At 35.1% G+C, this 72,089-nt stretch overlaps 1 protein-coding gene across 1 annotated transcript; it reads left to right on the plus strand.

The window, feature by feature from the left end:
* The first annotated feature begins 45,276 nt into the window (after positions 1–45,276).
* On the plus strand, positions 45,277–48,487 carry LOC149260764 (reticulon-like protein B16). The gene is made up of 5 exons (XM_089421062.1): positions 45,277–45,748; positions 46,754–46,934; positions 47,074–47,215; positions 47,650–47,719; positions 47,998–48,487. The coding sequence occupies exons 1-5, from the start codon at positions 45,568–45,570 to the stop codon at positions 48,165–48,167; spliced, it is 744 nt and encodes a 247-aa protein (XP_089277188.1). The 5' UTR covers positions 45,277–45,567; the 3' UTR covers positions 48,168–48,487.
* The last annotated feature ends 23,602 nt before the right edge of the window (positions 48,488–72,089 follow it).

The raw sequence follows: 72,089 nt of genomic DNA on the forward strand, positions 1-72,089 counted from the left end.
CCTTGAACCATAAACTTTAGGTAATCGACACGAGATGGTCGCCCTTCCCATTTCATAAACCCCACGATTTGATTCTTTGTTATATATGTATATGTCATCAAGACTAACAAGCAGCAAAACTTAAAGCTCATATGTGTGTGTGAGTGGGGCTAACATCGAAGGACCAAGGGTGGATCCTTGCCTCCATAGAACTGTGACACATGAGTCATTAGGGCCATCGCCCATTAATCATAAACCTATGTGGGCAAGGAGTTAATGGGGTTAATACAAGTGGGCCAAAGACCAAATGAGAAAAATGGATGAAAGTGGGACTATGGTAGAACGAAGAGTACAGGAACTCTACCCATTGGGCCACTGTCCATCATGCACTGCTCATCGCCTATGTGTGCACATAGTAAGCATAAGATGAGCATGCCGATGAAATTGGCCAATTCGTCTATGGTTCTCGTTGCATAACACTATTACTGCACACTGCTCATCGCTATAAGTTGTTTCTTATTGTAACATGAGATGGTTATGTCGATCCAGTCATGATTCCAAAACAAAACCCTATCATCGCCCACTGCCTAGTCTTAGGTCAATTGTTAAACATCGCAGGCGATAATACGACTAAGCTGAATTGGCATGGACCTAGCATGGCGAGCCCCACTATGATTACTTGTCAATACCATTAAAGTCTAGTGGAGGCCACATGGGTGCCACTTAGTTAGTGTGATGGCATGACCTCTTTTAATAGGTCAATCTCTGATCAAGCATAGATTTTGATCTGAGACTCAGATTGAGATGAATTTTATATCATCTGAAAGCTCTCAACGACTTGAGTACAATGGTGATGTCAGAATCTAATTTAGAAAACTTAAGAGAAGAGGAATTTTATAACCCCATCTTCATAACATACATTGGGGTCGAGTTAAAGAAAGTAATTAACACCTTACACTGCCAAGGTAATATCTAGGGGTGGGAGTGTGGTTACATCTATTTTATATTTTTAGATCAATTGAGTGCACAACACAATACCACATGGCATATTTATTTGAAGATGAAGGAGTTATTTCTTATGAATTTATTGAATATTTATTGAATGGATGTCTTCATAAGCCCACAAAGAATTTTCATATAGATAAAAGACCCATAACACTTATAATGTAATGAAAAAGACACATAATGTTGAATGATACATAATTTATTAGTCCAAGTAAAATTTATCATACAAATTTACTCTAATATTTAATTTAAATTGACATCCAACCTCTTAATTTTTTTTTAAATTAACAACCAAACTAACAAAACACATAATGTGTCATACACATTACATATAAAAATTTAACAAATAATTAATTTAACATTAACAAATATTAAAAACCTAACTTCCACAATATTGAGAACTCAAACTTAGGATCATCTCAAACATATTGAAAAACCAATCATGAAGTTGAAATTTCAATTTAAACAATTAAAAATAAACTTTATATAAAATTTAGTTTATAAAATATTTTTTAAGAAAAAAATAATGAATATATAAATTTTAAACTTAAATTTCATATTAAATAATATCCGTACAAACCAAACAAAATTATAAACAAATTAATCACATCAATTACCAAATTAAAAATATATAATGTCATCATTTATAATTTGAATGTGATATAGCAATATTTATTTGTAAATGATTGATGTGACCATCTATAATGAATTAAATATGAACCTTATATGAGAATTAGTTTATAAAATATTCTTGCAAGGGAGAAATGATGAATAAGTAATTTTGAAACTTAAATCTCATGTGAAAGAATATCCTTAAAAAATAAATTAATCACATCAATTATATTTTTTAATCACATCAATTACAATTATGTAATGTCATCATTTATAACTTAAATTAAAATTGATATAACAATATTCGTTTGTAAATGATAAACATCATCATCTATACTTTGAATTTGATGCAACTATACTTATTTGTAAATGATTTTGTATTTCACGAAAACTTAAAGTTAAATATACAATAATTAATCCCCAGTGTGTACATAATATTCAACCATACTAACCATTCTTGCTTTTTTTTAATGATGATAGATTACATAACTTGAGAGGGTGGCAACGACAATAACCATGCCCCTCTTGTAATGATAGATTGCATACCTTTTTTCATGGTAGATTGCATACCTTGAAAGGATGGCAACAATAGCATTCAATCTAATGGATTGCATATATGGTAAAAGAACATGGAATCAATAATTAGCATATGTGGTAAAGAACATGGAATCAATAATCAGTTGAAAGGCAAGGCAACAAGTACCATGTTGTTTCTAGTACATGAGAAATCGATAAATATTTATATAAATGAGTTTAAATTCATTTTTATTTTAAATTTTAAGAAGTTTAACTTTTAAATGAATTATTACTTTTAAATATATATGATAAAATAAATTTTATATTAATAATTTGATTTTATTAATATTTAATAGATTTAAAAATTTAACATATTTTTTAATTATAATTAGTTAGGTAAGTAAATTATGTATTAAGATTTTAAACATTTTAGACTTAACACATTATTTTCTTAATTACTTTGAATAACTAAATTTAAAATTAATATGAATTTAATTTAATATATATAATTTTAAATTTAATTTAATTTTGTATTTTTAAAATATTTTAATTATTATTTTGTGATATATTTTTTTCATTTAATTATAATTTGACTGTGTTGATATAATTATTTGAATTTATATTTTTTATTGGGGTGTATTAACAACAAAGTGTGTAGGGGAACGTGGATAAGCTTTTCAGTGTCACCTCACTCTCACGAAGGGGAGCTAGGGTCATCTTACTTTTCATTTGGCGGGGCCAATTAAAACAACATACAAATGACATTATATGGCATTGAATGCATGTATCACCACCTCGTGAATATGGGCCAAGAGGCTTTGTTGACCTCCAAGTCAGGAGTCTTTGAGCCGCACTGGTTTCACATGGCCAAGTCTTAGTTCATTGGGCAATTAGCTACCCACTCTTTGAAAATCCTTTCCTATAGTGTTGTTTCTATCTTGAGCAGAAGGGAAGGCATAGGTCCCCCTAACTAGCCTCCTCCTAGTTATACATGATGGGTGCTTGCACCATTTTCAAGTGGAGAGTAACAACTTTGTCCCAGCACTGTGAGAGTGCTCAACAACTTGTGAAAGGGAATGACCTTTGGTTAGTATTCAATGGTGGGTAGGAAATGGACTCTAGCTCTTAGTATTCATCAACATTTAGCAGAATCGATGCAAGATGTCAAGTGACTCTTTTCACAACTTCTACCGGCTCCTCTTGCATTGTTATATAGTCTTCGTGGATAATTTGACAAAGGTTGAATATTTAAGTCCTTTCTTAGCACTCAATAACCCAAGACCACTAGTTTCCTTGCACTCGACTTATGAATTTACCAGCTCTGTTGATAGTTGTGTGACCCCTCCCTTTGAGGAATCCTTGTGATCCCCTCAGTACCCATCGCATTCATGTCTACCTAGTTGAACAACAACCTTACCCCCTAGCTGCAATAATTGCTCCTGGTTATCTTTCCTTTGAAGATAATACCTAGTTGAACATTGAATTCCTTCAGTGCACCCTCATAACTAGTATTTTTACCATCCTTTCTACCAGACCTTCCAATGCCATGTCAAAGAATGAGATCTTGACATGACTCGGCTAGTAGAGGTGAATAAATTTATCGAGATTACTCTCGAGCACAATCAAGAACTTAGAGATACAGGGATTCAACTCTAGAGCACATTCAATCTATGGTGGACAGAGCTACATTGGAAGCTATGGAAGAGTGGAATGCTTATATTGATGATGATATACTTGGCCTTGCAGCATATTAGATCCCTGATCTAGGCCATACATGTGGCCATAAAACTCTATATCTATGCATTTTTGAGCTCTATTGGCATCTCAAAACGCTTATTGGTAAAGCTTTGGAGGAGAAAGAAGACAATAAAGTAAAATTTCTCTACATTTTAGCATACTACTTGCAAAGAATAATCAAATGTCTCTTGAGCATAAGGATATGGCAATGTGATTGGCCAATATTGAGGCCCTACTCTCTAAGGGAAGAGGACCAACTTCTTTGGGCACCCCCACTACGCTAATTGACATGTCAACTTCAAATCTAGTTTGTTTTATGGGTTACTTTTTTTCTTACAATAATGTTTTTGACTAGTTATGGATGCCTTCAGTTATCTTAGGTTGTGGTTAATGTAGTTGCAGTTTTCTCACTCTTAGCTATATAAACTTCCTTGATAGTATTGTTATTTGGCTGAACACTTGGTATATCAACAGTATTTTTTACTGTTGTGTAATTTTTTGGAAAAAAGTTTTATTTTTTGTCGTTGATCTGGTTTCCCCAATGGCAATCCATGACATGAGGAGGATTGATTTATTCTCTCGTTTAAATAATCAAAAGAATATCAAGATTTAAAAAGAATTTATTTCAATTCATCAATAATTAACTAGAAATATATTGTGTATCATAATATTCAAAGTAATATAAGTTCAAGGATTTATGTCAACCATTTTTCACTAATGTTACTAAGTAATTGGTTGGTTATGTGTTGATAGTTTCTTAGTTTAAATCCTATTGGTGAGGTGCAGCAATCTATCATAACATGTTTACTAAGGGCACCATCTATGAATATGGGAGAAACATCCACTAGGCTCATTTGAAAGGTTTTCCTTGGAAAAAATCTAAAATAATGCTTGAAAAACACTATCATTCTTCTATTTAACTTTTTCCCCTTCTATATGTCGATTCTTAATCAAAATATTCAATTTTGAGTGTTCAACAAATTATCTACACTATTAATATTTTAATCATGTATATGGAGTTGTCACAATGGAATAATAATACTTGAGGATAAAACCTAAAACCTTTTACCTAAGGATATGGATACTTAATGAAACAACTAAACTAGGGTGTTCAACAAAATACTTGCATTTTTAACATTTATTTACGTATATAGAGTTATCATGATGTAGTAGTGTCACTTACACATGGAACTCAAAAATATTACTCGTGGATTTGGACCCTTAAACAAAGCACTAAATTGAGGTGTTTGTTAAGGTATCTCATTCACTATATCAAAGAACAATAAGCTACCAAAAAATTGATCAAATAAATTGTAGTTGGTTCCCAATTTAGTAGTTTGTTTATGAAATATGGATATCAATGAGTTTCAATGTTTTTTTTGTATGATTACTAGGCACAAGGCTCTAATTTGATCCAAGAAGACCATTCTACATAATGGATGATTCATACTATGTACTTACCCTCATTCAGAGGATGGTACCCAATATAAACCTAATTCTTTAGGGCTCAAGGCCAGGTCAACAATCAACAACTAGCTCAAACCAAATTCTTTAGGGCTTAAGGCTAGGTCAACAATCAACAGTTGGATCACAAAGAGAGAAAGTATATCACAAAGTCATATTATAAGTCAAGAAAGGTAGGATAACAACTTTCCTCTCAACCAGTTGAGTTAATCCTAATTAACATACTTAAGATCTTTTTTTTTCCTTGTGTAATGTATATCCTAAAGAAATCCACTAAATATTTCCCCTCATTTTGATAATGACATTTAAGGTAAACGAGATTCTTCAAGGCATATGGCTAGGTTAATAATCAACAATTGACTCGTGAAAAGGGAAAGTATGTCTCAAAGTGAGATTTTAACTCAAGTAAAAGAGAACAATAACTTTCCTCTCAACCACTTGAATTACATCCAATTAACAAATATACTTAAAAGCTATGATATCAATGTACATATTCCAATCTAGCAGAAAAAATTTTATACGCTAAAGCATGAAAAATGTAATGTGGAGTGCACCAATACAGTAAAATTTTGCACTTGCATATGGATCACTAAAAAATGTTGAATGGGAAACAAGAGCCATAAGGTTGCAATGTCCCTATTCCTTAAGAAACTAAGATTTTGTAAATAGAAATATTTATTCTTGAAGGGATCCAATCTATTAGAGGAGGTTAATTCTCATATATTCAAGTATAGATTGTTAATTATGTTGGTCCAATTAATATTTAGAGTGACAAATAAATCATTATAAGAATTATAAAATTTTGGTGACTGTGTATCAAACCTATTTTCTACATATGTAAATGTTTTGATTGATCTCTAACTAGCTATGAATTCGAAATTCATAATTAATTGGAATAAATACTCACTTGAACATAACGGAAAGAAATTTAAAACTTAACATTAAAACCTTAAAACCCTTGAGTATATTGATTGTGATTTATTTACTTCATAACAATATTCATTTGAATTGTTATTTATTTTTCTTAAATGAGGTGACTATATCACGGGGGGATGTTTCCATTGCCCCACCAAGCCAAGTAGTTGGTGGATGTGGCAGCATGCCCCCATAACCAAGCTTTATTGACTCATCACTTGAGTTTGTCTCATGTGAGTGGATCATTAGGCACCTAAACCATAATGAAATATGCCACCAACATTGAATATCAGTCGTCTCGTCGGGTCTGCCAAGGCTTGGCTAATCAGAAATCTAATTTCCTCTCTCATCACTCATTTCTATCCTCTCAGAGCTATTACCTCCATTTAGATCGTCTGGTTTTTGGATCACTTTGTTTGTCACCTCCTTCAAGTGCCTGAACAATTCACTCTATGGGAATTAGTTGACCCATTTTGTGAGTCTCAGGTAGTCCTAACCCATTCACTCAAGAATTTGAGTTTTTCATAATTTGTAGGTTGACTTCCCCTAGATGAAGACTCGGGGGCGACGCACATTTGGCTTCCCAGTATACTAGTCTGGTTTCATTGTTTCCTTCTCCAAATCAAATTGTAGTGCATGCAGTGGCTTTTGAAGCTAGTTTTCACTACAGGGTTGTGGATAATTTATCTGGGCTTTAGACATCCTCAACAGGCATCTTCATCGTCTCTAGTTTTCACTTCCTCTATGGTCTTGTTTTCATTCATGAGTTTTCTCATTTTCTATAATTTTATCTAGCCACCCTTTTAGCTGGGTTCTCTACCTGTAGCTCTTGTTTAGTTCATGTCTATAGACTTGTGCACTCTCCACTTTTACCCTTCAACCATTATTGAGTTCTCCCTTTGTCCTTTAGCTTCCACTGCCCCACTAAGCCAATATCTAGGGGACGTGGTAGCACGCCCCCATAACTAGGATTTAATGACTCCTTGATCAAGGTTGTCTCATATGAGTGGATCATTAGTTGCCTGAACCATAATGGAATACACCACTAACATTGAATATTAGCCACCTCACTAGGCCTACCAAGGCTTGGTTTGTGAAAAGTCTAATTTCCTTCTCGTGTCACTCATTTCTCTCCTCTCAGTGCTATTACCTCCATTCACATTGTATGGTTTTTGGATCGCTCTTCTTGTTACCTCTTTTGATTACCAGCACAATTCACTCCATGGGCACTAACCAACCCACTTCTGTGAGCTTTAGCTAGGCCGAGTCCATTCACTTTGGAATTATATTTATTGTTCCATAATTAATAGGTTCACTCCCCCAGGTAGAGACTCAAGGGCGATGCACATTTGGCTTCCCGGTATATTTGGCTTAATAATATTTTCTTTTAATATATTTATAAATTAATATCATAATTTAAATATTATTTTTCAAATATAGTTGTTAATTGAAATTACGGTCTCTACATTTCTCCCTATTTAAGCCTTTGCAATGGTCTACCTCTTCATTTGGTCCTGATGATGAACCACACTTGTTGGTTCAAAACACGTCAGCCAAAAATTTATTTTATGCGATTTCTACCGAAAGACTTTTCTTAATTCATTATGGATCATAGAAGCCTCAATTCATAAAATACTGGACTAACATCGTTGTTTCCTTCTCCAACTCAAATTGTAGTGCATGCAATGGATTTTGAAGCTAGTTTTCTATGTAGGGTTGTGGATAATTTATTTGGGCTTCATCCTTGATTGGCCTCTTCATCATCTCTAGCTTGTACTTCCTCTATGGTCTTGTTTTCATTGATGATTTTTCTCATTTATGGACTTTCATCTAGCCACCCTTTCGGCTAAGTGTTCTACATGTAGCTCTCATTTAGTTCATGTGGATTCATAGGTATTCCCTAGTTCAACTCTTGTGGACTTGTGCACTCTCTAGTTTTCCCTTTCAACCGATCTTGAGCTCTCCCTTTGTCCTCTACATTTCCCTCTCTATGGTATGTTCTATGTTGATGTCTCCTTGAACCATCATCTGTATCTAACTTCTTGCCATTTGCACCTCATCCCTCCCACATGGTCACTCCCACTTGACCACCTATTTATTTCTCTCTCCCTCTAACTTCTTGGTCTTGTCTTCTTGTCGCAACCTTCCCCTTGCCTTGCCAATGTGCACGTGTTCACCAAGGGGCAACCTTTTATCAGGAGAAGCCTTCTCGATGCTACTCTCATATTCATCATTGCCTAGAAGAAATAACTAGCAAGTTTCAGGACCATACTCTAGGCCCCATTTAGGAAGAGATAGCTCACATGGAACATGAGGGAACCTTCACATATCAACAAGTTTCAGATATCGAGGTTCTTACCGAGCTAACTAACTAGGTGTCAAACATAAGTCACACACAAGGTCACTTCAACCGATACATGTATAATATCGACTTATACTAGAATTTGAAGTTTCTCCTTAGGCATATCCTAATGGACCAATTCGAGCATAGAGATGGCATCCTCCACTCTCTAGAGCACCACCATCGTCGTTTGAGGAACCTGGACCAACGTTTGGATTGCATTGAGAAACATTTGGGCATCCCACCTCAGACTGGTAGAAATCCCAAAAATAATGAAGATCCAATTCAGGTTGTCGCCATTAGTTCTAATCCATCTGTTTAGTTTATGTCATGCCCTGGAATATTTTGAATTATGACCTTATAATTTGTCCTGCTGACCTATTTATCTTGATTTTCAATTTTTATCTTAATCTTTAATATCCTCTACCTCTCTACGAAGAGTGCAATTTTAATTATAGTCTAGACTTCCTAAACAACATCTAACTTAAGATATTGAACTCTTTATATATATATTCCAGTTTAAAACAAAATAAAATATTTACCCCATAAAAAAATAGTTGTTATTCATTTTTATGTAATATTTTCATACATACACATTACTAAATTATCATAAACAAAAAAATTATTCACATCAATATCTTTCTAAATTAAAGTTTCAATACCTAATTACGATTAGTATAAAGAACCCTAAACAAATTGCCCACCATACATGCCCACCATGTATCATTATGCCAGATAACCATGAAGGTAGAAGTGCTAAGCACTACACATGTTAAAGCTACAAATTTTAAGGAGGTTGCCACTATGCCATTCTTATTTTCGGAGTATTTAACATTATATTTCTAAATAATATAAAGTTTATGTTGAATTTCAAAACTTGTACAGTAAAGAAAGTTGTAATTTGAGTTATAAAGAATTATAATCACAGCATTAAAATAATAAAATAATAAAATGTTAAAAAATATTATTTGATTAAAACAAAAAATTATTAGAAAATAAAATAATTTAAATTTTATTATAATATTAGTATAATTAAAAATATAAATATTTTAATTTTTTATATATATTTTTATATTTTATACAAAGAATATATATGTTTTGATTTTTAAGAGATTTATTCTTAATAATAAAATTCAAAACCATTGTATCAAAATTCATTATGTCATGTCTCAGAATTAAATTTAAGTAGAGATTATTTGAGTTATTTCTTCCCATCACATAAAATAAACCTAATCCTAATGAATAACTTTTAATTATTATTAAAAAAACAATCATATTTTAACTAAGAATCATAAAAATATTTTCAACAGTGATTACTTTATTTAGTTCTTATATAAATACAATATTTCTATAGAAATGGACAACAAACAAATAAAAATGTGGAATCATTCAATGTCTTTTAGTATTTGTTTTGCTCAATATGAAATGTTTGGTAATAGTGGATAAATGAAATGTTTGCTCATACATTGTCTTTCTCACCCAAAACCCTCTTCTAGGACATTGATTATATAATTGAAAATGTTTAAGAGGATGTAAGAACCATCGATTGGGTTGTGATGCACATTCAATGATGCCAAATCAATGATATATTGCTAGTATTCTTCTTTCACCCTTCATTTACCTTTACCTTTGGTCAATTTCATGGTGCAGGCCCAATCGTTGGTGAGTGAGATCACATTATCATAGCATCCCATTAGAAGAGGCGGTTGAAATCTACAATCAGTGTTAAAGGGAAACAAAATTATGGAATCTTGATGACGAGGAATAGTGAGAGCCTTCGATTTTGATCATTACAAGTAGGCAATGTTACTTTGAATAGGGTAGAATGCTTTGTCCTTCTGATTGTTTTTTAAAATCTGTAATTTTTTTAAAATCAAAATATAATGATTTTTTTTCTCTCTTTTGTGGCGCTTACTCATTTGTAATTTTAGATATATTTTTTAATATCATAATATTTATGGATCTTAAGCTAATTTATGGTTGGTTTCTCCATGGGTTAAATGATATGTTTGTTTTGAATTGGATAGACCATTGGGTCTTGTAGTGATTTTCACTATTTCACCTAGACCCTTTAGAAAATTGGTGACTCTAATGCCATAGTTCACATAGTGATTGAAATTATTCAAATGTAATATGAAGCCTCAACATCATAGATGTGTTACTTGTAAAGAAATATTCTTCATGTATCTAAGTTTCTTAGTGATTGTTAGTAAAAACGAGAGAGAAATAAATACTTAATAAAAATAAAGCATGGTCACAATATTTTTACCCTGGAAACCCTTGTTGAAAAACCATTTGTGAATAATAGACCTATTATTCCTCATGGCTTAAAAGCAGTCATGTCTTCACTTAAAAGCAACCAAGCCAGCCAACATCCCCAAGCCCTTTAAAGGCTTCATCACATGTAATCCATGGACTCTAATACCACAAGCCACCAAAAACATGTGTCTGAAATAACCAATGTAGACATAAAAGCTTTCACTCTTTCACAACTTCATGTTTACCCTAACATTCGTCCCTTTAAACTTGAATGAGGAAATCTACATGCTATCCTCCCCTATCACTTAGATCTACTCCAATACTTTACTGGGATATACATGCCTATTCAGGTCCTACAGTGGTATGCCCGTATACATGTGATTTACCTATTTCATCTCCAAAGTATTTTTTTTGGTTCAACACGTATATAACCATTCTCTCATGTTTGCACATTTTTTCACACCAGGTGCTCTCCTCACGAGATCTCGCTTTTGTGGTTGCATCTCACTGCTTAATCAATCTTCACGTATGTAGGTTAAATACAAATGGGGTTTCTCTTTGTTGGCTTTAGCCTCAACATACAATGTGCCAACATTTTCTACTATCACCTCTTTCTATACGCCACAACCCCTTGGCTCGATACCATTTGTTATGATTAAAAATAATATAAGAGAAATAATGGTAAAAATCACATACACAACGTGAACACACATAAACCACACATGCCATGATTCACCCTAGAAAACCCTTGTGGGAAAAACTATCTACAAATAATAGATCTACTTTTCCTCATGGCTTAAAAGCAACCATTCCTTCACTTAAAAGCAACCAAGCTAGCCAACATCATATCCCAACCAAGTGATCCCTCCACTCAACTCAAACACATTACAATGGAGAATCCACAAGCCTTTTAAAGGCTTCATCACATGTAATGCATCCACTCGAATACCATGTGCCACCAAAACAAACAACTTTGATTCTTTCATTGAGTCAAGTTTACCCTAATAAAAATTATATTAGATTATGAGATAATAAGCAATTCAATTCTCAAGTCAAACTTTAATAAAGTTCCAGGAAACTATAATAGTAATAAAGGACCATTATTTTTTTTAACTTGTCATCTCCTTCTAATGGCATAATCCAATTTAGGGAATGTGCTTTAACACATTAAAAAATGTAGAAGCAAAAGACACATGAAATTCTTTCAAATCAAACCCCGCAAGGCCAATTTAAAACAGAATGATAATGGAAAACATTTTGTGGTGAGGTGTAACAACCCTCCAAGACATTAACAAAAAAATGGAGAATGTAGCTTGCCAAAATGGTTATTTATTTATTAATAAATAAGTATTTGACTTCATATCATAAACATACCCATAAGAATTATTTGATGATATTCAAGGCAATGCAAATACACATTTTTACATTTAATTTCACAATCTTTAATAAAAAAGTCTCAATTTAAAATAATTTTACAATATGCCAACATGTAATTCAAACTACTCAAACATATACTTATACAATATGAATTTCCAATCAATAATTATTCAACTTATGTTGATTATCCAATGGCTTGCTATCAACCTCTATGATAGTGCTACAATATTCTCAATAAGGCACCAACAATCCCTTAATTAAGGTAGCAATACCCTTTTCTATACCCATGAGGTGTAGACAGTTGGTTTGTGTGGGGTTTAGTCCCCGCCAGGTCACAATTTCGAACCTCATGGTGAGGGGTTGAGCATGGAATTAAACTATCCAAAAGGGCTCAAACCTTTGGGGGAATTAAACTATCCCAAGAGGTGTCTAGGCTTGACCAAGCCTCACACAATCTAGGCATCCCAATGTGGGTTAATCATTCTTATTTCATCTAATAAACAGGGTTTCCCTAGCCTAGGCTCAACCTTGTCTAAATAAAAAATAAATAAATAAATCCATATAATTTTTTTTTTCAAATCATAAGCAATGCAATAGCTAAAACAACTCTATTTTAACTCACCATATCCCTATCTACTATGCTGGTCATTCATCTTGAAATACTTAATAATAATAGGTATACAATATGATTAATATTGATCAATCAAGAACACACTTTGGTCAAAGCCTTCATGCATAAAAAAAACCTCTTTCATTGCTCTTTCTCTATGCATGAAACTAAACAAATCTTCTTTTCTTTATTTGAATGGGAGGAGGATTACCATTAATGCAATGTTCAAATTTTAAATATTACAATTTAGAGACTTAAAGTTTCAATAATGCATAGTAATAATTCTACTAGATAAAAATCAGGATGAACACTCTAAAATCCAGAAAAAGGCAATTGAATTAGCAAAAAGACATGTTAAACATAGTTTAGATAAGGCTTATAACATCATTATTCCCTCTTGAAGCATAAAGAAACAACCAAAAATATCTAAGATATTTTCCTTAAAAAACTCAATTATGCACCTATGGGATGTGACCATAGGTTTCCTGAGGGAAATAACAGTGATATGAATGCAACTACGAGTTTTTTGTAGATAACTATCAGTTGACCACGCTATGGATTCTCTAATGCATGGTTATCTTTGTTAGTACAAAAAAATAATTACAAATTTTGCTTCCTTGGGTACTCAATAAAATTGAGGTTTCATACAATGATTATATTGACCTAGAAGTTTATTGTAAGAGGTGTAGCTAACAAATTCATCTCATAAAACATATGCTAATTCACTTGGAAATTTTTATAAATTTCAAACCCCACATACCAATTCTCAATTCTTGAAAGAAATGTGAATATCTCCACAAATCACACTGGCATACTTGTTTACAAAAAGGTTGTAGAAGATCCTCTCTTAGAGATTATTTAGTTCTATGCTCACTCCAAGTATTAGATCAAATTATTTTTTACCAAATATAGAATTTTCTTACTAGTCAATCACCCAACCAACTCTAAAATGGCTACTCTTCTTCCCCTAGGACCCTCAAGCTGCAATGGGTTGACTAAGAATAGTACAAAAGCTAACATTCAAATTGTGTCTCCTTTATAGCATGAGGTCCCCGCCTCCCAAGTACATACACAATGTTGAGACCAAACCCAACACCAACTCACAAAGTAATTTTTCAACATTATGACAACTGTCTAACCTGAAGGTGAAAAAAAATGAGCTCTAAGGTCTAATCCTCCTTTCTTGTATAGATTTTGAGGATCATTTTGATCACTCTCATACAAAATGCAAATTATTTTTAATTACTAAATGCATATTATTTACCCACCCATTTATGCATAATTCTTTATTTAAAATGCAAAATAAAGATTATTTATCACGTCTCAACTTCTTTTTCCTATTTTTACTCTTAGATGTTCCTGCGATCCCATTTATTTTCCTTATTTAGTAGGTATACATTAAATTACTATTTTCCATTTAAATAAAATTATTTTTCCTTCCATTTAAATTTTCCATTTCTATGCATTTTGCATTTATAATTAAAAAACAAATTCTATTTTTTCTTCTACCAAACATGTGCATAAGTCTAGATGACCAATTAATCACTCATGCAATTCATTCAAATTCCTATGCTAAAATAAAATACATAATCCAAAGGGTATTTTTCCACCTGTTGACCACTCTGTGTCAGCTACCCTATAGCAACATACATTTTTTCAAAGCATTCCATCATGTTTGAGCAATCAAGCACCCATAGATCATCATTATTCTTTGGCAGCTTTTTCAAAATTGTAATCCAAATTTTGTAGCCCTATGTGGCCATTATAAAAATGATTCTAGTAAGTTTACAAAGCCATGTAAAACACCTAGGTGAGCTTAATATTTTCATCAAAGAGTTTCACTCTAGGGAGCTTTTTACCATTCGCCAATTATTCATGTTTTATAAACCCTTATAATTGGTAGGGTTGTTCTCTCAAATATACCCCAAAGCTAGAGTGGGGCTTGATGGTGATGTATTAAGTGAGTCCTAATGTATAGAGTCAATGTAAATTATCATACTAGATCATGTCTTAAGTCCTGTAGAATTTGGTTAAGTCTAAGTATCTAATTTTAATTATTAAAATTTCCCACTGATCGGGATTATAAAAATTATTTTGATGTAAAATGTTAAATGTAATGTCTATAGAAGTTGATGGAGGTAAAGTGGTCATAATTAGAACCTCTACACCTCAACTCTCTATTTAGAGAACATTTTGAGGGTTGAAATCATGTTTATCCCCTCAAATTATTTTTATTTTTTAATTTTTGGTAAAAAATTGACAAGAAATTAGCTGGAAAATGGTCACAAAATTAAAAATGAAAAAAAAAAAATTAATTCCAAGCGAAAAAACAATTTTTTGGAGAAAGAGGGCTTTCCCAAGGAATATTAAATTTGAAAGACTCATTTCCAAGGTAAAAAAATCCCATAAAAATTTCCTTAGATAAGAAAAAATAATTTCTCAAGGAAAATCGAGTGTTTTGGTTCATGTGGTTAAATTTAATGAGGGAATTTCGAGGAAAGAAATTGGAAAATATTTGTTAGGCCCTCTCTCAAAGGAAAAAATTGATCTTTTAAGAAAAATCCAACTTTTGGGCCATGGTGGTTAATTGAAGGGGGGTTTTTCAAGGAGAAAATTTTGAAAAAATTATGTTTTGGACTAGGATCAAAGCCTTCATCAACAAATTCAAATTTCTTCTTCCAGATCAAGGGTAAAGATTAAATTTTGGCATGGATCAAGTCAAATTTGTGCACATCTTTGGACCTAGCCATTTTCCACTTGGATGGGGATCTAGATCTCTCTCTTTTCTATATAAGGAAGCATATGATCCTCATTGTATCATCTTTGATCTTTGGATCATTGTACTCTGGCTACTCACTCTTGAAGCTTTTTATTTTGGAATAATAAAGCAAAAGTCTTTGGGGTTACTATTGTGGTGTTTTTCTTCCATGGATATGGTAATATTGTTTCACTGAGCTTTGTTATGTTCATCTGCTTTTATAGAATCATTAGTGTATAGTTATCTTACACTAGTGATTGGATCTGAAGAATACTATAGGATTGGATGTGGCTAGTCATTTTTGGTTAAACTACTAGAACTTCCTTCCATTGTATTTTTCTTATCTCATATGGATATAACAAAAAAAAATGTATAGAAAATATTTGATTGAAATAGATCTCAAGCGTGAGGGGGTGCTTTCGGCTAAACCATCCCACTCTTGAGCATTAAAGTGGAAGAACCAGCTCTATTTTCCTTAAAGACTTATCTAACAATTTTGGTTGCAGGATTTCTAGATTTGGACTTGAGTAAAATCGTTTACTTTATTTACTTATCTAAATTAAAGAGTTATAAATGAATAATCTGGTATTAAAAGAGCTAGTCTTATTATAGATTTTGTAAATCATTTTCTTCTTTATATATATAGTCATTTGGGGTTTTGAGTTTCGTTTTTCTTGTGCATTTGAAGAGGATGTCTAGGTTTTTCTTCTTGAATTCGTGTTGTAGGTGAATCATCTCAATATTAAGGAAGAAGGATGAAATTTTGAGGGATTTGGCCCTCCCATAGCTTAGACAGCTAGGGTTTAGAGCTAGCATTGCATTTTTTAAAGCTCGTCTATCATTCTAACAAGGTTGCAAGGGTTATAAGCCCATTATAGGGCTCTCCAAGAAGAATTCTCATCATTTTATGGCACTATACCCTCATCAATTTTTTTATTAGAGAGTCACTGCAAATTCAGAATTTTTGGCTAGGGTATTCACATCTAAAAAAATTGTAAATAATCTTTGTAATTACTTCTTTATTATCTCATCAAAATATGGCTTGGGTTGGATTTTGCATGCATATAGACAAAAAAATCTTAAGTCTAATTGCAAAGCTTATTAAATTGGCTGCTAGCATTGTTGGCCCTTCTAGGCTTGGTCACGGGCATATTTAGGCCTAATTACCCTAGTCACAGGCGTAATAGGTCTTGAAATTGTTGCATATAGACTAATTGTTGGTATTTTGCAGGCCTAAAACCATCGTTTTCAAGGATTTTGTTACTGGTTAAGGCTTGTAACTCAACCATCTCTGATCTAAATCATTGGAGACTCCTTATAGGGCTAGCCGCATGGCCTAGAGGCCTCATTTAGCTTGGCCGCAAAGATTTTAAAGGTCTGCTAACACCTCATTTGTTTTCAAGGCTAACACTTATGGTTTTGTAGAGGTATTACTCCATTGTTTCAAGAAGTTTCTCACTGATTTTTGGTTCGAGCTTTGCCCTTAAAGCTTTGTCTTGACATATAAATATTTGAAGGGAAGTCGTAGGCCTAAGAGGCTTTCTTCCTCCTAATCGTGAATTCTAAGAAGGAAAAATATCACTCAAATCTGAAGCATAACATAATTGAAGGGTTATCACATATAAATTTGATGATTAAAGGCTTGAAATAACTAAAATTATTTGCATATAAGTCACAAAAAAAATTAATAAGTTTTGTAGCTTTTATCCTGCTAGGTCGTGGGCTCTTTGTGACTGATTTGTTTAGGCCATGGGTTTTTTTTTTAGAGGTCTAGTGCATGGTTGTTAATTCACTGAAATATATTTCTTATTGGCTTGGGAATTAATTTTGGCATTTTGTAGCTTGAAGAGAAGTCATTGGTGATTGAATTGCTTGTCTTATCAAGGTATTAGGAGGACCCTCTTCTTATTTCTTCTTCTTCTAGTCTAGATACTAACTCTTTGTTGCTCTCTTGTTAGATTAGAATCCCATTGCTTTAGTTAGATATAATTTTTATTTCTCATTTCTCATTTCTCATTGCTATTAATCTCATCTGTCATCAATTACTTGTTCTTGTATTATTCAATTTTCACTTGTTTCTAATTGATATATCATATAAGTGAAGAAAATCCTAATAAGCATTATAACTAAGGCATTTGATATTGTTATCATTATTAAAGTGCTTCATTGGTTGTTATTGCAATCCTATAATCTTGTGTTCTAAGTGTTTCTTTTTAATCTTCGTTATAAGTGATTTAACATCTCTTACATTGAAGCATCTTGACATAATTGCATCTCATTAAAGAAATCTTATCTTGTTGACATTTTCATCATCATTCTAAATTAGTGTTGCATTGTTAATACTTGCCCCCAAACATAAGCTTGGTTTATAGAGAGATAGGACCACCTTCTTCATACTAATTTTAGAAGCTTGACCCTTGCTCAATGGTTAAAGCAGGTGAACTTGAAATTATCTTGTGAGCAATCCCTAGTAGGAATGAAGGAACTTGGGTCGTTAGAACTCCTGAGTAGGTATAGTTAATGAGGCCTTTGCCCCCTTCCCCAACAGTTCTTTCTACAAACTTGTGTAAGACTTGCTTCAAAACAATTGAGGAGAAGGATCTCATCTAGATAAGCATTTAACTAAAATCAACCAAGATCTTTCACTTCACCCTGATAGGTCTTGCATTCTCTCATCGTCATTGATAATTGATAGATGGAATTGTGAGCTCAAATTGCAATTGGAAGTTTTATATTATTATCATTTCAAGCTTATTGTCTTTGAATATCATCTATTGAATTAGCAAGTCTCTTTTCCTTGTAATTGTCCTTGAAGATTCATTACTCATCTTTTCAATTATCTTTAGTGCTAACAGTTTATTGCAGCATTGCTTACCTTGTAGCTTGAGATATTATTCATTATCACGCAAGTACTTTAAATTTGTTTGAGCATTGTTATTTAAGGCACTAGTCTCTCTCTATTTCATTTTAAGTGTTGTATCGATCTATTTGAATCTATCTTGAATTGCTCAATAATCTAACTTTCCATCTAATCTTGATTCAAGTTTCCTAAAGAAAGCAATTTCCTTGCCTCTAAATCTCCTAGGCTTGTTGTTTCAACAAGTTCCCATTAGTTTTTCTACCTTTAAGGACTACCCCCCTTAGCTTGTCTAGGCGAGAGATTAAACGAAGTGAGTAGGGATCAGAGTGATAACAGTTACTTTGAGCATTGTGCCTTAGGTGTACACTTTAGGCGACAACATTTTTTGGCATCGTTGCTGGGGATAGAGTTTTTATGTTCCTGGTTTTTGACTAACTTTTGGTTATTGGCATATTGTATTTTTAGAGCTAGATTCATGTTCAAGATGTGACTCCACTTCTTTCATTTTTTGCAATAATTTCTGCTAGAAGCCTTCTTCTCGCATACTTCTTGCTAATACTGGATAGGAAGCTCTCCCTAATATCCATTTGCTTTTTTCTTAACCTTGTTGAACAAGACATCATGGACTTGTTTTCCCCTTGTAATTTTACTAACATTTAGGGTTATATACATGATTTTCTATTTGAAGTCAACAAAGCCATCAATGATTTGCCCCTTTTCCAAGGTCACAAAGCCGTTAGTACTAAGGCTCACCTTCAAAATGTCAAACTTTGTATAAGTAAGTGTCACCCATATATTGACCATGAGGATGTGAAGATGCAACTTTTCGTTCTCACCTTAGGTGATGATCCTATGGATTGGTTCTTAGAATTCTTTGAAAACACTTTTGATTTTTTACAATCAATCATTGATGCTCTTGAAGATAAATATGGAGATAAAGAAAGGGTCAAAGTGAAAGATGAAGTAAAGGAAATTAAAGAGGATTAAAATGGTCTTATGAAGGAGTTAACTCAAATGGTTAAAAATATGCAAATCAGTCAAGCTCAACTCATTAAGAATATGGAACTTAATCAAGCGAAATTAATAGTAGATCATGCCAAGGAAATGAGTTCCATGGAAATTAATCAGATCACTCTATAGAACAGGTTGTTGGCTATAGAAAAAAAACATGCTAAGGAAACAAAAACCTTGATGACCACGATACAAAATCATTTGATTACCATGGAAGTTAATCATGACAAATAAATGAGTTATATGCAAAATTTCTTGATGGCCACGAACGCAAATAATTACAAAGTGATCAAGGACATGGAGGAAAAACAAGTGCAGTTAATAAAGATCCTGGAATCAAATCATCAAAAGGAAATCAGTGCCATAGAGGATAAGTATTATATTCAAATGATCACCATTCAAATAAGTTGAAATAAATGGAAATATTATAGGTTTAGAAATTCCATCTTTTGCCAGATGATGAATCAGAAAAGAACAAAGGACTTTCAACATATCATAAGCCTCCCAATCCGCTGAAGCAAGCTCCGTCTTATTATGACGAGTCTTGAGAAATCAATGCTTATGTGAATTTGTGTTTGATTCCTATTTCTTGATAATTACTTGTAAATTTTGTTTGCTTCTCTTACTTCTTAATTTTTTTTTATCTTTCATTAAGAAATTTCCAATTTATATGTATATGAATATCACAATAATAAGAGACACGAGATGTAGGCGCTCAGCCAAGGAAAAAACCTTATAAGGGGAAAAACCACTAAAAAACTCTTCCTTCAGTAGATTCAAATCAATATGAGACACTTCCATACTTCTTAGACCTAGACAAAGACCTCCTCCAACCACCAAGTCAACCCTTCCCTGCAACATATGATCTTGATAGAATACTCCAAGTGACAACTTCCCAGTAGCAGATTTAGTCTATACTCCCCCCCCCCCCAACAACAAAACTTCGACTCCTAGTAACATAATTTTAGACCTACAATAGACACAGATTTTCGGGCACAACAATTGCCCAAAATATTTGCATGTGTGAGAGATACATTGCCCAAAAACTTGATTTTGGTCTTCCCAACAAATTTCATCCTTCTCTAGCTTCTTCACACTCTTTTTTTGCTTCTCTTTCTTGTGGATAAAATTTGTCGAGTGAATCTGAAAAAATAGGTTGAATTGCCTCTCCTTATATAGCATTTTTGTTGGGTCAAATTGCCCTAATGTAGGTCAACTTCATGGGGACAGGTCCGACTTGGTGTGGAGGTGTCAAATTACCTTTTTGACTCAAAATTAATTCTTTTTACATGATACAAAAGCCCAAGAAGGGTCTAATAAAAATGACAATGACTCTAATGACTCAAGCCAAAACCTAGAAGCCTTGAATGGAGGCTTTGACTTGGAAAAATTTGACCCAAGCATGAAACACATGCTTTAATAAGTCATCTTCTTTAATAATAATTTTTCTTTTAACAAGTACAATTATGAAGACCGAAGTTAGTTACATTCTTCAACACTCCCTCTTAACTAGGGAGGTATTAATTATATACATATGAGAGTACATGAAAGATTTCAAAATGAAATGAACTATGAAGAGTTTTAGCACACTTAGTGTTGCAGACTAGATACTTGACTAGGGTAATCTATCCAAGTGGGACTAAGGGGACTTAAGATTTAACCAATCTAGGTACCATTAGGCTTATAAGCTCTACCACCAACACAGGGATCTAGGTTTGTATCCAATTTCATAGCTCCATGACCAACACCACCCTCCCTCTTTGAGATCTAGACATCAACACATAGGCTAACCATACGTCCTCCCAAGCATCTTGCTATTAGATGCTTCATCTATCCCTATCAACTAAATCTATAATATCAACCAACCCAAGAATGCTTCTAAAATATTTTAACTTCTTATTCAGAGGAGACTTCATCAATACATCATTTATTTGTTCATCTATTGGAATATATTGTAGCTTAACGACCCTGCATTGTACCAAGATCCTAATGTAGTGGTACTTGTTGTTGATATGTTTCATACTTGCATGGAATACGTGGTCTTCAAACATCTTGATGTTGCTTTGATTATCACAATTTATCATTGTAGGATCTAGAGGCTTTCCAAATAAATCTGACAAAATTTTCCTTAACCAATCAACTTCCTTTCCTATTTCACATGCAACAACATATTATGTTTTAGCACTACTTTATGTAACATAATCTTGTTTTCTACTCATCCATGAAATCATTGCAGATCCCAAACTGAAACATCCATTGGTAGTGCTTCTTCCATCCATCTCACTACCACCCCAATCGAAATCAGTAAACCTTGTTAGCTTAACTTCCTTTCCATCATACTTCAAGCAACGATGTGCATTGCCACGTAGATATCTCAAAATATGCTTGGCAGTTATCCAATGGTCATGGCAAGGCTCCAAATGAAATTGAATAAGAACATTTAAAACAAAACATATATTAGGTCTCGTATTTACCAAGTACATCATAGAACCCACCAACTTACAATAGCTAGTGGGATCGACGAGACTAGAGTTAGAGTTTCTCAACTTCTTAAGATTAGTGATCATGGGAGTAATCATAGGCTTGGAATCCATCATACCAAATATCTATAATATTTTGATTATGTATTTACCTTGATCCAGATATATTTCTTTGGGTTTCTTCCATACTTCCAAACCCAATTAATAGTGCATAACTCCCAGATATTTCATTTCGAATTCAACTGCCAACATTTTCTTGCATTCTTGTATTCTGCCCTCCACACATGTAATAAAAAAATCATCCACATATAGTAGTATAATGACTGGTTCATTTTTCACGACCTTAACGTAGATATTTTCATCTGCAACTTTTGACGAACCCAATTCTTAAAATATATCTGTCCATTGTTGCATACCATGCCCTAAGAGCTTGCTTTAAGCCATAATAGGGCTTTCTTGAGTCTACAAACATGTGTATCTCTGTTATTTATTGCGAAGCCTTCTAGTTGTTCAATGTATACTTCTACACCAATGGTTCCATTTAGAAACGTTGTTTTTACATCCATTTGATGTATATTCCATCCCATAGTAGCAGCTACCAAAACCAAAGATCTTATAGTGGTATACCTAGAAATAGAAGCAAATGTTTCTTCATAGTTTATGCCTTTCTTTTGTGAAAAAACCCTTGCAATAAATCTAGCTTTGTATTTATCTATGCTTCCATCAACAACATCTTTGATTTTGTAAATCCATTTTGAGGTGACAACCGATTTGTCACTTGGTCTAGGAAGGATTTCCCAAACCCCATTCTTCTTGATGAGAAACTTCTTCAAATGTAGTAGATTTAGCTTCTATCAAATTTTTCATATATGTTGCATATCCTGAATATCTCTTTGGTCTTTTGCTTTCTCTAAAAGTTACTTTAGTAGCTCCATGTCCTTCGACATCTTCAAGTGTAGCTTTTAACCAATTTGGCCTCTTCTTTGTTTCAGGAATAATTACATGTTGAATAGGCTCATTTGGTCCTTCTTCTTATTCTTCTTGGTTTGTAGTTGTCTTATCGTGATTCTCTTCTTCTTCAAATAGTGGTATATCTTCATCATCAGAATCGATTAGAATATCCTTGGATCTTTTGTAGGCATGATTTTCATCAAATATAACATCCCTACTAACTTCAATTTGTCTTCCTTCCTTGATGTAGATTCTATATGCTTTTGAAGAAAGATTGTAACCAATGAATATTCATTTTATGCTTGTAGAATCTAATTTCTTTCGCTTGTCTTTTGGAACATGGATGTATGCAAGACACCCAAAGATTATGAGATGGTCCACACATGGCTTCTTCCCTGTGAATTCTTCTTTTGGTGTCATATTATCAAGGATTCTATGAGGGCTTCTAATTTTTGTATACACTGCTATGAGTGTTGCTTCTCCCCATAAAAACTTTAGTAGATCTTGATCAAATATCATGGTTCACATACGTTCTTCAATTGTTCTATTTTTCCTTTCTTCAACTCCATTTTGGTTGGGATTGTAGGGAACAATGAGCTCCCTCTTAATACTTGCTTCTTTACGATATGAAATTATTTATTTTTAAGTGTATTCCCCACCATTGTCGGATCTCAAAGTTTTTATCTTTCTTTCAGTTAAAGTCTCCACTTCATATTTGAATTCCTTGAACTTTTCAAATACTTTGTCCTTTGTCTTGAGAAGATAGAGCCATGTCTTTCTAGAGTGATCATCAATGAAGGTATCATAATAAATATGGCCTCCAAGAGATTTTTTAGACATTGGCCCACACACATCATAATGAATGAGGTCTAATATTTCCCTAGACCTTGTGTCACTACTTGTAAAAGGTTTCCTTGTATTCTTTCCCAAAGCACATCCCTTACATACTCCTTCATGATCTTCCTTAATGTCAGGGATGCCCTTTACCATTTGACTAAGTGAGGGTATTATCTTATAATGAATATGCTCATATATTCTATGCCATAGTTCGATAGTATTGATCTCCATGTGAACTAGGGCTTCAGAAGATGGTGTTATAACTCTATATAGCCTTCCTTCATGAACTCCAACAACTTTCACCTTTTCAATACTTGAATCTTTTTCCAAACCAAAGATTTACCATCTACAAAGGAAAACCTATCTCCTTTATCTTCTAAACAAGAAATTGAAGGTAAATTCTTTTTCAAACCTGGGACATAAAGTATATTTTTGAGGTGTAGCTTTGGTCCATGTTCCATTTTCAATGATGTAGATACAAGGCCATTGAATGCATAATTGTTGTTGTCTCCTAGCTCCACTGCATGAGATGATGGTTCCTTTGATAGATTATGAAGTTTTCCATGTTTTCCTATCATATGTATTGATTCTCCATCATCAATGATCCATGCATTGTCATCATCAAGAGTACATGTAAGTGCAACCAATAATTCTCCACTCTTGAATTTCCAAGATATTTTGCAGATGATCCTTCCAATCTAGATTCCTGCAATTCTTATGATATTGAATTCCATCCTCAAGCAACTTTTCATAGAGGGAGTAACCTTTACTTTCAAGCCAACAAAGAGATCTCCAATCTTCTTTAACCTTAGCTCTGAAACCATGTTAAGAAATCAATGCTTATGTGAATTACGGTTTGATTCCTCTTTCTTGATAATTTCTTGTGAATTATGTTGGCCTCTCTTACTTATTAATTTGTTTATCTTTCATCAAGCAATTACCAAATTATATGGATGTAAATATCACAAGAACAAGAGACACAAGATGTAGGCGCTCATTCAGGGAAAGCCCCCTATAAGGGGAAAACCTAGTAAAAAACGCTTCCTTCAGTAGATTCAAATCAAGATGAGACACTTCTAGACTTCTTAGACCTAGACAAAGACCTCCTCCAACCACCAAGTCATCAATTCCCTGCATCATATTACCTTGATATAATACTCCAAGTTATAGCTTCCCAGTAGCAGCTTCAGTCCAGAATTTTGGCCCCTCAACAATAGAACTCCGACCCCCAACAACATAATTTTGGACTTGCAGTAGACACAAATTTTCGGCCCCAGAAACTCCCCAAATTCTTCACACATGTGAGAGATAGATAGCCCAAAAATTCAATTTAGGTCTTCCTAACAAATTTCATCCTTCTAAAGCTTCTTTGCACTCTTTTTCTACTTCTCTTTCTTGTGGATGAAACTTGTTGACTGAATCTGTAAAATAGGTCGAATTGCCTCTCCTTATATAGCCTTTCGGATGGGTTGAATTGCCCTAATGTAGGCTGACTTCATGGGGATAGGGTCGACTTGGTGTGGAGGTGACAAATTACCTTTTTTACTAAAAAATAATACTTTTTACATAATACAAAAGCCCAAGAAGGGTCTAATAAAAATGACAATGACTCTAATGACTCAAGACAAAACCTAGAAGCCTTCAATGGAGGCTTTGACCTAGAAAACTTTGCTCCAAGCATGAAACCCATGATTTAATAAGTCATTTTCTTTAATCATAAATTTTCTTTTGACAAGTAAAATTACGAAGACTGAAGCCAGTTACATTCTTCAACAATGAGGTCATTTATTCCATTGAAAAATGGTTGATTGAAGACAATCGAGATAAAAGGGAAACTGAGAAGAATTAGTTTCATACGTATCCATCATCCTTGCCAGAGTAGAATTAGGAAAAAGAAGAAAGGCAAGTTACAAAAACCTTGGATACTTCAAATTTTCCACTTGAGAATTTTCGAGGTTAAGAAAAAAAGTCTACATTTTTTTACATTGTCATCAACATGACAACTTACCAAAAGTAAAAAGCAGAAAAGAATAGGGATATAAAATATAAATCATCAATGATAAACAATGTCAAGTTTCCACATGGTAGAAATCGAAAAGGAAAAAGGAAGAAGCTTGATGCATCTAACGGTTGATAACAACATGATATTCAGATAAGTCAAAGTCCTAAGATATTTAGGATTACAACCGTCACATCACACATCCAACCGATGGATCTACCAAAGAATAGGCAATTTCTTAAGATGGACTTCATTGAAGACATTTGGTGCCATAGGGCAGCCTATGTATTGTGTTTCTAACCCTACTCCTTTTCATCGAAGTTATTAGAGTAGTTTTCATTTTAGTATTTCTATTTCAAATAATAGATTTCATTTTTTTTCTTAGAATAGATTTGCATTTCATGTTAGTAGAATCATTTCTGTTTACAAAGCTTCTATACTTGGTTTCATATGATGATTTTTGGATTTATATTTGGATGGATGCTACTTATATAAGCTTGTATGTTGCTTGGATGTAGCTTCTGGATTATCACATTTCTTCCAGATCAAGGGTCAAGATTAAATTTTGACATGGATCAAGCATCAACTAGTTGTTATTCTCCAGAATCAAGTCAAATTTGTGCACATCTATGGACCTAACCATTTTCCACTTGGAGGGGGATCTAGATCTCTCTATTTTCTATATAAGGAAGCATATGGTCCTCATTGTATTTTCTTTGATATTTGGATCATTGTACTATGGCTGGTGGCTCTTGAAGCTTTGGATTTTGGAATAATAAAGCAAAAGTCTTTGGGGTTACTATTGTGGTGTTTTTCTTCCATGGATATGGTAATATTGTTTCACTGAGCTTTCAATTTCTACTTGTGCTTACATTTGTTATGTTCATCTACTTTTATATAATAATTAGTGTATATATCTTGCACTCGTGATTGGATCTGAAGAATGCTATAGGATTGGACATGGCTAGTCATTTTTTGTTAAACTACTAGAACATCCTTCCATTGTATTTTTCTTATCTCATATGGATCTAACAAAATTCTTTTAAATTGTGTAGAAAATATTTAATTGAAATAGATCTCAAGCGTGAAGGGATGTTTTCAGCTAAACCATCCCACTCTTGAGCATTGAAGTGGAAGAACCCACTCTATTTTCCTTAAAGATTTATCTAACGATTTTTATTGTAGGGTTTCTAGATCTGGGCTTGAGGAAAATCATTTACTTTATTTACTCATCTAAATTAAAGAGTTATAAATGAATAATATGTTATTTAAAGAGCTACTCTTATTGCAAATTTTGTGAATCATTATAAATAATTTCTCTAACCCTTGTATATATTTTTCTTCTTTGTATATATAGCCATTTGGGGTTTTGAGTTTCATTTTTCTTGTGGATCTGAAGAGGACGACTAGAGTTTTCTCATTGAATTCAAGTTGCAGGTGAATCATCTCAAGATCGAGGAAGAAGGCTGAAATTTTGAGGGATATGGCCTTCACCTAGCCTAAAAGGCTAGGGTTTAGGCTCAATATTGCATTTTCTAAAGCCCATCTATCATTTTAGCAAGCCCGCAAGAGTGATGAACCCATTCTAGGGCTCTCGAAGAAGCAATCTCATCATTTTGTGGCTCTATACCCTCAAAGATTTTTTTTTGAGAGAGCGGCTGCAAATTTAGAATTTTTGGTAAGGGTATTCACATCTAGTTTTTTTGCAAATAATCTTTGTAATTATTTCTTTATTATCTCATCAAAATCTGACTTGGGTTAGCTTTTGCAGGTATATAGAAAAAAACTGGGCTTAAGTCTCATTGCAAGGCTTATTTAGCTAGATGCTAGCATTCTTGGCCCTTTTAGGCTTGGTTGTAGACCTATTTAGGCCTAATTACCTTAGCTGCAAGCCTAATAGGTATTGAAATTGTTGCATATAGACTAATTCTTAATGTTTTGCAGGCCTAAATCCATCATTTGTAAGGGTTTTTGTGACTGGCTAGGGCTTGTAACTAAGCCATCTCTGATATGAATCATTAGAGACTCCTTATAGGGCTAGTTGCAAGGCCTAAAGGCCTCATTTAGCCTAGATGAAAAGCTTTTAAAGGTCTACTCACACCTCATTTATTTTCAAGGCTAACACTTGTGTTTTTGTAGAGGTATTTCTCCATTGTTTCAAGAAGTTTCTCATTGATTTTTTACTAGGGCTTTGCCCTTAAAGCTTTGCCTTGACATATAAATATTTGAAGTGAAGTTGCAGGCCTATGATGCCTTCTTCCTCCTAGCTGTGAGTTCTAAGAAGGACAAATACCACTCAACATAACATATTTGAAGGGTTATCACATAAAAGTTTGATGATTAAAGGCTTGAAATAACTAAAATTATTCGCATATAATTCACAAAAAAATTAATATGTTTTCTAGCTTTTATCTTGCTAGGTCGTGGGCTCTTTGTGACTGATCTGTCTAGGTCGAGGTTTTTTTCTTATAGGTCTAGCGCATGGTTTTTTATTCACTGAAGTATATTGATTATTGGCTTATGCATTCATTTTGGCATTTCGTAGATTGAAGAGAAGTCTTTGGTGATTGAATTGCTTGTCTTCTCTATGATCTCCTCAAGGTATTTGGAGAAATATCCCAAAACCAAGTCTTCTTCGTCCTCTTCCTTCTTCGTTTCCTTATTCTTCCTCTTCCTTTGCTTGAATGAGTGAGAGATGAATGTGCTTCAAGGAGGTTGAGTTTCATCCTTTATGTAGGCTCCTCAAGGTGGACATGGCTCCTCATTTTAGACCAACTTGCGAGATGCTTGGCTGACTTGGTCTTGAAGGATATTTTGACACTTTAAAAGAAAAAATAATTTTCTTTACAGGTTACAATGTGCTCGGAGGGGTCTTCAACTTATGACAATGACTCTTTTGACTTCTTGACCTAGGACAAACCCTAGAAGCACTCAATGGGTGCTTGACCTATAAAATAAAATACCTTGAGCATGAAACCCATGCTCCAATAGTAATAATAGTAATTTTCTTTCATTTTACAATTTACAAGAATCAAAAAGTACATTTCATATTTATGAAGACTAAACCTAGTTACTCATTTTTCAACACTCCCTCTTAACTAGGGAGGTATTCATAAATGGTACATGGACATTCTAAATCTAAAGAGATATCATAAGAAAAGTTGGATTGGTAACCCATCTGTTTAGCATCATATCAACTAACATTGTCACATAGCAAGGCTTTGAATAACAACTCTATCTCTCCACATATCAAATCACAATACTTGTGAGACTAATGATTTATAGACACCATCATCATTATCTCTCAAGGTACATACCCCACTCGAGTGTTCATAGAGTACGACCATCTTTGGATTATTCGTATCTTAGATAACTAGTCCTCAAAGGATATTGGTCCACCACTACTCTTATCTTGGATTCCCTACCTCATCCTCAAAGAGTATTGAATCCCAGATGCTTACTCAATATTCCATTCTGTCTTCCCAAGTTAAGACAAGAGTGATGTGCCTATATGTCCCTCTCAACTAGGGAGGATACATCAACCAAGCCAATCTTGTCTCTCAAAGACATAAGCTTCTTATTGGGAAGACATTTCATCAATATGTTAGCTACCTACTCATCGATGGAAATATATTGTATCTACAACACACCATCTTGTACTAGCTTCTGAATGTAGTGATACTTGTTGTTGATATGATTTGTCTTTCCATGAAATATTGGGTCTTCAGACAATCGTATACAACTGGTGTTATCAAAATGTATCATTGTAGGGTCCATTGGTCCTTTAAATAGGTTTGATAACAACTTCCTTAACCAGACAACTTCTTTGCTTACTTCACAAGCTGCAATGTACTTCGCCTCCACACTACTCAAAACAACCATATCTTGCTTTCTTCTCATACATGAGATATCAGAGGATCCCAAATTGAAACATCCTTTCGTAGTGCTTATTCCATCCTACTCACTACCTCCCCAGTCACAATTTGTATATCCAATGAAGTGTACATCATTCCTCCTATCATATTTTATGCAGTAGTGGATTGTTCCTTGCAGATATCTCAGTATGTGTTTTGCTGCTATCCAATGATCATGTTTTGGCTCCACTCGGAACTGATTGAGAATATTTAATACAAAACATATGTCTGGTTGAGTATTCACCAAATACATCAGTGAGCCAATAAATTGCCTATATCTGGAAGGATCCACAGGGATTGATACATAACTCCATCGCCTTTCCAAGTCTGGATTCAATGGGGTTTTCATTGGTTTTCAATCCATCATGTCAAACCTCTTCAACATCTTGATCACATACTTTCCTTGACCTATATATATTTCATTATGTCTGTTGGGTCCCTATAATACTAGTAATTACCCCATTACTATTGTAGTTATACCCCTTATTTATATTGTTGTACCCCTATTACCCCCATATTGTTATTTCTGTGCCCCATAGAATCCCTCTATTGTTATTTTTGTGGCTTTATATTATTATTGTTAGGTCGGCTGGATTATATTGTGACTCCTTAGACTCCTATATATAGAAAGGAGGTTTTGTCATTTGTATCATCCAAGAATTGTTCATTTATGTAATGTAAAGGAGGTTGTCCCCTCGAAGAGGCTGAATTCTAAGGCGTTGATCTCTCTTTTCTATCTTTTCTTGAGCTGGTTTCATAACATTTGGTATCGGAGCTTTGGATTCTAGGGTTTCGCTGCTCCAAACAGGTCATCGTGGCATTTTCGCTATAACTTTTTTTCTATGACGTTTCAGAAGTCACAAAAAAAAACCCATTTGAGAAGAAATTGCGCTGAACCTTGGGTCCAAATTTCAGAGCTTTTCATGCAATATTTTCGGAGATATGATCTGAGGAAGTTGGTCTTTTTGCAGACTCCTGAATTACACTCAAAACAGGTGACCTGGGGAAAATCATCATAACTTTCTTTCTGAGCATCAGATTGAAATTTCCTAAGAAGGTACAGAAAGAGGACGGACTGTAGTTTTCGTTTATATATTTTTCAGAGTCAAAGGTTGAAACAGTGACACGTGGCACTTCATACAAGTTCGCTCTACTGAACTAGTCTATAATCAGGTCACTGCGGGAGATTGTGCATAACTCTTTCTTGGAGAATCCAATTTGGATCAGACTAGTGGCATTGGAAATAGGACATAGAAGGCTACTACAGGTCACAATTTCAGAACTGGATGATTCGAAATTACAGAGATACATCAGATTCAATATCAGGCTTCTCCAAAGTCAAAAAAAGGTGTGTAGTTTTTTTTTAATTTTTGCATAAGCTTGGTTTGAAGGAATTCAAAGGGCATAGTAAAGCATTATTATCGGTAACTGATGCCCCGAGGAAAGAAAATGCAAACACCTAGTAAGGAACCTGAAAGCTCTAGCATGACTCATGAAGAAGAGGAAGAAATGCTACATGATATATCAAAATTACAAGAACAAGTGCAACAAATTTCACGCTCACAAAAGCTAACAGATGCTAAGATAAATGGCGTGGAATCTAAGATAAAGGGCATGGAAGCTCAATTGAATGGCATGGACACTAAAATTGATGGCATGGATGATAAGATGGAAGAATTGAAGATAAATATGAATAAGTTGCTACAACAAATGGTCACTAAGGGTGAAAGAGTACTAAAGGAAACTCATGATGAGAACAAAAGAAATGTTAATCATGATTCCATAGACTCTAATGTTGGATCGAAGACTCACCATGTTCCAAAAATCGATATGAGGAAGTTTGATGGCAAGGATCCCGCCACATGGATATTACAGATGGAGCAATTCTTCGATCTCAATAATGTGCAAAACACACAAAAGGTACGTATGGCAACTTTATATTTAGAACCAAATCAGTTTGTATGGTATCAATGGCTTTGTTCTCGTAAACAATTTATCACTTGGGCAATTTTTACGGAAGAATTGATAGCACATTATGAGGATACAAAAAGCAACACTTTTTTTAGCCAATTGATAAGTCTCAAACAAAAGGGTTCAATAATGGAGCACATTGAGGAGTTCCAAAAATTGAACATAAGGGTAAAAGATATTCCAGAGGAGCATAGGATTGATGTGTTCATAGGGTCTTTAAAGGATAATATCCAACATGATGTGCGCCTTTGGGAACCTGATTCATTAGAGAAGGCATTCAGGTTAGCAAGAAAAATGGAAAGCAAAATTATGGCAACTAGGAAGCATACCATTCACAACTATAAAGACGGAAGTGTTGTTGCCCATAGTCTTCCACAACCTACAAGGTTGACACCACAACAATTGGAAGAAAAAAGAGCAAAAGGGCTTTGTTACAATTGTGATAGCAAATACACAAAGGGTCATAAGTGTGGTGAGAAGAAATTATTCTACATAGATTGTGAAGAGGAAGAAGAAAAGGAGCAAGAAAGGTCAAAAGAAGAGGATATATTCCAGGAACAAAGCCTAGATGAAGAACAAATAAATCCGACCATATCTTGTAATGCATTGGCGGGAATTACCACTCCTCAAACCATCAAGATAGAAGGACAAATCAAGAAGAAAAAGGTAATAGTGTTGATTGATTCAGGAAGCACCCACAATTTTATTCATTGTAGGGTAGCAAAAGAATTGAATTGCTTCCTATATCCAACACCAGAGTGTCAAGTGATGATTGCAAATGGAGGAACAATAAATTGTTCTGGAAAGTGCCATAATATCAAGCTATCCATGGGAGAATATGTATTGACTAGCCCAATGCTTTCCATTCCAATGGGAGGTGCTGATGTTGTACTAGGAGTCCAATGGCTACAATCCTTGGGTACAATAGCTTTTAATTTTCAAGAACTTTTCATGAAATTTTCTGTGGAAGGAAAGGAAGTTGAATTAAGGGGTATTGCAGGGAAACCAGGAAAGATAATCAGCTCTAATGGCATGACAAAGCTTCTAAAAAAGGAGCAAAGAGGTGTAATTGCACAATTATGTTCGCTAGATGTTTCCACATTGGAATCATCTATTTCTCCAGATCTCCAAAAAGTCCTGGACAATCATTCCAAGGTATTTGAGACTCCCAAAGGTCTCCCACTTATGCGTGATCATGATCATGCTATTCATCTGATTCCAGGAAGTGTTCCTCCAAACATCAGGCCGTACAGATATCCATATGTCCAAAAAAGTGAAATTGAACGTATGGTTGCAGAAATGCTAGAGGCTGGTATAATTCAACCGAGTCAAAGTTCTTTCTCAGCTCCAGTAGTATTGGTGCACAAGAAGGATGGATCATGGCGCATGTGTCCAGATTATAGGGAGCTCAACAAGCTCACTATTAAAGATAAGTTCCCCATTCCTGTCATTGATGAATTACTGGATGAATTGCATGGATCAATTTACTTCACCAAGTTGGATCTTCGTTCGGGATATCATCAAATCAGAATGAAGATTGAAGACATTCCGAAAACGGCATTTAGAACTCATGAGGGTCATTATGAATTTTTGGTCATGCCTTTTGGCCTTACCAATGCACCTTCAACATTTCAAGGTTTGATGAATTCAATTTTCAAACCATTCCTTAGAAAATTTGTGTTGGTATTTTTTGATGATATACTAATCTACAACAAGTCTTGGAAGGATCATGTTGAACATGTTGACAAGGTGTTACAACTATTGGAGGAGAAACAATTATATGCAAAAAGATCCAAATGTTTCTTTGGAGTCCAGGAGGTGGAATATTTGGGTCATATTGTATCTCATGAAGGAGTTAAGGTAGACCCTAGCAAAATTAAAGCCATTAAGGAATGGAAAATCCCCACATCCATAAAGCATCTGCGAGGATTTCTTGGGTTGACAGGGTATTATCGCAAGTTCGTTAAGAATTATGGGAGAATAGCAGCACCTCTAACAACATTATTGAAGAAAGATTCATTTTCATGGACTCCAGAAGCAACAAAGGCCTTTAAACATCTTAAAGAGGCAATGTGCCAAGCACCGGTCTTAGCTACACCGGACTTCACAAAAACCTTTATTGTGGAATGTGATGCTTCAGGAAATGGAATTGGTGCTGTTCTAATGCAAGATGAAAGACCCATTGCTTTTGAAAGTCGTCCAATCAAGGGAAAGTTTTTAAGCAAAGCTATTTATGAGAAGGAAATGTTGGCAATACTCCATGCACTTAAGAAATGGCGACCCTACCTAATGGGAAGACACTTCAAGGTAAAAACGGATCATGATAGCCTTAAATACTTTTTAGAACAAAGATTATCCTCTGAAGAGCAACAAAAGTGGGTCACAAAGATGTTGGGTTATGACTTTGAAATCATCTACAAAAAAGGGAAGCAAAATGTGGTGGCAGATGCACTCTCAAGAAAGGATGAGGATATGGAAGCATTGTTGTGTGCCATTTCTATTATCCAACCAGATTGGATAAACGAAGCAAAGGAGGAATGGAAGAATGACGAAGAAGTGTGGGCACTTATTCGAAAGATACAACAAGATTCCAGTACTTCTGATACATTTAGCTGGAAAAATGATTCGTTATGGTACAAAGATCGCTTATACCTCTGTAAGAATTCCCAACTAAAACAAAAGATTCTTATGGAATTGCACACTTCTCCCTTAGGAGGGCACTCAGGATTTTTAAAAACTTACCACAGGGTTAAGAAGGAATTTTTTTGGGATGGCCTTAAATCAGATATTCAAAAGTTTGTGGCGGAATGTTTGGTTTGCCAACAAAATAAAGTTGAAACAATTAAGACACCGGGTCTATTACAACCTTTATCCATTCCAAGCCAATGTTGGGAGGAGGTTTCAATGGATTTTATCACAGGTTTACCCAAGTCTGAGGGAAAAAGTGTCATCATGGTGGTAGTTGACAGACTTACCAAGTATGCACACTTTTGTGCATTATCACATCCATTTAAAGCCAGTACAGTTTCTACTGCATTTATGGAAACAGTTCAAAAGCTACATGGAAACCCAAAGATTATTGTAAGTGACAGAGATCCCATTTTCACTGGAAATTTTTGGACAGAATTATTTTCTTGTCTTGGTACTCAGTTAGCTCATAGCTCATCTTATCATCCTCAATCTGATGGGAAAACTGAGATAGTAAACAAATGTTTGGAAGGATATCTTCGTTGCTTTGTATCTGATAAACAGACACAATGGGTCAAATGGTTGCCTCTGGCTGAATGGTGGTATAACACTTCCTTCCATACAGCAACAAAAATGACCCCATTTATGGCACTTTATGGGTACCAACCACCATCAATCACATCATATTTAAGAGAAAATTCTAAGGTTCAGGCAGTGGAACATCACATCGAACATCAACAACAAGTCCTCCAACTCTTAAAGGATAACCTCGTGTTGGCACAAAATAGAATGAAACAACAGGCAGATCAACATCGCAGTGAAAGAAGTTTTGATGTAGGTGATTGGGTATTCCTACGGCTACAACCATATAAGCAAATGTCCCTAAAGCAAGCTAAGAAGGATAATAAATTATCACCAAAGTATTATGGTCTGTACAAGGTGTTGGAAAAGATTGGTACTATGGCATACAAATTGGAGCTTCCTGCAGCTTCTCGATTGCACCCAGTTTTCCATGTTTCATGTTTAAAGAAGGTTATAGGCGACAAGCTCCCAGTTCAAACAATATTGCCAGAACTTGACGAGGAAGGAAAAATTATATTGGAACCGGAAGCAGTCACAGAAACAAGAACTCGACAGCTACGAAATCGATCAATTTCAGAGTATCTTATCAAGTGGAAGAACTTATCCGCTGAAGATTCCACATGGGAGGATGAGAATTTTATGCAGAAGTACCCAGAACTGCTCAAGCGTTGAGGACAACACTTTTTTGAAGGAGAGGGGCATGTTGGGTCCCTATAATACTAGTAATTACCCCATTACTATTGTAGTTATACCCCTTATTTATATTGTTGTGCCCCTATTACCCCCATATTGTTATTTCTGTGCCCCATAGAATCCCTCTATTTTTAATTTTTGTGGCTTTATATTATTATTGTTAGGTCGGCTGGATTATATTGTGACTCCTTAGACTCCTATATATAGAAAGGAGGTTTTGTCATTTGTATCATCCAAGAATTGTTCATTTATGTAATGTAAAGGAGGTTGCCCCCTCGAAGAGGCTGAATTCTAAGGCGTTGATCTCTCTTTTCTATCTTTTCTTGAGCTGGTTTCATAACAATGTCCTTTCCACACTTCCATTCCCAAATAGTAGTGCATCAGCCCTAGATTCTTCATGTCAAATTCGACTGCTAGATGCTTCTAACATTCTTCAATTTGACCTTCCACACCTATCAGGAGAATATCATCCACATATAGAAGAATTATTACTGACTCTCCCTTCAGAATCTTAATATAAATGTTTGGATCAACATAACTCTTAGTGAAGCCTAATCTTTGTAGGTATGCATCCATCCTAGCATACCATGCCCTCGATGCTTGCTTGAGGCCATATAATTCCTTCTTCAATCTGCAAACATGTGCCTTTCTATCTTTAACTTCAAATCCCAAGGGTTGTTCTATATAGACTTCTCATCAATTGTATCATTCAGGATTGCATCCTTGACATCCATTTGGTGGATGTTCCATCCATTGATGCTGCTAAAGAGACAAACGAACATATAGTTGTATACCTTGTTATTGGGGCAAATGTCTCTTCATAGTTGATGCCTTCCTATTGAGAGAAGCCCCTAGCCACAAATCTTGCCTTCTATTTGTCAATACTTCCATCTGTTGCATGTTTGATCTTGTAGATCCATTTGGAAGTTACCACAAATTTGTCTTCATGCATAGGTACAATCTCTCAAACTCCATTATGGCATCGTTCCATTCTAGGTGATTGAGAACTTATTCAAAAGTGGATGGCTTTGCTTGAATTAATTTTGTCATGTAGGTTGCATACCCAGAATATCGTTTAGGATTATTTCTTTCCATGAATGTACCTTGAGTTTCTCCATGACCTTCTGCATCTAGAAGTGTAGATTTCAACTAGTTAGGTATTTTTCTAGTTTCAGTAATTACCACAGGTTGTATTGGTTCACAGGGATCTTCATCTTCATGGTTTGATTCTTCTTATTCCCTAGTAACTTCTTCTTCGAATACCAGAAGTTCTTCATCATCAGAGTCCATAGGGAGATCCTTTGATTTCTTGAATGCAATACTTTCGTCAAATATCACATCTCGACTAACTTCTATTTGGTGTCCTTCCTTTATGTAGATCCTATAGGCCTTATAAGACTTATTGTATCCCACAAAGGTTCCCTTCATGCCAAATGGATCCATCTTCTTTCTTTTGTCCTTAGGCACATGTATATAGACAGGACAACCAAAAATTGGGAGATGATCTACGGTTGGTTTCTTCCTAGTGAACACCTCTTCAGGGGTCTTGTTATCTAGAGACCCGCGAGGACTTCTATTTTGTATGTATATAGTTGACTTTGCAGCTTCACCCCATAAAAATTTCGGTAATTCTTGATCATGTAACATTGCTTTTACACTTTCTTCAATGGATCGATTCTTTCATTCTACAACTCCATTTTGTTCAGAATTATATGGGACTATCAACTCCCTCTTAATCCCAGACTTCTTACAGAAAGTTATGATTTCCTTAGATGTATATTCTCCTCCATTATCGGATCTTAATCTTGATTCTTCTTTTTGTAAGGTTCTCTACTTCAGCTTTGAATTCTTTAAATTTTGTAAAACATTCATCCTTGGATTTCATTAAGTAAACCTAAATCTTCCTTGAATGATCATCTATAAATGTGACATAATATAGATGACCTCCAAGTGATTTAGGAGTCATTGGACAACAAACATCGGAGTGAATAAGATCCAAGATTTCTTTTGACCGTGAAGCACTGCTTCCAAATGGTCTCTATGTGTTCTTACCCAATGCATATCCTTTGCATACTCCTTCATAATCTTATTTTAGTTCGGGGATTCCATCTACTATTGAACTTAGAGTTGTAAGGATTTTTAAATGGAGATGTCCAAATATTCTATGCCAAAGTTCACATGGGTCGATTTCAATGTGAACCAGAGTTTGAGCAAGAGGAGATATCAACCTGTAAAGTATTCCTTCACGAACACCAGTTACTATAGCATTTTCTATGCTTGCGTTCTTACTCCATACTACAACTTTTCCATCAGTGAAAGCCACTCTATCAACTTTGCCTTCTAGACTTTAAATGGAGAGTAAGTTCTTATGCAAACCTGGAACAAATAGGATGTTGTTGAGATGAATATTGCCTCCATTCTCCAGCTCTATTGAGGTTGATCCAATTCCTCTTACATGATAGCTTTTATTATCTCCAAGTTCTACGTAGTAAGAAGATTTTCCTTTTGATAATGTATTTAGTTGTTTGTGATGACCAATCATGTGTCTTGATGCACCACTATCGATCACCCAAATATTCTCGTCTTGAAATGTGCCAGTGAGTGTCGAGAAGAGTCCATCCTTTGTCTTGGTCACATCCTTCTTTGGAGTAAATAGAAGATTCCATGCTTCCTTGATACCCGTCTTGATATGGATTGCTATTTGAACACTTCTTAAGGAACTTCTTTAATGTAGTATAGATCTTCATAATGCCCTTAGCCAACCTTAGCTCTGATACAATGTTGAGAAATCTATAGGGAAATGATTAGAGAGATTTCTATTTTATTGATAACTGCTTGTGATGTATTTTAACTTTTTCTTACTTATTAACTTCTTTACCTATTATTATGTTTGTATATCATCAAAGAACAACCAAAACAAGAAGAACAAGAACACATAATATAAGCTGCAAGCTAAGGCCAAAACCTCTCCAATTGAGAGGAAAACCCACAAATCTCTTCTCTTCCTTATAGATTCTTCAATTGACAAATCCCAAGACCTCTAGACCAGACCAATACCCTCCAAGACCAAGTCCAACTTTTCTGAATGATTTTCTTTCCTTGAAAAATTCAAACCTAGACAAATCTCTTCCACTAGCACAACTTCAACCCCCAGTTGTAGAATTTCGGCCTCCACTGCAGACTTGAAATTTTCGTCCCTCCTGTAGTTACTGCTGCCACACGTGTGAGCTTCGATTTAGCCTTCCAAGGCTTCCTTAGACCTTCACTTGGATTTATTTGAATTATGGAGCATGATGATGGCTTCTTGTGACCTTTGCTTGACCTTCTTGCCTTCCTTTCTTCAAGATCGAACTTGTAGAGGAAAAAACTAGATATGTTGCAAACACCCTAGACTTCCTTCGCACGTGTGAGAGAAATATCCCAAAACCAAGTCTTCTTCGTCCTCTTCCTTCTTTGTTTCCTTCTTCTTCCTCTTCCTTCACTTGAATGAGTGAGAGATGAATGTGCTTCAAGGAGGTAAATTTTCCTCCTTTATATAGGCTTCTTAAGGTGGACGTGGCTCCTCATTTTAGGCTGACTTGCCAGCTGCCCAGGCAACTTGGTCTTAAAGGGTATGTTGACACTTTTAAAGACAAAAATAATTTTCTTTATTAGTTACAATGTACCCGAATGGGTCTTTAACTTATGACAATGACTCTTTTGACTTCTTGAGCTAGGACAAACCCTAGAAGCACTCAATGGGTGCTTGACTTATAAAATAAAAGACCCTGAGCATGAAAATCGTGCTCCAAAAATAATAATAATATTTTTCTTTCATTTTACAATTTACAAGAATAAAAAAGTACATTTCATATTTATGAAGACCGAACCTAGTTACACATTTTTCAACATTATCTTGCTATGTTGTGGGTTTTTTTTAGAGTGATGGTGCATGGTTGTTTATTCATTGAAGTATATTGCTTATTGGCTTGTGCATTCATTTTGGAATTTGGTAGCTTGAAGAGAAATCATTGGTAAGTGAATTGCTTGTCTTCTTTGTGATCTCCTCAAGGTATTGGGAGGAGCCTCTTCTTCTTTCTTCTTATTATAGTCTAGATAATAACTCTTTGTTGATATCTTGTTAGATTATAATATCACTGCTTTAGTTAGATCTAATCTCTAGTTTTCATCTCTCATTTATCATTGTTAGCAATCTCATCTGTCATTGGTTACTTGTGCTTGTATTATTCAATTTTCACTTGTTTTAATTGATATATCATATAAGTGAAGAATATCCTAATAAGCATTATAACTAAGGCAGTTGATATTGTTGTCATTATTAAAGTGATTCATTGGTTGTTAATGCAATCCTATAATCTCGTGTTCTAGGTGTTTCTCTGTAATCTTGGTTATACGTGATTTAACATCTCTTACATTGAAGCATCTTGACATAATTACATCTCATTAATTCAATCTTGTCTTGTTAGAATTTGCATCATCATTCTAAATTAGTGTTGCATTGTTAAAACTTACCTCCAAACATAAGCTTGGTTAATAGAGAGATAGGACCACCTTCTTCATACTAATTTGAGAAGCTCAACCCTTTCTCAATAGTTAAAACATGTGACCTTGCAATTCTCTTGTAAGCAATACCTTGTATGAATGGAGACACTTGGGTCGTTAGAAATCCTCGATAGGTATCATTAATGAAGCCTTAGCCTCCTTCTCCAACAATTCTTTCTACAACCTTGTGTAAGACTTGCTTCAAAACAATTGAGGAGAAGGATCTCATCTAGACTAGGCATTTAACTAAAATTAACCAAGATCTTGCACTTCACATAGATAGTTCTTGTATTCTCTCTTAGTAATCAATAATAGATAGTTGGAATTGTGAGCTCAATTGGCAATTGAAAGTTTTATATTATTTCATTTCAAGGTTATTTTCTTTGAATATCATCCGTTGAATGAGCAAGTCTCTTTTCCTTACAATTGTCCTTGAAGATTCATTGCTCATCTTTTCAATTATCTTTTGTGCTAACATTTTCTTGCAACATTGCTTGTCTTGTAGCTTACAATATTTTTCATTATCATGCAAGTATTTAAAATTTGTTTGAGCATTGTTATTTAAGGCATTATCTTTCTCTGTTTCATTTTAAGTGTCGTATCGATCTAATTGAATCCATCTTGCAGTGCTCGATATTCTAACTTTCCATCTAATCTTAATTCAAGTTGAAAAAAGAAAGAAATTGACTTGCCTCTAAATCTCCTAGACTTGTTGTTTCAACAAGTTTCCCATTAGTTTTTCTACCTTTAAGGACTACCCTGACCCTTAGCTTGCCTAGGATAGAGCTTAAATAAAGTGAGTAGGGATCAGAGTGACAACCCCTATTCTGAACGTTCCGCCTTAGGTGTACACTTTAGGCAACAACACTACCAGAGTATCCATATATCTAAGCACAAATAAATTGATTCAAAGTCAATACCAAACATGAGGGAAAGTTACCTTAGAGCCTTTAAGTATTTGATACCAAGAGCTAGACATAACTTCTACAATTATTCAAGTACCTTGCACTAAGAGCTAGACATAACATCTACAACTATTCAAAGGCATGATACCAATGGTTCCATGCCCTTACATTCCATTCAAGTACTACCTACCGATTTGTATTGAGGGTGCCATGTTCCCAAATGCCATTTAAACAACATTTTTCAATGATGGGGACGGTGCCATGGTTGGGACTTAAATCACCAAACTCATTGACCATTGGTGAGAAACTAATTGTCACTAAGGAATAATGATTATAACCTTATTTTGCACCCCTTAGTAGGACCTCATATGTGGCCAAATTTTTGGGCCTCCCTTACGACATTGTGCAACCTTCAAAAAAAGACATTAAAATATTTTTTTTTCAACCCATTACATGGTAGGGAGACTGGTAGGAAAAATAGGAAACCTAGACTTCCTTTTCCTGATGGTACTCATGTAACATCTTAGCGTATGACCTTTTGACCATGTGTAAGCTTATTTGGTAAATGTTTCCTTATCTCTACATATATATAGAGACAACATATCAAATAACACTATCCCATAATCATGAAATAAACAATAAGTTACATCATATACATGCCAATCATATAAAACTCGACTCTATCTTCGGTCCACATATCTTAACTCAATTTGGAGTCCATATACACCTGCGGTTCTTCCTTTCACACTTGAAAAACCATTAGTAACTTCAAATAACATATCATATTTCATCATGTAACAACATGTTCATTTTCAAGATTCAATATTATCATAAGAATATCAAAGCACAAACCATCATAAATATACCACATCAAGAAATAATTACATCAAATTAGATGAAATCTCTACATCACATCATCCATGAATGTAATTTGTTGACCACTCAAGTCATTCTTGTAACCATAATGGTATCAAATAACATCATCATATTAGTCAAATGAAAAAGCACAAAAGGACACTACTTAAGGGCTTGTACTAAGAAACTTGTCTGAAAATGTGAGATTCACAACCTTGGATAGAGGATATGCATTGAAGAATATATACTTATGTCAATTTTCCTCACAATAAGGTACATGTGGTATGCACATGATTTGTCTCTTAAATGTTCCATCAATCCTAGAACAAGTAGTTTTAACATTAATCATGTTTATAATATCAACATTTTCATCACCAATCATATGTTGATCCACAATGAATTTCAAATTTCAATCAATTAATGAAAATGACTGGGACTTTGACATCCTCACCAAATGAACGATTGGTAGTTTTATATGACTTTAGTGGCCACATCATAACTATTTAAATAAACAAACATAGCACTAAGAGCATTTGAGATTAAATTAATAATGAATCTTGTAGGTCTCTATTATAACTAACTAGAAGCTTATTTGTTACAACAATGTGTTTTCCATCAACAATGTTGTCATTGGATAGCTAATAAGGGATGCAATCAAGTGGGCCTATTCTTGACCATCAAGTTGATATAAATTATGCACCAAAATAATCTCAAAATGGCTCTTGCTTATAAAATGACACTAGTCTCTCTCTGTTTCATTTTAAGTGTCGTATTGATCTAATTGAATCTATCTTGAATTGCTCAATATTCTAACTTGTCATCTAATCTTAATTCAAGTTGCCTAAAAAAAGCAATTGCCTTGCCTCTAAATCTCCTAGACTTGTTTTTTCAACAAGTTTCCCATTAGTTTTTCTACCTTTAGGGACTACCCCGACCCTTAGCTTGCCTAGGAGAGAGCTTAACTAGAGTGAGTAGGGATCAGAGTGACAACCCCTACTCTGAACATTGTGCCTTAGGTGTACACTTTAGGCAACAACACTACCAAAGTATCCATATATTCAAGTACACATAAATTGATTCAAAGTCAATACTAAACACGAGGGCAAGTTACCTTAGAACCTTTAAGTATTTGATACTAAGAGTTAGACATAACTTCTACAACTATTCAAGTACCTTGCACTAAGAGCTAGACATAACATCTACAACTCTTCAAAGGCATGATACCAAGGGTTCCATGCCCTTACATGCCCTTCAAGTACTACCTACTGATTTGTAATGAGGGTGCCATGTTCCCAAATGCCATTTAAACATCATTTTTCAATGATGGGGATAGTGCCATGGTTGGGACTTAACTCACCAAACTCATTGACCATTGGTGAGAGACTAATTGTCACTAAAGAATAAGGATTAGAACCATATTATACACCCCTTAGTAGGACCTCATATGTGGTAAAATTTGTGGGCTTCCCTCACGACATTGTGCAACCTTCAAGAAAAGACATTAAAACATATGTTTTTCAACCCATTACATGGTAGGGAGACTAGTAGGCAAAATAGGTAACCTATACCTCCTTTTCCCAATGGTACTCATGTCACATCTTAGCATATGATCTTTTCACCATGTGTAAGATTATTTGGTAAATGTTTCCTTATCTCTAGATATATAGACAAACAACATATCAAATAACACTATCCAATAATCATGAAATAAACAATACGTGACATCATATACATGGCAATCATATATAACCTCACTCTATCTTTGGTCCACATATCTTAACTCAACAATAAGTGACATCATATACATGCCAATAATATATAAAATGACTCTATCTTTGGTCCACATATCTTAACTCAATTTGGAATCCATATACACCCATGGTTCTTCCTTTGACACTTGACAAACCATTAGTAACATCATATAACATATCATATTTCTTCATGTAACAACATGTTCATTTTCAAAATTCAATAGTATCATAAGAGTATCAAAGCACAAACCATCATAAATATACCACATCAAGCACTAATTACATCAAACTAGATCAAATCTCTACATCACATCATCCATAAATGTATATGTTGACCAATTAGGTCATTCTTGTAACCATAATGGTATCAAATAACAACATCATATTAGTCAAATGAAGTTAAAGCAAAAAAAGACACTACTTAAGGGCTTGTACTAAGAAACTTGTTGAAAATTGAGATTTACAACCTTGACTAGAGGATATGCATTGAAGAATATATACTTGTGGCAATTTTCCTCACAATAAGGTACATGTAGTATGCACGTCATTTGTCTCTTAAATCTTCCATCAATCCTAAAACAAGTAGTGTTAGCATTAATCATGTTTGTAATATCAACATTTTCATCACCAATCATATGTTCATCCACAATGCATTTCAAATTTCAATCAACTAATGAAAATGACTATGACTTTTCATCCTCACCAAATGAATGATTTGTAGTTTTATACGACTTTGGTGGCCACATCATAACTATTTATATAAACATAAGTGGTACTAAGAGCATTTGATATTAAATTAATAATAAATCTTTTAGATCTATATTATAACTAACTAGAAGCTTATTTGTTACAACAATGTGTCTTCCATCAACAATGTTGTCATTGGATAACTAATAAAGGATGCAATCAAGTGGGCCTATTATTGACCATCAAGTTGATATAAATTATGCGCCAAAGTCATCTCAAATGACTCTTACTTATAAAATATATGGTGATGTAAAAAAACCTAATGCAATGTGATCAAGAAATAAACTCCAAAATCTCTTTATTAACCTTGTACCAATAAATAAACTCCAAAATCTCCTTATTAACTTTGTACCAATAAATAAACTAGAAAATCTCCTTATTAACTTTGTACCAAGAAATAAACTCTAAAATCTCCTTATTAACCTTGTACTAATACAATAGGCAAATCACGTTGACAAAAACCCTTAATGCTGCACAATTTCATACCAATTTCACCATTACCTAGCTAAATAAAGATTAAATAATTAAAATTTAAAAAATAATAAAAAATAAATTAATCCAAGAGAAACAAATTAGAATTTTTTTTTAAATAATAAAAAATTAAATTAATTCAAATTAAAGTAAAATTTTACATTAGCAAGAATTAATCTTAATATGGTCCAAATAACACTCCAATTTGATCGCTATTATAGACATTATAAAATCAAGATAATGAGCAATAAAGGGCCAAATGTGGGGTCAAAGACCTAATAAAAATCACAATAATAAACCATAAACCCATACTAAGCGAAAATATCACAAACCCTGTCTTAGCCACATAATCCCAACATTACTATGAACCCCTTAAAATAAGAACAAAATTTTTGTGGACACCCTACGAAGCCATCCATCATGTCTATTTATAGGCGAAAGGTCCTTTGAATTCAAATCAACTTGATCCTTGTTTTTAACGATATCAAGGTGTTCGTTAGGACTACTAATTTCAATTTTCACTCACAATTTTGAGGCCCTCATGCTTCTGCTGTAGCTCTGCATTATTGAGCATTTCCAAGGTTGTTTTCGGCAGGGTTTTGCATTTCTGTAACAATTTTTTTTGCTGAGATTTGGCGTCAAGAGCCCTGATCTAGCGTTGGCGTCAAGAGGTCTGATCTTCGCAGGGAGAGACGTTCAGGGTTTTGCAAGTTTTCTTCAAAACCTATTTAATAAAAATGGCGGATGCGTCAGACATCCCTTCTGCTGTGGAATCGAATGTTAATACGCCGATTGAGAAGTCATCAGAGCTTCTTGCACCAGAGACCGTGGATTCTCCTGCGGACAATGTGACGCCTACTCGATATCGGCTCTTCAACCGCCAGAAAACCATTCATGAAGTCTTAGGCGGAGGAATGAGTGAGTAAATCTACTTACACTGAGCATTCATATTAGTTTTAGTTTTGATTGGGCAATGTAGAATCATGGTATTGTGCGATTGTTAACTGGGGTTTATGTTTTTCTGTCACATTTTTAAACCCAGAGATTATCCTAGTGTCTGATCTCTGTAGTCTAGGGTTTTCCCTGTTTGGGGTGGACAAATGAGCCTTTATTGTTTTAAGCCATATTTTTAAGAACACGATTAGACAAGCTATGGGTTTTCACTAGTCAATCCCCTGCATGCAAGGAGTGATTTGGGAAGTGCCCCTGGTCACCACTAGGACTGTTACGAGTAAATCATAAAAGATCAGATTGCAATGATTGAAAATTAAATTAATGTTCCTGCCTAATTAACATTATTTTACTTCTCATTCCCAAGCTTCACCAGCTCTAAATTGAAAAAACCACTCCTGATATTCATCTGTGAAATTTTTGAGACTTTTAAAATTGTTTACCATGGAGAGTTGATTGATTCATGTTGGAAAACCTGCTTTTCAAAATTCTATTTCTCTTCAATTATGGTCACAATTTTAAATTGAATAGAGTCCTCAGTCGCTTAATTTCTGGTTTGAAACTCTAAACCAACATCTCCAAATATTGGGGCCAGACATGGGTGCATTGAATTCAAATTCAAGTGCCTTCTGTGTGAAAAGAATGTTTTTCAAAATTTTTGGTACTATTCAATTATGACTTTAAGGTAGAACTGAATAAAGCTTCCATTAGTGTACAATTTCTGCTCGTAAAAAGTCCTTCATCTTAAACAGTATTATTTGAGTCCCAAAACTGGTGCTTTGAATCTTAAAACCTAAACCTAAACCATTGATATTTTGTCATAAGCACTAAAACACAATTTCTATAAGATCTGAATCATTGGCTTTTCTTTGACATATTCTTGGTAGAACTAATGGACAACTGTTGTTTACATTATGTAATTGGGGTTTTGTTGAATTGTCATGCCTGTTTAAATTTTGACGGTTCTGGCAGCTGCTGATGTGATGCTATGGAGGAGAAGAGTTTTAAGTATTGGCGTACTTGTCGTTGCTACTGCTGCGTGGTATTTGTTTGAGAGATCAGGATATACGTTCTTGTCACTTATTTCCTCTATTCTTCTACTTTTGGTAGCTATTTTGTTTATCTGGGCAAATGCTGCGTCTCTCCTCCAGAGGTGAGTAGTTTTTTGGCATTCCTGCCCCTTTTCATATTTTAAAGTTTTAAACATGCTTTGTTTTTTCCTTTTTCCCTTGGTTTGTTCAGGGTTGATATATAAAAATATGTAACATTCACCAATCTATCTGCACATGCAGGCCACTACCTCCTCTGCCTGAATTGGAATTATCAGAAGAAATAGTAAACGAGGTAGCTGCTTCCATGCGTGTGAGAATTAATGACGTTCTAGCAGTAGCACATGATATTGCCCTTGGCAAAGACATTAAGCTTTTTGCAAAGGTAAGGATGTGTGGCTTGTTATATTTCTTAAGTGATTTCAGTCAGTTCTGCTTATTATTTGAATTTTGCAGCATATGACAATGGTCCTCTGCATTATCTGGCACGAAACTAGGAAATAACAAAGGTGTTTTGACATTGGTTCAGCACTTCTGGTGTTGTAATGAAGTGTTTTTTTTTTGCCGCTTTGTCAAGGTCTTAGGTTGCAATAATTTGTCAAAAGTATTAGAAGTTATGTTAGTTTTGGTGCACAAAGGTTTTTGTTGTGATCTTTAGCACAATTTTTCATGTCACAATGGAATAAAGTGGATGCTGCATAGCTGAACTTCCATTGGAGGATTTACTTTCATCTGATAGGTCCAGTAATATCCAAGTGTAGGTAATAATGTTTAATCATTGTCTTTGAGTGCTTAAGGAACTAATTTTGTTTCTGGCAGGCGGTCATCTTTTTGTGGCTATTTTCAATTTTTGGTGGGTGGTTCAACTTCCTTACACTTGTCTATATTGGTAAGTTCTTAAATATTTCTTGTTGGTACTATCATCAGATAGATTCAACTTCTTGCATTACGCTTCTTATGCCTTTTAGTTCTATAATTTTATTCTGTTTCTATGAAGAGTATCCTTGATATTTGAATTTTCTAATTATCCACTATCTCCTGTTTATGTAATATAAGTTGCAAAGAAATGACTTATTTGTCTTTTTTTGGTGCTCCACCAACACCTTATGAACAAGTTAGTTGTTTCTAGATCTGATCATCTTCCTTTCTTGAACTATCACTGGGCAGGTCTTTTTGTTAGCCTAACAATTCCTGCATTGTACAACAAGTATGAGGATCATGTTGATAGAAATGCAGAAAGAGCACATAAGCAAATTGTAAAGCAATACAGGAACCTTGATGCAAATGTTTTAAGCAAGATTCCAAGGGGATTATCCAAAGACAAAAAGATGCAGTAATCTCTGGCCCTCAATGCAGGAAAGATCTGGTTTTGTGACATAATGGCGGCCTGAACATATGAATGTATAAACTTTGCTTGGAAAGTTATCAATTATTGTGAAGTTTGTCCATGTAGCTTGTCTATTGTTAGAACTTGGGACTTATTTTCCAAGGTGCATTTTGTTCATAAGTGGAGAACCCTGAGAAAATTGTGGAATCTGGCTTCTTATTCATTATTGTCAATGATAACTAGGTCACTGATGGATTGAACAGTGAAACTGGCTAAAGAATTCTTCCAGCTTGATGGTTGGTGATGTTCTTAACTGATTTTGAATTTTCACTTTCTGTGTTAAAATGTGTGCTTTGTTTCCATTATTTTCAGGGTCGTTTGTCTCTTTGGTTCGAACGTAGTCTCATGTTTTTTATGTATGGAAAAAACAGTGAAGTAGTTTCATGTCTTTTAATGTATGGAAAAGCTAGGATGACAGGCTTGACGTTAGATGCTTGTTCCAACTCTTCCAGACTAAGTTTGAAGAACATAACACATAATTGCTTTTAAATGAATGGTAGCAAATCAGTAGTATCTTTAAAGTGCAGTCTTATAATACTCTCAGCAAAGAACTGGAAAACTTTTGGCCAGTCTTGTACAAATTTTGAGAGGCTTTTCCAAAGCCTGCAGACTGATTGAATATAATGGCATTGAGTAAATTCTCAATCAGGGCAGATTTATTTACTAGATAACGTTTTGAGGCTGAAATCTGGATACTAGCATAGCATTTTGTTTATAATACTGCACGCTAGATGACAGTTTTGTTTACTGTATATAGCCTATGTTCATGGTTTGGTTGACTATCTTGGAAATCATTCTTTGATTGTTCTTTCTAAAATGTAATGCATCAATAAATTTTGACTGTTGGATGATGGATTGCAAACAGTATGCTTCGATGTATATATTTCAATGTGGTAGCAGATGACAATGGTGTCTCTTTTGGTTATTTTGTACGTTCTTTGAGGTAGCGTGCAGCGGATTGACCATTGGCCTTCATAATTAGGGGGTTTGTTTGCTCGTTGGAAACGATATTGCACTCAATTAATTTGTAGAGGAGCATTAAGGCTGTATGCTGCTGCGTTTTATAGGTAAAATTCGCACATCGTATTAAAATATAGTTCTATCAAAGCTAAAAACATTTAGGTTAACTGTTGGAGTTAATATGAAGGTGTAAAGAGTCAGTTGATTTCAGTTTATCTGTTAGGTTTTTGGGTGTATAAAATGTAGTAATTTTGGTAGAATTCATTGTTGTGTATTTTTTTCAACTGAGTCCTTAATGTAGTTGTGATTGTGGATTGAGTGTCATTGTGGATTGAGTATCATTATTATTCAAAGAAAATTATGTTATTAAATTGTTTCTGGTAACACCAATCATATTGTCCAAAATTAAACCATTCACCAGAGTTAAGGGAAAAAATATATATCAGAGAAAATATATATCACTTTCTAAAATTAATATGTCGTAATATTCAAAATTAACACTTTGAATGGTGACCCAAAAATATGCTTTGAACATTGTGACAAACTTAAAGTCCTTACGCTCGATGATATCCCTTGTTTTGAACAAATGTGTGAAACTTAGAAATAGCCGTGGACAATGGTGTTATGGTATCTTCTTCTTCCTTAAAATTCTCTTAATCAAAATTGAATTGATTGACATCCTTAGATGGGGGATGATATCCCTTGTTTTGAACAAATGTGTGAAACTTAGAAAGAGCCGTGAACAATGGTGTTATGGTATCTTCTCCTTCCTTAAATAAGAGCCGTGAACAATGGTGTTATGGTATCTTCTTCTTCCTTGAAATTTTTTTGAGCAAAATATGGTGTTATGGTATCTTCTTCTTCCTTAAAATTTTTTTGAGCAAAATTGAATTGATTGACATCCTTAGATGAAAGGCCCCCTCATTAAGTGCTTTTACTCTAGTTTACAACCATATGTTCTAGCACATTACATTTAGCTTTTGGATTGACAATTTGTTGTTTTGGCTGAATAAGTATAAACATGATTGTTGCAATTTGTAACTAATTTTGATTTTTTAACTTTTCGTGTTCAAATAGAATGTTTAAACAAAAAACAACCTTGCAAATCCACAATGTGAGCAATACCACCAAGATCCTATGAGATATCATTGTTCAACCTTGCAAATCCACAAATTGAGCAACACCACCTGGACTTTATGAGATATCATTGTTCTTAAAAGCTAATAAACTCGTCAAGTTTGGGAAGAATAGACCCATGAGGCTCAACCCACGAGGAAAAACTGCAATACCAAAACATGGATGCCATTATGATTGAGATCCACAAGACCAAGGTGATATGAAGTAAATTCTCATTGAGGGCATATATTCTAAAAAACCCCTAGTACGCAGAAGGAATTTAGGGACTACAGCTAGTATGACAATATGCATGGGGCATTCCAAGAATCTAAATCCACCAAATTGTAATTCCAAAAGATCATACAAAGGATGATTGTGTTTCTTATTGGTCAATTATTCCACCTTTATTAAGATAATTCTTCACTAGTGGTTCAAGTACTAATTCTTCCATAAGTTCAAGCATGTGAGGGTGGGTGTGTCGATCATATCAAATTTGTTCACCTCACTATGTGACAAAGGATAGGGGACATCTAGAGAAGGAAGAGATTTTGCAAGAATTTTGCACAAATTACAATGTCCTTTTTAGATAAATGTTGATGTTCCAATAGATTCAATCACAAATGGATTGTGTTCAATCTGTCAAGGGTTGAAAGCTTTCTCATAAGACGTATATTGTTGATAAGGGAATTAATTGAGGGCATATGTTCCAACATGGATGCCATAATTGCAAGAATAACCCCTTCATGTTCTAAATACAATTCCTGAAAATGGGTCTTGGTGGCCTACTTTGTTTTTGAAAAACCACTGGTAGTGATTCCATCTTCCAGGGAAATTTCTTTAGTGTTTTTGAGGAGTTTGACTTTAGCATGCCCGTGAAAAAACGATGTATAGTTTAAGGCTCGACATTTTCTCTTCATTTTTAAGAAGCTTATGAAACTTTTGAAAGACCATACTTCTTTTTGGACCTCACTTGTCATAGTTTCTTTCTCCGTTTTTACATGAGTGTTTAAATCCACCCTCTTAAAATTTAAATGAGCATATTTGCTCTTTTCCCACTCTGAGAGTATTTTTGACAACCTTCAATTTTGTTTTTCTCTTTTCCCACTCTTTGCGAGTAGTTTTGACCACCTTTAATTTTTTCTCCCAAATGTAGATAGGTTACACTATGACCCAACAGTGCCACTTTTCTAATATTATTTCTATCACATTTTGTTCTTGGGTTAGATTTAAATGGAATAGGACCATAGTATAGGGAGTCTAAGATCTATAAAGTGATGGGACTCTGATAAGAAACTACACAATTTTTTTTTGGAGGAAATAAAAATCAATCATGGTGCATTGCTATTTGACTATGGTTGACCCTTTTGTTATACCACATGAATTTCCCTTTTAATGGATTGACATCAACTAGGGCATATGTTCCAACATGAATGCCATAATTGCAAGAATAACCCCTTCATGTTCTAAATACAATTCCTGAAAATGGGTCTTGGTGGCCTACTTTGTTTTTGAAAAACAATTGGTAGTGATTCCATCTTCCAGGGAAATTTCTTTTATAGTGTTTTTTGAGGATTTTGACTTTAGCATGCCCATGAAAAAACGATGTAATTTTGTATGCTAAGTTTAATAATACACTCCAGGATTTAAGGCTCCACATTTTCTCTTCACTTTTAAGAAGCTTATGAAACTTTTGAAAGACGATACTTCCTTCCTTTTGGACCTCACTTCTCATCGTTTCTTTCTCCATTGTTACATGAGTGTTTAAATCCACTTTCTTAAAATTTAAATGAGCATATTTTCTCTTTTCCCACTCTTTGAGAGTATTTTTGACAACCTTCAATTTTGTTTCTCTTTTCCCACTCTTTGAGAGTATTTTTGACAACCTTTAATTTTTTCTCCCATATGTAGATAGGTGACACTATGACCCAACTGTGTCACTTTTCTAATATTATTTATATCACATTTTGATCTTGGAGCTAAACTGGGTTAGATTTAAATGGAATGGGACCATAGTGTAGGGAGTCTAAGGTCTATAAAGTAATGGGACTGTGATAGGAAACTACACAATTTTTTTTGGAGGAAATAAAAAATCAATCATGGTGCATTGCTATTTGACTATGGTTGACCCTTTTGTTATACCACATGAATTTCCCTTTTAATGGATTGACATCAACTAGGGCATATGTTCCAACATGGATGCCATAATTACAAGAATAACCCCTTCATGTTCTAAATACAATTCCTAAAAATGGGTCTTGGTGGCCTACTTTGTTTTTGAAAAACAATTGGTAGTGATTCCATCTTCTAGGGAAATTTCTTTTATAGTGTTTTTGAGGAGTTTGACTTTGGCATGCCCGTGAAAAAATGATGTATTTTTGTCTCCTAAGTTTAACAATACACTCCAGGTTTTAAGGCTCCACATTTTCTCTTCATTTTTAAGGGGGCTATTTCGTATTGTGTGAATGCCTCTAAATGCAGCTCTTGATATGATCATTATACCTTCACAATTTTCCTATTGCACCTTGATTTTAATGCTTTTGAAACCTCTACTTGGTCTCCTTGAGGGAGACAATAGAGGGCTTTTCTAATTTTATTAGATCTTTTAATTTTTCCATTTTGAACTAACTACCTAGGCCTCTAAGGTTCTAGGAGATCACGATAATTATTTACCTAATGGTTTTCGACTCCAACTGGCAGATGGAGCTAAGACACTAGGGGTTTTGGTGTTTCTTGATCTAGTGTCTAATGATATTTATATAATGGTCTAGGTACTCATTATTTTCTCCTTATCAACTATCTCTTTCCTTTTATCTTTGACTAGATTCCTAGCAGCCTTCTTGGCAAAGCTTTTCTTTATTTCATCCTCATGTCTTCTTCTAGCCATTCATGGTTATTTATTTATTATTTCTCCAGGTGATCATATTAAAGAGAATTGTGGCATTTCAAGAAAATTGTCTATTTACTCTAGTGAACCTAATACAATGTCATCATTAATAGAGAAGAGCAAGGCTTCTTGAAATTCACAAATATAAGGAAAACTTTAGGGTAGGGGGATGATGAATCAAGGGTTGAAGTAGCTATTATTTTAGAAAATAAAATTAGTTCTTATTGAGACAAAATTTCATACATGTTGGACTGTGAGCTCATGCCTCCTCCATTTAGGTGATTGGACAAATTTCTAGCTTGATCTAGATGATGTAAAGGGTTAGATTCAACTTCATGAGGTTGCATGTCTACTTTCCTAGATCCAGATGGTGTTGAGGGTGTAACATTAGAGGAGTAGATTTAAGAAGGGGGAACAACCTGCTTTGCATTCAAATCTTTTTTAATAATCTACCATTGCTCCTCTTTGTTTTGGGAAGATTGGGAAACTTGGATATCCTTTTGCAATCTTTCATCAAATTGGTGTATTAATGACAAGATTTGCATTTGAGGGGTAACTAGTCCAAAGGATGGACAAGTTTCCAACTATCCATTTTTAGGAGAATTTCTTTAAGTAGACCCCTTTTGAAGATCTATTTCCACACAAATTCATGCATATGCATGTTGAAAAGAGTAAGTAGGTTTGATCTTCATAATTATCATTGTACTTGTATCATTATGTACTTTATATAAAAAGCAAAAAGAAGAAAAAGAAAAAAAGAATAATAATATTTTTTATTAGTTAAGCCTGTTCTTCATGCTTCTCTGATTTATTGAGTCAAAGAGTCAAATTCCTATTTGGATTTCTTGTAAATAAAAAGGAAAAATAAATTTTAAAATGTAGTTTGGGTCAATTCACCTCAAGAAGCCAACTCAACCCTCCTTGATGACACATCGGCTCACTCGAAAGGTTTGTCTTTTCACATATGAGAAAACTATATATTGGCATACATCCTCCTTCAAATGGAAAGCAATTCAATGCTATTTGTGGTGAGTTCTGAGAAAAAGAGATGTGAATTTCAAAAGCCACATCCTCGTGAAGAAGTGTGAGTTTCTGAAGCTATACTTCTGCAAAAGAAATACGATTTTCCTAGTTATATGATTGATATAATGTGAGCTTTCTGTGACTTGACATAAAGGAAATTTTCTGTGGAATAAGATTTGAGATTAGTGTGAGTTCTTTGGATAGATGATCTGAAATAAAAGCAAGTTCCCTGTGGCATATATTTCTCAACAATGCAAACATACCATCTTTGGTTTAGATTTGTCAATGTATCTACCTAGGGTGTCACTGATGTTGCGCATAATGTACAGTGTAAGGGTGAATGCAATGTACAAACCCATATTGGAACAACTAAACAAATATGATGTTCAAGGTTGAAATTTAATGTCTTTTTATTCAAATACATTCCTCTAAAGGCAAAGAATTAAGGTCCATTCATAAAAATGAGATCCTTTTCTTCTTTGGCTTCAAACAAGTAAGTATAGAAGCCTCACACATATAAGTAATGAGTGAGATTGCCTCAACTAGATTGCACCTACAGGTTTCTTTTAAAGTGACAATGACATTGCAATTTTTTTAACTCATTGATTTAATAATGAAATGGAAGATTTCCACATTTTGAGATAGTTCCTACATTTGGATCAATTTATATATATTTTTAAGTGTTCAGATTTGGTTCTAGTTTTTTATATTCTATCCATTTGTTTCCTTTGACCTCTTTGACTTTGAAGTACTTTTGTTACACCATGATATTGTTGTGATAATTTGTTAGGTCCCTATAGTACTAGTGTAACCCCCTTATTGTTATTGTTGTGCCCATGTAGCCCCCATATTGTTATTGTTGTGCCCCATAGAAGCCCACTATTGTTATTGTTATGTACTTACATTATTATTGTTATGTAGGCTCTGATTATATTGTGACCCCTTAGATTCCTAATGTATACCAAAGAGGTCTTGTCATTTGTATCATCCAAGAATTGTTCATTTATGTGATGTAAAGGAGGTTGCTGCCTCGAAGAGGATATTTTTCAAGTCATTGATCTATCTTTTCTTCTGTTATGTGATCTGGTTGCATAACATATTTGTTTTGTTTAGATTGATAAAATAAATATAGGGAGACGTACAATTGGTATTTTAAATTATTTTCATTAAACGATGGATATATATATATATATATATATATTAAAGTATTAATAATTTAAATGATGCTTATGCACATTTAATATGATTTGTTGGGGTATATATATGGTTAAGTGTATATGTATATGGTAAATGTATATGTAATAGGGGATAGTTCAATAAAGGGCCCAAATGTATAATGAGTGAGACTAGGCATAGAGAGAGGTAAATATAGTCATTATTGATAGGGACAATGATTTGGATATATGAATGTCTTAGAGTTATTTGGAAAAAGGTTCTAGTTTCAAAGGTGTTATTTTTCAACTTATCTCTATTATCTAAATCCAAGGTTTCAAAAGGTATGTTAACTTGAAATTATTATATTTTTTTATTGGAAACTCTAATATAAGTAGAATATAATGATACTAATGATGCTGGATGATTGTGGAAGTTGAGGGTTTTAGTTAGACTCCAAGTAAGAACTAATGGTAATGCTTTCATTTAAAATAGATGAAAATGGAATTTGATCTGATGGAATGGTTGAATATTATAAAGAAAGATAAGGAATACTTTGATGAGTATTCTTGATGGAATAACTCCTACTTGTGAATTATATTTAATATTTAAATAATGAAATGAAAATGTAATAATGTAGACCAAGCATAGTAGTCTATAAAAACACGAGATATTAGGAGAAATGGGTGATGTCAGGGATGCAGATTACTTAAGAGGTTTCAGGAGAGCTTCATGGAGATATTGCGGAGGAAGTTGAGGAAATGATTTGAACCAAAATATAATTTGTATTTTCATAAAGAAGCTAAATCTTGGTTGTAAAGTCTTGATTTGAAGCACAACAATGTAAACTTTGAAACGGGAACCCATATTATTACCCGTTTTGTAGAGATAGTAAAAAAATGACCTGATTTTAAAAAGAGGTGATGCAGAACACACGTGTTTTTTAGAGCTTAGTTTTTGACACTAAATTTTTTTATGTACATTGCGTTTTATAATGGTAGTGTTTTTTATGCTGATTTAAAAACGTGGTAATTTTACACCAAGCCTTTTTTAAAAAGTTTTTTTTTTTTTTTTTTACTGTATGAAATGTGAATAATTATTTTGTAAATTTAATAATTTTTGAAGTGGTCTTTTTCTTCATATTTTCTTGTTTTTATTTTAATTTTATTTTTTTGTAGTGAGGTTTTTATTGTTTTACATATTTAAAGAAGAAGGTCTATATTTTGAATTTTCGATATTCTACATATTTATACATCATTAATTAATTTTTCAATCCACATGAAATAACTGTTTCTAAAAAACAATATTTTATAACAATTGACATAAAAATAGCCATTTTTAACATAAATATAATTAAAAAACTACACGTTTTGATAATTTTTTGCTACAATTGACATAAGAAAATCACAATTTTTATACGAAAATTTTAACTAAAAATAGTTGAATAATAGTTTTTTTTTTATTATGAATTTCATGTCAAAATAATAATAATAATCACTTTTTTCATTTAAAAAAAATGATTAACTTAGAAATTAATGCGAAAATAACATATTACAAATATTGAACGCATAACACCCTTAATTGTGTGTATATTCTTCTCATAAAATGTGAAAGTCAAAACATTGCAAGTATAACTACTTAATAGTTACAAAAAATGAGCATGATTTCCACGCAAAACTTAAATTTAATCAACAATGTCACATAATTCAAACTCTTCATCTCTAGAGTTTCATTATTGTCTTCTTCCACAATATTTTTTGTTTCATTTTGCTAATTTTCGTCTTCTAATGGATCTTTGATATCTGCGAATCTCCCAATATATGTTTTTCCAAACATCCCTTATAATGGTGGTTGAGATTCCTTTGCTTTTTTTGCCACACATGATTCACTAAAGTCCCCTTTCTTCAACCCAATTTCTTGCATTGCATTTGGAAGAAATTGAAGAGCATTAATTCTTTGCTAAATGAAATTGCACTGTAATGGATCTTTTTCAATTGCAATGCAATTTCTTCCTTTTTGAAGGCGGCATGCTAGTGTTGTACCTAATTATCAAGCACAAAATAAATAATGAAGTAAATTAGTACAATGAAATATTAATTAAAAAAATAACATATTGAAATTCAATTCTATATAATAAAACCTACTTTAGCTAGAAAATAAATCCAAAACCCAGTCTCCTTCATTTGAACATATGTCTATAAGATAGTTAATCAATAATTGTGTTTTTTGATAAATGTTAACTATCTCTCCTTTTGCTTCTTTGTTTTCATATGTTAGTTTTTTCACAACAACATCATAAGTCAGTGTTTGGCTATGACTCTTTCCGTCCACCCGATTAAAAATCATAGACATACAGCTATCATCTTTTGCCCAACTATCAATATGAATGAACTCACAATCATTTATAAATACTTGATCGTCACAGTTAAGAAGATTTCACTTTTGCCTGTAACATGAAATAGTAAAAGTTCAATCAACTTGTACATAAATGAATTTTTCAACATTAATCAAATATACATTTTAAACGTATTACCATGTAAGCTGCATCGTTGAATTTGTTTTTCCTTTGAAGCTTGACAATATTATTGTCAATTGTGTGTCTGAATGAAATGTCACAAATCTCCATAATGGTGATGACATGACTTCTATAAATCCTGCAACCACTTTACTAAGAGCTTGATAAGTATAAGGGTTACTATCATAGTCAATGTTTGGAATATTGAAACCATGTGGAATATCTGCAATAACTAGGGCATACTCCCTTTTAGGTATGGGTTTAACAATGTCTTCACAGTCGCCTTGTATTACTTGATATTGAACAGTGTCTAGCCCATTCCAAATGAAATGAGTAAGAGTTGGATCAAGTTCAACATTCTTAACATGTTTCTTCCTCAGTCTTTCGGTCTTTATTTTTTTAATAAAGGTTTTGAAGCTAGTTGGCGCTCCATTATCATCCTTCCTCATCTTTTATAGGTTTTGAAGCTAGTTGGCGCTCCATTATCATCCTTCCTCATCTTTTATAAAATAAACAAATATATGTGTAAGTTATAAATTAAAAATAGTACACAGATGAATAAAAATGAATGTGTAAATCAAGATACCTTTTTAAATGCAAGATAAGAATCTTTTAATGTTGATGTAGAACTTGAATCTGTATAGTTGCATACAACATCATCCCAACTATCTTCATTCAACAATCTAGCCATTTGTTCTTGAATTTTCATGTAAACTTTGTCACTGCATAGGTAAAGTAACAAAAAGTCAATATAATGATATGTATAACAAATACTACCAAGAACAACATGTTTTATTTAAAAGAAAATTATAATCTAGAAATAAATAAAAATAATTCAACAAACTTACTTTTGAAATTTTTCAGACATTTCCTCCAATGATAATTCCCCTGACTTCACACGAGATAATATTGTTTTGACAATTTTTTCATCTTTCACTCGCATTGCTCTCCAAGGTGTGATCGTCATATCTTCTGGAAGCTGCTTCAATTCAGGACCTGATTTACTGTCGCCACATATCAATGGCTTAGACTTTTTGACCTTCTGGTTTTTAATGCCAATGTTTTCCCACATGCTAAAAATCTCATCAATCAACTTCCAAACATCTATAGTTCTAAATGCCAATTGGAAAATGTTATCAACACCTCTGAATATATCACTAGGAAGGTTGCGTTTTCCACCTTTTGAATTTGGTTTCTCTTCAATTTGATAGCCTATTTCCATACAACATTCCCTTCGGAAATTTGCAGCAACATTTATCCTATCCCCACCACATTTTTCTTGAAATTCACTATGAATAAATCTAACCCTTTGGATGAAAGTCATAGACATCCTATATTCATTATCTGAATTATGATCCCATGCCACTAACTTTGCTTTTGTATCCGATAAACCAACATAAATGATACATTTCATTGTTACAAAACGTGGGTTATTGGGATATTCCTCCATCAATTGTCTTTGAGCTTCTACAGAATGGATCCCCCTAAGCACATAATAATTGTATTCAAAACATTTTGACTTATCAAATGCTTCTTTGTTGGGAACTTGAACTGGATCAACAAGAAGCACATAATTAACCACATGAGCACATGGATTGTACCTCATCAATGTCTTCAAGTTGTGAACATGCAGATGGTGTGGCTTTCTAACTTGATGTTGACATTGTCCTTCACTTTCCTTATAGGTTTGTCTGACATTAAGTTGAAATGCACGACCACCATCAATTAAGTTTTTCTTTGTCAAATTCTGTCGAATGGCATTTTGTTTTGTTTTGATAATGCCATCCTCTAAATCAGCTCCTGGTGTAACGATTTCTCTGCTTTCTTTTGAAGTTTCACTAGGTTCTTGATTGCTGATAATAATTACTTCAAAATCTTCAACTTTACTTTTCTTCGTCATAACATTCTCAACAGATTTATTCTTGGGCGTTGTTACTTTTGGTCTTTTACGGCTCTCTCAGTTCCAATTTCATCTTCAGTAACGACAACATATGCTTCACTGTTAGTTTCAACTTCATCGTCCTCAAAAGTAACTTGTCTACCCTTGCTAGATTTATCCACTAGAGGCCTTTTTTCTGATCCTTTGGATGTAGTTTTGTAGCATCATCAACTACTACATTTTACTTGTTTTCCATATCTTCTTCTAACACTGAGCAAAAACTGCTGACAACTTTCATGATATCATGCTCTATGAAATGAATGCCTCCCAACCTAATTGAACAACTTTCAACAAAATTCTGCCAAACAAAATATCATATGTAAATAAAAACAAAATTAAAAAAATATAGCGAGACACTTTCAAGATAGCAAAATACAAATATAAATAATAATACTTACGATGTTTTGTTTCATCTCATTTACGATTTGTTTACACAACTTTGTAAATATCTTTCTCGTGTCATACAATGAATATGTTAGTCGATATTTAATCCTTTCATGTGACTTGGGAGATTTTGTAAGTATGTAAACAACTTCAGTGTCCGGTACTGAACACATATCTATGACTCTTCCCATCAGCTCAAAAATTCCATTTTCATTCACTATATCAATATATAAATATATGTTCACATTTTGGCTCTCTTTCTTTCACATACCAAATTTTTGATGGGAATTTCAACTCTTTTGAATTCTTCCAGTCTGAAATCATATTCTTATCATTTGAGGCACTTGAAAGATTTGTAGCCATGAGCTTAGGTGGAGTTCGTTCACCAATGTTTTTTGAAGATGCACTTTTAAGAGTCTTTGGTCCAGACATATTCACAGAAATCTTCTTTGATGCCATTTTCCTGAAAAATAGTAATACATAAATCAATAAATAACGAAAACATATTAACTTAAATCCACAAAGAAAATATATCATAAATTTTTAATTTGCATAATCAGATAATTGAAATTAAAAAAATATTAACACTAAGAAATCGCAGAAGCGCACTGGCACCACCCCGTCCATTCGCGGAGTAGCGGGCGATTTCCCCACTCCCTACCCCTCTTCCCCCCCAATCGACTCACGCCATGCCACGCCACCCCACTCCATATTCGGACGGCCATCCAACCCCACCTTTACCCCCCTTCCACACCTCCCCCCTACCCCCACGCCACCCCAACCCCCAACCACTTCCCCCCCATGCCCCACTCCACCCCCTACCCCCCGCCCACCAACCCCCACGCCATTCCACCCCCTTCCCCCCCCAACCCCCTAACACCCTACAACCTACCCCCCTCCCCCCCCCAACTGAGCCATCCTACCCCGCAATCGGACGACCACCCCAGCCCACCCTTACCCCCCTTCCACCCATTCCCCCTACCCCCTTGCCCTCCCCCCCAACTGACCCACCCCTCCCTGCAATCGGACGGCCACTCCACCCCACCTTACCCTTACCCCCCTCCCCGCTACCCCCAACCTCCCCTCAGCCCTCCCTCCTACCCGCCTCCTACCCCCCATCTCGCATACCTCCTACCCCTCCTCTCCCCTACCCCCTCAACCCTCCTGCCCCTACCCCCTCTCCCTCAGCCCTCCCTCCTATCCCCCTAACCCACCCCTTACCCCCCCCTTCTCCCCCTACCCCCCTAACCCACCCCCCTCTCCCCCTCTCCGTCGGCCCTCCCTCCTACCTCCCTTCCCTACCCCGCCCCCAACCCCCCAACCCCTTACCCCACGGCACCCTTACCCTACCCCCTCCACCCAACCCTCACCCGCACCCCCTCCCTTTCCCCCTACCCGTCGCCCCTACCCCCATCGGTCCCCCCACTCCACCCCCTACCCCCCTACCTGGTCCCCCCTCCTTACCCCCCTACCTAGCCCCCTTGCCCCCGCCGACCCCCTCACCCCTATACCCAGACCACCCACCCGACCTCATTACCCCGCTACCCGACCCCCCTACCCCATCCCCTTACCCCCCTCGACACCTCCCCCTACCCCCCTACCCGACCCTCCACCCCACCCGCTTACCCCCCTCAGCACCCCCACCCGACCCCCCTACCCGGCGCCCCTTACCCCCCTTGGCACCCCCACCCGACCCCCTCCCCCCTTGGCGCCCCTCCCTACCCCCTTATCCCCCTCCCTCCTCGGCTCCCCCACCCTTCCCCCTACCCGATTCCCATCCTCGGCACCCCCACCCGACTGCCCTACCTGGCCCCCATTTGCCCCCTTACCCCCCCTGTGCACCCCTACCCGGCCCTCCACCTGTCCCCCCTCCCTACCCCTTTACCCGGCCCTCACCCACCCCCCCTACCTTCCCCCTCCTCCACCCGCCCCCCGTCCCTCCCCCTCCCCCCTCTTCCCCCCGCACCCTCTCCCTGCCCCCACTCGTCCCTCCACCTCCCACCCTCCGCCCCCTCGGCCGGTCACCCAAGCGGGCCGCCGAGGTGGCGTGGGGTGGGCAGCGGCGCCCCACCCCGCGCCACCCAAGTGGCCCGCCCGCCCGCCCGGGTGGTGGGAATCGGCTGGCCACTTGGGCGTGCGGGCGGGCCGCCGGGGTGGGTGGCGGTGCCCCACCCCGCGCCACCCTGGCAGCCCACTCGCCCGCCCGGGTGGTCGGCAGACGGGGCAGAGGGCGGGAGGTGAAGGGACAACTGGGGGCGGGGGGAGGGAGGGGGAGCAGGAAGGGAGGGGGGGCGGGGGGAGGGAAGGGGGGCTGGGGGGGGGGGCGGGTGGGGAGGGCGAGCGGGTAGGGGGTAGGGGGAGGGAGGGGAGGGGGGGACGAGGCAGGGGGGTAGGGGGAGCGGGAGGGACGAGGGGCTGGGTGGAGGGGTAGGGTGAGGGGGACGAGGGGGGAGGGGGATAGGGGGGTGGGGATCGGGGGGATAGGGGGTGGCAAAGGGGGGCCGGGTAAAGGGGTAGGGTGGTGTGGCCGAGGGGGGCAATGGTGCTGGGTGGATGGTGGGATGGGGTGGCCGGGTAGGGGTGAGGGGGCTGTGGGGGGTAGGGAGGTGGGGTGGCATAGGGGTTGAGGGGAAAGAGGTGAGGGGTGGGGAAAGGGTTAGGGGCATGGAGTGGGATGGGGGTTGAGGGGTGAGGGGGGAGGGGAGGCCGTGCAGGGTGAGGGGGTTAGAGGGGAAAAAGGTGGGTAGGGGGGTAGGCGTGGGGTAGGGGGGAGGACGTGGGGGGTAGGGGGTAGGGGGGAAAGGGTGGATGAGTTTGGGGAGGGGGCCGCTAGGGTGTGCTGAGGGAGTGGGTGGCCAGTTGATTGCAAGATGGGGGTGCTGCGGAGGGAGTGGGTGGCCAGTTGTTTTTTGGCTAGAGTTCCCGTTTCTGAGTTTACATTGTTGCACATTACATTGCACTAGGGAGTGATTTGAAGAATTATTTCTAAACATTTAGGCAAGGAAAATGAATTTATATGATATGCAAAAAATAAAATATGACTTAATAAGGAGGAAATTAGAAAGAAAGATGATAAGTATTTTAAGTTACAATCCCTTAATGAATCACTCTTTAAAAATGTTTAGAAATTAAAACAAAAACATGTTAGCAAATGCATTTGAGAAAAAAATGATTCAAGGGAAGAATTGAAAAAGAAAGACGAAAATATTAAAAGGTTTTGTAAGAATAACTAAGACATTCTTAGTGATGACAAGAATGAGAAGGAAGATACCACAAGAAAAGTGAAAGAGAATGCTACTAAAAGGTTTGAAGAGGAACTTTGCAAGAAGTTTGAAGAAGCCATAAACATTAATGAGATAAGAGTACAATGGTATGTAGAATTGAGGACGTAACCCTCTAATGGATGACATCACATTACAATTTCGAAAGAAGGAAGGAAAAATTCAATAAGGCCACCCAACAATACTTGAAGATGTTTAGTTCAAATTGGAGGATGTATATTTGAAATACAAATATATTATCTCAAAGGCTAGATCGATCAAAGATGAAGCACATAGGATGAAGTATTCCATTGTCTATAAAAAGAGAAATGATAATATGGTTGTACAAAATAAAGGACCATCAAGGGTTGAACCATGTTGAGACCCTCACGATCATGAATGTTTGTAAAAAAGACATTAAGAAAATTATCAAAATTATTAAGAATGAAAATTGAATAATCAACAATGTTCATGAAAAAAGGCATCACATAATCATTATTCAATAGGATATACCAAAGCTCAACAACTATAAGAAATTGGAAAAGCTATAAGAACATAACACGAAATAATAGCAAATAACCTTATGTAATAACCCAATATCAAGGATTAACATTGAATATAGTTGACTTTGGATGGATGGATCATCATTAGTGCTAGTAAGAAAGTAAGAATAAAAGAAAATCCTGTCACTTAGTTTCAACACATGTAAAATCCTAAAATATAAAGCTTTGGGGAGAAAGCTTTTTGGAGAATGATTAACGAGCATACATGGTGTTAAATGCATATATATATATATATATATATATATATATATATATATATGGCAAGAGAGAGAGAGGGGACTAATAAAATATTCGCATATACAGTAAGTAAAATAGGTACATATAGAGGTCAATGTAGTCATTATTTCTAGAGACATGATATGGGTATATGAATATTATATATCAAATTCTTAAAGTAGCATAATGAACTAGAGTACACACAATACATACATGATTTGAAAATGGAGTACAACTCCCAAAAAGACAATAGATATGAGTTATAATTTCTTTTAAAACATGAAAAAATTATTCAAATAATCTAAATATATTCACATTTTTAAATTAATATATCTTCCTATCAATAATGATTATATTTACCTCCATATTTACATGTTCTCACTCACTGCACATGTGGGCCTTTTATTAAATTGACACTATTACATAGATATTTACCCTTTAAATATATATTTAACCCCATATGTACCCATTCAAAGTTATATAGTTGTTTTGTTATATTATATTAATAGTAATTATCTTTCATTAAATAAAATGAGTTATAAATAGCTAATTTATACTTCTTATTTTTCTATATAAATGGGTAAAAACCCCATCATTAATTTAGATACTTGTTTCTATATTAAATGGTTGAAAATATTAAATTATTTCTCTTTTTTTGGTTGATATTGCAATAAGGGTATGATAGGTATAAAATTAAACCTATTATGTTGCAAGATGTTAGTCATTTTACTCATGTATTGTGAATTTGATTTTGCATAATTTGATATGGATATACAATTAAATGAAATTGACATAGTTACTAACTCAATAGAAATGTGACTTAGAAATGAGAATTTTAAATTTAAAAACTCATATTTCTTTTTAGAAACACCAAAATCAGCCTTCATTTTAAAAGTGGTGTTACTTATTGCACCCTTTTTATTCTATGTTAAAATTACCACCTTTTGAAAACATAGCCATAATAACATTTTAACATTGTGAATAAAATCATTGAAATCAATCTCTAAATAAAAATGGCATTAAGAGAAGTGACTTTTTTTCCTAGGGCCACAATTACAATTTTGAAACCAGGACCCCAACAACCTATACCATTCCAACCAAAATTTTAAAATCAATCACCAAATCAAAAAACGGTTCTTCTAGTAGTACCTCCCTTTTTTCTAGGTAAAAAAATGGGACTTCTTTAAAACCCATGGCCTTAACAACTACTCTTACAACCAAAATCTAAAAACTAACCCTCAAATAAAAAGGGAGTTATGTTAATAGTAGTCCCACATTTTTTTGTTTTTAAAATTAAAACATTGTTGAAACTATGGCTTAAATACCTAGGGCAATTGCAAACAAAATAAAAAAAAATGGAAAATAACCTCAAAGTATAGAAAAGATAAATATAAACAGAGAAGAAAATTGAAAAAAGGAGAGAAAAAATAAAATTGAAAAGAGAAAATAGGTTTCCTTTTAATTAAAAAAATATTTTGAAATATATATTTTAAATTAAAAAGAAAAATCCCACGGATGGTATGTTAGGGTGACAATAGGTTGGGGGGCACATGGCTATCATCCCAACCAACATCCATGGATGAGGATGTGGCCACACACCCCCAACGTATCACTCATACATAACTACTTTGCACAATTTTATTCATTGATATGTAATGTTAATGTGGATTAACTGTGGGACAATTAATAATTCAATGTGACAAACATAGTGGAGGATCAACATTTTAATTATTTATAGACATGGGAGGTTCTTTCCATCGGTATGTCCAATCCATGTTAAATATCCCATGAACAATAGTCATTTCAACTTTAAAGAGACACTAATGCCAAGTAGAGGGATATTGTGCCACATGCACATGCGTTTAACAATTCACATGGCTCGACATGAAGGCATATCATCTATTTTCACAGCTTCAGGCTTCTTCATTTCTCTTGCTCCTCTAGGCGTCCTCTCTATGTATTTTATTTGTTAATTTATCTTAAGTTTCAACTACTATAATATGTTCCCCTACTCTTCACATATTCCAGATCATACAACCTATGCTCATCTTGCTCTAGATGGGAAACTTCCCTTTGGTTTATTAACCTTCCTATTGGGCCTCCATTTTGATATAGTTTCATACACCTTTTTCCCTATGATTAGTTATGCTTCTACCTAATTCTTATGATTATCATCTCTAATATGCACATCCTTGGACTACTACCTTAACTCGAAGCATGATAAGGTAAATTGTTAATTACATAGTACATTTCCTTTGTTTTCAATGTTTTAAGGAGGTTTAAATAAGATTTTCCTAATAATGGTGAATGTGGTGGAATTAGTTCCTGTGTTAGGTGAATAGTTCCTAGTTTCTTAGTTCAATTCTTGTTAGCAGAGCACAGTTCCTGTTCCTACCTCATAGTTTGTCATATGTCCAGTTGTCATGGGGAGAACCGAGCACATGGGTTTTGTAGAGTAGAGGCCTGAGAGGGTTTCATGTTGTTTTATTTTTTCCTAGGTCCTTAGGAAGAAGCATGAAGCCACAATCAAAGATATAGTCAAACCTTTCTTTATACACAATATATCCCTTCTCATACACAATAAATTATTTTTCTAGCTCATCAAAAGTTTGAGGTCTTCGATCTATTCCTATGAATGAGATTGAATGAGACATATTTGGGAGTTCCATAATTTAGTAAATGAGATTTTTAGATCTACGTATGATAGCACATTTGGTGAATTTTGTTCTATGGACCTAGATAGGCTAGATCTCGTGAGACATAAGATTAATATTCAATGGAAGCTACTGTGGAGCCTCATGGTTCATGCTCATTTTGTTTATAAAGACACAACTCATAATTTCAATCCAAGCCAAGGAAGCTCTTGCTATTATATAAGGATTAAGATCAAGATTAGAACCTTAAAATGTATGCAACTGTTTGATATATGATCCATGAGATCAGAGAAATTCATCTTATCCATAGTCAAAGGATCTTCTTATAGATATATATCAGAATTTGTAATGGACAAAGGTCAGAGGAGGGGAGATATAGTACCGTATTTATGTAAAAGTATTTTCTTAATATAATGATACTATGAGTTTTATCATTATGTGGTTTTGTTTCTCGTGTATTATAGATTGTCTTTAGGTACCCCAATTCCAAAGAAGGCAAGCCCCCCTTCTCAGGAAGTAGTTCTACATTTTCAGATGATAGATTTGTAGGATTTTAATCTCAATTGTAATTAGATTGTTATGCTCATGTATCTTCTTTCTCAACAAATTCTATTTCTAGGGTAGTTGGTTGAAAGATCATTAAGGATACCTGCTAAACCATTCTTTTGTTCATGTGCCAAAATATGGTACAAATAAATTAGTGAGATATTCATCTCAGCTGAATGTAGAATGGAAACATAGTGATAGTGAGGCAATGGACCCTAAAGGTCATGGTTACATTTCACTCACCTAAACCTACTAAGCCCCATTTACTATTAAAGTTTGAGGAGTAGTTATTTATTTAAAGTATCACACAACTCTAATTTTTAGTGCTCTCAGTTGTTATGCTTTTAAGATAGATTAGGCTTTAATCATGCACATATTGTGCTTTTAACTTGTAAGTCTATGAGCCTTGGGTTGATGATTAATGTTTGAGGTTTATTCATATAAATAACTCAACACTTACATTCGTTCTAATTGTCTTCCAGTGTCCAAAGAGAAACATTGGATTCCTTCCTCAACAAACCTCTAAGGGAAATTCTCCCTACAACCTAGGATTTTTCCATGTTAGTTTGACCCTCTTCTCAATGTATCCTTTGGACCTAGCCACTTTTTCTTTGGTTGATCTTAGTAGGATTTCATCCTAGGTCTCTAGTTTATTTTCTAGTTCTCTTAGTGAATGGACGTCTAAACCACCATTGTATCCCATCTTGATTGTTTTTCCCTCTAATATTTTTCTCTCTGTGCTTTACTGTCCCTCCAATTTCTCTCTCGGTCTCCCACATTTGACTATGTATTGGGCTTCCATCTCTTTTTGCAATGTTTCTTGGGAAACTTTTTTCCCTACTAGTCCCCCTTCCCTTGGTGATTTTCCAATTGTAATACCACATCAACAAGATTAAAGAAAACGAGGGGAAACATACATTCAAGAACAAGGTGTCTCACGTGCCTAGTAGAGGGAAAAAATCTCAGCTAAAATTTATCAGGCTAACACTCCCTCAACTATCCAGGAGGAAATACCCAAGTTGAACGTGAAGTTTTTAGGGAAAGAGTGTTTAATATATTTTTATGTGATAATAGAGATTGCTAACTAGGTACCTAAAACTGGTTCAACTAGGGGGTGCTTCAGTCAATACATGCACATCGTTGCTAGTTACTAGCATTTGAAGCTTCTCCTTGGTCTAGTTCTACTTAATTGAAATGAACCTAAAGAGGAGAATTTCATAATGTTAGATGAGATTTAGTTGAGTATGAAGAACATGGACAATAGGCCAGGACATGTTGAAGTTCACCTGGGAATTCCCCCAGACCCAAGATTCTCTCTTGGCATTAGCAAAGAGCCAATCACCATGAACACCTCAAACTCTTCACATACTAAATGACAATTTCTTATTAGCCTTTCTTTCATCGGTTGTTTATGTTTTGTGTTATGTTTTAAGCTAGAATTTAGACCAAGCTATCTAGTGCTCTAATATAGTTTTTTTTATAATTTTGTTGACTCTTAAAACTCTCTCTGTTTGGATGTGGCAAAAAATATGGTATTGTCATTGGTCTGGTTTCTCTAGTCAAAGCATATGATAGACACCATAACTGCTATTTTGTTCTTACTTAAAGCTTGTAATATAAATTTTAATTTACCAATAAAAAAAGGAAAAAAAAGACATTTAAAATAATTTTTTATTGAAAAGCATAATGTAAAATGCAAATAATAAAATTTAAATAAAAATTTGAAAACAAATTTATGCATTGTGGGGATGGTTGCAATTCTCAAAATCCCCACCTCCCACAATTCTCAACCCACCCCTCCCCATCCTCGAAACATAAACAACTGAAATAAAGCATAAATAGCTCCAATAGAGGGATTTGTTCTTCATAAATTGTTATAATTATAACAAAACTATTGTCATAACACTTATCCACATTGTACGACCCTAGCCATCTAGTCACTAACTTTCCTTTAACATATTTAAATTTGGAGCCATAGAGTAAGACCTAATTTCCTTCCCTAAAATATCTTGTTTTAATGAACTTGTTGTGCTAGTTTTTCCTCTACATTTGGATCATTTCAATGTGAAAATGATCTTGCCTTATCTGTTCATCCACTATGTTGAAATGCAACAAGAAATTCTTAATTTAATTTTCCCTTGAATTAAATTAGAATAAAATTCTAATTCCACATCACAAGACAACTTGTACAAGTTAACTAAGTTAATTTGACTTAGTTGGTTTAGTTAATTCGAGTTGAGGGTCTAACTTGAGTCATGTAGAGTGTCTCCTACTTTATAGGAGCATTGGTTGAGTTTATTTTGAGTTGTAATTAATTAATTCAGTTAAACTAGTTCCCACTGATGGAGGAACTAGTAGGAGGTCTAACAGTGGGGTGTTGCTTCATGTGCTCAACTAGTTAACTGATAATTTAGTCATAAATAACTCATGCATGTTAGATTTGAGAGTGACCCAATTAAGATTGGAGTTCAAGGGTAGTGTACAATCAATTGTATAATTATCTAAATTGTACAGATGGTGCATGCGGTTAGAGGGAGAGCCTAAAGGAACTGCACAATCCAATGGAGGAAAATTCCTATTAAATAGGGGCCTAATTACTCATTGAAAAATGCAAGGAAATAGGGACTTGGGCAAGTAGGAATTTGGTTAAGTATTGACGAGAGCTTGTTTAGGAAGCAGTGAGATAAATTATACTTGTGTGGAGATTTTTCAGGCCTGAACACGCATTGTATTTTCTTCTCTATTTTCCAATCTAATGCAATATATAGATAGGAAGGGGTTTTGAGTAGTTTCTTTCCCCTTAGATAAATCTTTGAGCACATGTGACTGAATCTTGTCTCATGTTTTTTTTTAAAGAACGGTTATGGTTTTATATATTCCAAAAAAGAAAGAGGAGCAAGCTCCTATTACGTTTGATGCTGGATGGAGTCATACAAAAGGATAGAAGGTCGGGAACGTAGTCCCGGAAACCTTTGGACATGATTCCAAAAATTCCAAAAATTGCTATTACATTTCTGGCATACTGCCTTACAAATTGGGACAACAATAAAATAAACTTACATAACATAATTGTTAATGACTATCAGACTTCTAAAACAATGAAAGATAGTTTAATATTTGTTCACTGATTGGTCTTGCTGAGATCTCTGTTTGTTGCTCTGGTAGTTTGAGTTTTCTCCCTCCTGATTCAGCGTAATGTTTTTGAGGTAGTTGACTGTATCCTCAAGGTGAGTGCATTTGTTGTTAAGGGAATCTATTTCTGCCTTCTAACTCTCCAATTGTCTCTTTAGATCACAGTTCTCAGCTCTCATTTGAAACCTCAGATCTTGAATTGTCTCTTTTATCTTGCTGATCATAAATTTATTGGCTCTGCAAGTGGCACATTTCTCGTTTTGAGAGGCTCGATCAATTGGATTTAATTCCATTTCTGAGCGATCTTCAACTTTCCTTTGAAAACGATTTGATCCTCTATGTTGTGTTGATGCTTTCTGATATCACTACTTAAAAAATGCCCTGCTAATGTTCCCCTGTCCTTGTTAGATTGCCACCAATGATCCTTCTTGTTGTAGAAGCGTTGTTTTAACTTCCCTTTAGAGAAGCGGCAACTTGCTGGTTTGGACTGAAACAAGTGGCAGAGAAGAGTAATCTTAGCAACATAGACAACGATGAAGTAGGGGGAAATGAGGATGCCATAGACAAGTGTAGAGATGCACAAACAACTAAGAAGAAAACAGAGCAAAGGAGTTAAGCTCACTGAAGTATTGAGGGCAAGGAGAGGGGATTGATCAACATACAACATGCTTGGAGAAGGAGTGGGATCACACTGTGGGGTAGCAAGAAAACGATTAAGAGTGGAGCCTGAACTGCAATGATGGGAGATAGAACCAGAGAAGCATGGAGCTTGTTGGGAGGAAAGTTTAGCGGGATCAATGGAGAGCATACTGTGAGTGAAAATAGTATAGGGACGTTCGAGATATAAAGGAGGGAAGAGTGTGAAGGAAGGGCCATACCTCGTAGAGATGATGCATACCTGGAGGAATGCGATTGGATGTATAATGTCAATCTTCAAGCTGTTGCAGTGGCATATTGTGCACAGAGAGGTTCATGTGGAGTCACAAGACCTCCTTGCTATGCCAATTGAGCATATTTCCTTGCAAAGATATGTAATGATGTTGCATATATTCTTTGTTTTGAACCACAGATTTCCATAGGGATATGAGGTTTTTGTCATGATTTTCTTGCAGGGTCAATAGCACTAAGGAATAGATGCATGATACACCTCCACATCCTCTCTTGTTTCCCCTTCAGGCCTCGACACTGCCATATTTGCATGGTGGTCCACTGTACTGTTGTTTTCTTGTAGTATATGCTTGAATGTGACACTTCCTAGGCCTGCCAAATTTTGCTTTATTCTTTTAAAGATTTGATGCATGACAATGTTTGGAGGATTTCTTCTACTGACCATGGCTTCGATTATAATTGTTGAGTCTCCCATTATTATTGGATCTCTGATTTCCTTTTTCTTTAGGATCTTGGTTCCCATTAGCAGGCTGTATGCCTCTACCTTGTTGTTGGAGGTTTCCCCAACCCCCACTCATAAGTGACAATATTTCCCCCTGGCTCGAAGAGGATCCCTCCTACACCTGATTTTCCTAGATTA

The sequence above is a fragment of the Pinus tabuliformis genome, chromosome 6 (genome assembly GCF_031772625.1).
Source record: "Pinus tabuliformis cultivar Carrire ecotype Pingquan chromosome 6, CPIR1, whole genome shotgun sequence".
Classification (NCBI taxonomy): domain Eukaryota; kingdom Viridiplantae; phylum Streptophyta; class Pinopsida; order Pinales; family Pinaceae; genus Pinus; species Pinus tabuliformis.

What these genes read in the sequence shown, in the direction of transcription:
- LOC149260764 (XM_089421062.1), top strand. Translation starts at nt 45,568, where the DNA reads ATGGCGGATGCGTCAGACATCCCTTCTGCTGTGGAATCGAATGTTAAT. An exon ending in GCTGCGTCTCTCCTCCAGAG is followed by an intron (nt 46,935 to 47,073) that starts GTGAGTAGTTTT and finishes CTGCACATGCAG; the next exon opens with GCCACTACCTCCTCTGCCTG. An exon ending in ACATTAAGCTTTTTGCAAAG is followed by an intron (nt 47,216 to 47,649) that starts GTAAGGATGTGT and finishes TGTTTCTGGCAG; the next exon opens with GCGGTCATCTTTTTGTGGCT.